This window comes from Ovis canadensis, chromosome 17 (assembly GCF_042477335.2).
Source record: "Ovis canadensis isolate MfBH-ARS-UI-01 breed Bighorn chromosome 17, ARS-UI_OviCan_v2, whole genome shotgun sequence".
In the NCBI taxonomy this organism is placed as follows: Eukaryota; Metazoa; Chordata; class Mammalia; order Artiodactyla; family Bovidae; genus Ovis; species Ovis canadensis.
Genome location: NC_091261.1, coordinates 27,753,302 through 27,825,390, shown reverse-complemented (window position 1 = coordinate 27,825,390; position 72,089 = coordinate 27,753,302). Strand labels below are relative to the sequence as shown.

The 72,089-nt window shown below is 44.4% G+C and overlaps 1 long non-coding RNA gene across 2 annotated transcripts; it reads left to right on the top strand.

Moving 5' to 3' along the window:
- The first annotated feature begins 39,742 nt into the window (after nucleotides 1-39,742).
- LOC138422404 (uncharacterized) lies at nucleotides 39,743-51,813 on the top strand. Of its 2 annotated transcripts, XR_011249861.1 has the most exons (5): nucleotides 39,743-40,098; nucleotides 40,219-40,315; nucleotides 41,208-41,314; nucleotides 44,980-45,034; nucleotides 51,435-51,813. It is a non-coding gene; the product is annotated as an uncharacterized lncRNA (long non-coding RNA). The 2 variants fall into 2 exon arrangements; XR_011249860.1 differs by lacking the exons at nucleotides 39,743-40,098; nucleotides 40,219-40,315; nucleotides 51,435-51,813 and adding an exon at nucleotides 47,410-47,493 and having other exon boundaries at nucleotides 41,240-41,314.
- The last annotated feature ends 20,276 nt before the right edge of the window (nucleotides 51,814-72,089 follow it).

Below are 72,089 nucleotides of genomic sequence, written 5' to 3'. Positions count from 1 at the left end.
TGGCTATCAAGATAGCTGTTGTTCAGACTGCCATCCCCACCTTTAAACTGACACAGTCTTCCTTTAGGTATGGTAGTAGCTTTCAAGTTTGCCTCTGTTGTTGAAACCAGTTTATCTCATGAAGGTGTCCTTGCTTATTGTCCTAAAAGGTCTGTCATTTGTGTGCGGGGGAGAGGGGTGGCCTTATTTTCCTCCCGTTGTCCTCAGTATCCGTATAAACACAGGGACAACTCAGTGGCAGAACAACAATGGGCAGAGCTCAGGAGACTTTCAGAAAGTGCTCGGAGGTTCAGAGGCCAGAGGACTGACTGAGGAATGGAGCTGGAGCGATCGCATGGGACTGGTGACTAAACAAGCAGTGAGTCTAGAGTTTTAAGTTAGAATGGTGTCTTCAAATGTTGCACAGTCGAGAACATCTTTAAGTGTTTGGCCCTGGAATGCACTCTGGGGTATCTCTCTTACAACTTGGGGGCAAAGCTACAAATCAAAGCTGCTGTCAGATTTATCGCTGATAAGTGAAGTCATATTCTTTGATGGAACCAAAGATTCCAAACCATCCAGGAGGACAGCAGGACTCCTCAAACAGGGAATGAAGGGTCTCAATAAAGAATGCATGCAGGTAAAGGGGTAAGCCAGACAGAGACAAAGAGCATGTGAGATTGCTTATTTGTGGAATCTAAAAAAATGATGCAGATGAACTTATTTACAAAACAGAAATAGATTCATAGACATAGAAAACAAACTCATGGTTACCAAAGGGGATAGCAAGGGTGGTGGGGAGAGATAAATTAAGAGTTTGGGATTAACATATACATACTGCTGCTGCTGCTGCTGCTGCTACTGCTAAGCCACTTCAGTCATGTTTGACTCTGTGTGACCCCATAGACGGCAGCCCACCGGGTTCCCCCATCCCTGGGATTCTCCAGGCAAGAACACTGGCTACTTTATATAAAATAGATAAACAACAAGGATATACTGTATAGAACAGGGAACTCTACCCAATATTCTATAATAACCTATATGAAAAAAGTATCTAAAAAAAGAAGGGATATATGTGTATGTATAACTGAATCACTTTGTCATACACCTGAAACTAATACAACATTGTAAATCAACTATATTACAATAAAATTAAAATATTTTTTAAAAACCTACGATGGAAAAGAATCTGGAATATATACGTGTGTGTGTGTGTATAACTGAATCACTTTGCTGTACACCTGAAACTAACACATTGTAAATTAATTGTACTTAAATTTTATAAAAGAATGCCCACACTGAAATACTGTTAGAAAACCTATCATCTCCAAGTGTGTTTGGAAAAAATGCTGGACTTACAGACCCTGCACAGTCCAGGAGAATAAAAGAATTCCTCGCAAAGTAAATTGAAAGCATCACTTCAGAATGTGGACATTGAAAGAACCATAAGGAAGTAGAGAAATAGTAAGTGTGTAGAGAGGATGCTGGACTCTTGACTGAGAAGTTAAGGTCCTGTTTCAAATGAATCACTAACTGGTCATGAGACTTTGGGAAGGTCATTCAGCCTCTCTGGACTAATGAAGTGTTGGTTAGTTGTTCTGTAAGACACATTCCAAATCTAACACTATTCTGCGATTCAGATATTGAGATGGAAGAGAGGACGCTCAGTTTCAGTTGGAAAACAGAAAGTACAGGGTTCCTTCAGACCTTCCCCCCATCAACCCACAGTCCCTGGCAAGAAACCCAAGTGTACAAAAATGAAACCAATGAACATTCCTTACTACTGCTCTGTCATCAATCATCGTTAACTCAGAGAAGGCAGGTGGGTGAGTCGCTCTAAGACGTACTTTTGTCTATTGGTTCATTCATATCCCACACATTGAATTTCATCAAACCAGAACTCCATCCATTCTTTAGGAGCACAGTGTGCTGTGGATCCTGCAGGCACACACAGAGAGAACAGGTGCTGAGACAGCCATCAGATGAGGTCCAGGCACTGCCTGATGGAGCTGAGCCCTGTGGAGTCCTTGGTGATTTGAGCAGTTTTGGTGGAGTGGTGGTGAAGTCTTGACTGGTGTGGGTTTCAGGGAGAAGAGAGATTGCAAACAGTGGGAACCGACAGTTCTGAAGTTCTACTGTCAAGAGAAAGAGATAAATGGGATTCAGTGGAGTCAAGAGGGACTTTTTTTTAATGGGAAAGTAACAACATGCTTGACAATCATGAGATTTATCCAACAGAGAAGGAACACTTGATGCTACTGGAGGAGAAAGGGGATACTTGCTGCAGCAACATCCTTGAGTAGGTCAGAGAGGATGGGACCCAAAGGCAGAGTAAATGGGCACAGGGAGGTAGTGGTTGGTTGTGGCTACTGGGAGCATCACTTCTGTTTTCTCAGTGAAATAGGAAGCAACACCATCAGCTGAGAACAAAAATGGTGGAAGAGATGCTGGAGGTGAGAGACAGCCGGCATGATCTGGCTGCCTAGGAACATGACAAAGTGATGGAATCAGGGTGAATTCCAGGCAATATCCAGGACCACCTGAGGATAGTGACTGCAAATCTAAAGTGAAATCACTCAGCAAGTTTGGGCATTTGTCTGGCCATGCTTGGAGGGTATGACGTGTGCTGGTCCGGGAGGCAGAGTTGAAATTTAATGAGAGTCTTGGTTTGGTGAAGCCAGTACAAGGGAGAGAGGGGCAAGAGAATTGAGTCTGTATGCAAAGGGATGATTAAATTGTGGAATTTAAATTGGGCAAGAAAGGGACAGTGTCAGGGGGTGAAACAAGGAGAAGGTGAGAGGAGCTTCGGATTAAAGTCCTGGTACAGAAAAATTGTCCATGTTGAGATACAAGTTTGAAAGGTAATAGACAGTGGTAAGAGAGTAGGATGTTTGAAATCAAGATTTTAGAAGTGTTGCATTTATTAAGAATGAAAAGCTCAAAGATACGGTCATCAAGTGAGCAGCAGAGAGGATGAGGCCATTGGAAAAAGGAGACGAAAGACTGAAAGGCCAGGGCATTGGAAAGAATATCTGGCTATTGAAATTACATGAATAGTAATCACACTGATTTTGAAAACAGCGATATTGTATCGGTTGCTAAAAATTTCAAGGACTGAAGGGGAGTGGCTGAGGGATCAGTTATTGTTCGGTCGCTCAGTCATGTCCAACTCTTTGGGACCGTGGTCTGCAGCAGTAAGGATCCGTAGGGAGCTGAAATTGGGGATGGAGTCATCTGATGCGTGAGATTCAAAGCTGAGTATTGTTAGGAAGGAGGGAAGGAGGGCAGTCTCAGCACAGTAAAACATGGAAAATACCTGCTCCATCCTGGCTCTACTGTGTGAAGAGGAAAGAAGCAGCAGAGCACCTGAGAGAGGGAGCCAGATGTCAGCCAGGGGAAGGTCAAGAAACATTCTTCCTTGAGGAGGCTGAGACTATGGGGCAGGTGTCAGCAAACTACAGCCACGGGTCCCCTGGTTTAGTAACAGTCCTGCAGAGAAGTGTGGCGGGCAGCAAGGGAGCGAGGAGGACTCTCCCTTGACTCGGGTTGCTGCTCACGTGCAGGGTGAGGCTAACTCCAGCTATCCACTCTTCCTCTTCATCTGAACTGACAAGTCTCCAGGCCAGCAGAGAGGCCTGATGACCCCGGTTGGAACACATCAATACCCGATGTAGCCTTAGCCTTGCATTCATTCTCTTCTTCAATTGAGCCTTGCTTATCAGCTACTTCAACACGAAGTGCATTCATTTCAATTTAATATTGATGTGTCCCTAAACCAGAGGACTTTCAGCCTGACCTTCAGAAAGATTAGCTTGATTCTGCTTTACGACACATGGAACTAAGCACCATTGGTGCGTAATAACATTAAAGAATTAAGTGAGATATCTGAAGCAGATGACTTAGAGTACACTTGGCTTGCTTTTTCATATTCCTGCCACACACACCAAAACTAGTGATCCAGCTTGGACACTGCACAAGTGGTGAGACCAGGGGGGAAACTGTGACCCATAGATTTGCTTTCTTTCTTGTTTTTTGGGTTTTTTTTTTAGTTTTATTTATTTGTTTTTGGCTACGCTGGGTCTTCGTTGCCGCATGCGGGCTTTTCTGAAGCTGCAGTGTGAAGGCTTCTCTCGTTGCAGAGCGCGGGCTCTAGGGCACTCGGCCTTCAGTCGTTGCAGCACATGGGCTCAGCATTTGCTGCTCCCAAGTTCTAGGGCTCAATAGCTGCGGTGCATGGGCTTACTTGCTCCTTGGCCTTTGAGATAGTCCCAGATCGGGGATTAAACCTGTGTCTCCTGCACTGGCAGGCAGACTCTTCACCACTGAGCTACCAGGGAAACCCCACTTTCTGGTTTTATTGACAAAGAAATAAAAGTTCTAACAGTTGCAAATCGGAATTGAAGTCACATGCCTACAACCTTTTCCCAGTCTGAGTCGCGTCTTGCTCAAAGGACCTAAACGTGAGAATCTCCATGTTGACCAGGAAGTGCTTTGCCCTGATGGCAGGGGCTAGCTCATCGGTCTGCTTCTCCGTGAATTCCTTCCAATGCAGTCAGCACTTTCCAGCCGCCCCCACCTCACACCCAGGAGCAGCACAGAACAGAGGGGATCTGTTGGCATGCATTTCCTACCATCACCTGTTTCTTTAGACAGTTTCATTTAAGCTGTCTAGAAGGTTTCGTGAAAGTCCCTCAGTCGTGTCCGACTCTTTGTGACCATACGGACTGTATAGTCCATGGAATTCTCCAGGTCAGAATACTAGAGTGGGTAGCCTTTCCCTTCTCCAGAGGATCTTCCCAACCCAGAGATTGAACCCAGGTCTCCTACATTCCAGGCAGATTCTTTATCAACTGAAGTATCAGAGAGCTGGATAATAATTAGGTTTTGTTTTCCCAGTTGTTTATATGTCCATTCATTCATGAAACATTTATTAAGCAACTACTTTTTATTTTTCAGCATATTGCTCAGCAAAGAAGAAACCAAGCCAAGTTAAGTCATGGTCACTGTCCTCTTTTTCAAAAAGGGATTACAGCAAGGCAAGAATGGAGTCTGGAAGTCAGGAGGCTTACTGATGGTTTCCGACAAAATTTTGGAAAAGATTATTGAGCGGATGTTTTGTGAGTGCTTAGACCAAAGGGCAGTGATGATTGGGAGTCAGTATGCATCCACTAGGCATGTGGCACACCTAACATAATTTTCTCTTTTGAGAAGGTTATGAGACTCATGGATCCAGGAAATAATATAAACCAGGTGGCTTAAGTAGCATCTCAGAGTCTTTGACTTGGTCCTTGTGGGCTTATAGGAAGGTAAATATTAAAACAGTGGGTGGATTTAATTCATTCTTTTATTTATTCACTCATTCAGCAAATGATTATGGTGCCAAATAAACAATGGGTAAGGTACTTGTTAAGTGAGAAGATATATAGATGATTCCTGCTTTTATGGAACTTATCATCTATGGCAGAAACAGACAGTTACCAGGCAGAATACACACACTGAAACAGGTAATCCACAGGGCGAGTCACCAAGAATATTGACTACTGGATTAGTATAAGCCCAAAAGGAATCTTCTAGTGCTTTGGGCAGCAGACTTTGCTCTGAACTTTCCCAAAGTTTTATCAGTAAATTGGATGATAACACAATATACTAAACATAATATATTGGTGTTCATTGGAAGGACTGATGCTGAAGCTGAAACTCCAATACTTTGGCCACCTCATGCGAAGAGTTGACTCATTGGAAAAGACTCTGATGCTGGGAGGGATTGGGGGCAGGAGAAGAAGGGGATGACAGAGGATGAGATGGCTGGATGGCATCACTGACTCGATGGACGTGGGTCTGAGTGAACTCTGGGAGTTGGTGATGGACAGGGAGGCCTGGTGTGCTGCAATTCATGGGGTCACAAAGAGTCGGACACGACTGAGTGACTGAACTGAACTGAATACATAATATATTGTATAGATAATATATGTGTAATATTTGGCAGGAGAATTAATGTAGGCTCATATGTTAAAGAACACACAAAATCATTCTCAAATAGATTAAAAGTGCTATAGAATTCAAAGTTACATGAAAGTCTGGTAGAAAATAGACTAAAATGCATGTAGATCTGTAGAGAAACGGTAAGATTCTCAGCTCTAAAGAAACATAAATAATATCAATGGAAAAGACTGACAAACGACAGGTTTGAATAAGCAGACTTTTAAGACATCCACACAATGTAGAATAACATTACTAATATTAAAAGGAAAAAAATCAGGCTGTCAAAAAGATTTGCATCAAGTATGACAGAATAACATCTATAATACTAAAAAAAAAACTGGATTTAAATGTATAAAGAAAAAAGATGATGAATAAAAACAATAATTCACCAAAGAAGAAATACATAACATATTCAAAAGACACATTCACAGGATGAAGGTTCATACTTTGCAGAGCAGTGAGGTCTCAGAGAGTTTCTTGGTATCTCTATCCAACTGAAGGTCTGTCTTTATAAAACTTCTTTCTTTATTTTTTAGCTGCACTGCTTGGCCTGTGGGATCAAACTCATGCACCCTGCACTGGAAGCATGAAGTCTTAACCACTGGACCACCAGCGAAGTCTCTGAAGGTCTGTCTTAATAATGGATGCAGGACTCTCAACAGAGAATCCCCACCAACAGAAGAAGGTGAAGTCAGGTGATGTCACTCTCTGACATCCTTTGTGCTCCTATGGTTTCCTTTGTGTATTTCTCCAGGCATGCTTGTTACTTTCTCTTCTAAATACTACATGCTCATGTTCTAGACCTCCTCCTCTTGAGTGAAGGAAACATAGCAATTATCTTTGTGTTCCCAGCACCATGATCATGACCAATACTTGGTACTTACGAAGTAAGTTAGCATCCACATTCCTGATAGAGAGACAGTGTGTCATGGAAAGACATGGGGTAACTGAACACAGCAAATTACAGAGTGGGTAACAATATGAACAGGCCCCCACACCTCCATGCTGTGAGTCTAAGAGCGACCCTTGGATCTCCTGTTTTCAGGAAAACACTGCCCCTCCCCGGATGTATCCTCATTGTTAGAAAGAGTTAAGAGACGGCACAAGAACTTTGCCTGCTCCTGGCAAGACCCTCATCCTTCTCTCTAACCCCTCCGAATACTGGTAGCCTCCGTATTTGCCTTGAGACAATCTGGAACAACCCCATCACGGCCTTTCTTCCTGTCTGCTTCAGTCATCGCAGGATGCTCAGAACACACTTCATCCCTTCATCCCCAGCAGTCTTATTCACATGCGCAGTAAAGCTCCGCTTTGTCTCCACCTCCTGCCTCCATAAACAGGCTCTTTGACTCTATGGCCTCCGACTGGATTCAATCAATGGATGCCGGGGCAGGAAACCAGGGGCAGGAGGAGCGTGAGCTCAGGTGTGTATTCCCCTGATGTCCTCATCATTGAGTTACCATGGAGTGCTGCATTCTTCTTCCTAAGGTCCTAGATTCTACCAGGCAGCCCTCTCTATCAAACTGCTGCCTCTGAGTTTCTGTAACCACTCTCTTGTCCTTTTAGGTGGACATTGCTCCTGTTTGTTGCAAGCCCCTGGGCACTCCATCAGCCTTTGTTGGCTTCCTCAACTCCTGCTCATATTTGCAAATAATCCCTTTATTAAACTCTTTTCAGTTGCCCAGTGTGAGTGTGCCATCTGTTTCCTGCTGGGATTTTGACGAATACACTGCTGAATAATTAGTAGTTGGATGTATGAATGGCTTCGACTCTCTGTAAGAAAACTGAGCTCACCAGGAAGCACTCTTTGCAGCAAAGGTAAGTGTCTGGGCAGATGGTGGGAACTGTCTGCATTTCGGCAGCCTGACCTTGGAGGCACAGAAGGGAGGAGCGGCTATGAGTCAACAAGGCCGAGGACAGAAGAAGAGGGGGCAGTCAGTGGAGGAGAGGGAAGGCATGAAGACTCAGGTCCCGAGATGTGGAGCCAGACTGGAAGCAGCCATCAGCTACAGCAAAGGAGACACTTTTGGTGAGACTCTCCAGGGGTGCCAGGGAAGGGGCAGGTACATCAGGCTGTGATTTCACAATCCCAGACATGGAGACTGGGCCGGAACAGTAATGACTCCCCCCTCACTTCTTTGCCCCACCCACGGCTTCCTTGTGGGTTCAATGAGCACGGGTGGCAGTTATCAAAGACATGAAGATGAGAAAAACGTGGGTCATATTACTGCTGCAGAGTCAGCAGTTTTATTACCGGAGAACCTCGTATACTCATGGACTTCAGTAACATTATAAGTCAATGCAGCCCTTTCAGAAAGCTCTATGGCAATACGTATTGCATTTTAAATAAAATGTTGTATGTTGTGACTCTGTAATTCCATTCCTAAATGTGCACCCTTCAGAAAATTCACAAAGACAAATTGGCAACAGAGCCTTATCCCTAGTGTAGAACAATGTGTAATATACAATACTCAGTAAAAAGAATAAAATGTAAAAGTATATGAGACAAGAATATACAACGGAGAAAGCAGTCTCTTCAGCAAATGGTGTTGGGAAAGTTGGAGTGCCGCATATAAATCAATGAAATTAGAACATACCCTCACACCATACACAAAAATATACTCAAAATGGCTTAAAGACAATTATAAGACATGACACTATGCAGGACTTCCCTTGCTGTCCAGTGATTAAGGCTCTGTGCTACTAAGGTTGGGGAACCAAGATCCTGCATGCTGCGGTCCTGGCCAAAGAAAAAAAAAAAAGACATGACACCATAAAACTCCTAGAAGAGAACGTAAGCAGAACATTCTCTGACATAAATCATACCAATGTTTTCTCAGGTCAGTCTCCCAAGGCAATAGAAATAAAAGCTAAAATAAACAAACGGGATCTAATCAAACTTACAAGCTTTTGTACAACAAAGGAACCATAAACAAAACAAAAAGACAACTTAGAGGCTGGAAGAAAATATTTGCAAATGATGTAACTGGCAAGGGCTTCATTTTGAAAATATACAAACAGCTCATACAACTCAATAACAAAAAGAAACAACCCAATAGAAAAATGGGCAGAAGAATTAATAGACGTTTATCCAAAGAAGACATACAGATGGCCATCAGGCACATGAAATGAGGCTAAACATCACTAATTATTCAGTTCAGTTCAGTCGCTCAGTCGTGTCCGACTCTTTGCGACCCCATGAATTGCAGCACTCTAGGCCTCCCTGTCCATCACCAGCTCCCAGAGTTCACCCAGACTCACATCCATCGAGTTAGTAAAGCCATCCAGCCATCTCATCCTCTGTCGTCCCCTTCTCCTGCCCCCAATTCCTCCCAGCATCAGAGTCTTTTCCAATGAGTCAACTCTTTGCATGAGGTGGCCAAAGTCCTGGAGTTTCAGCTTTAGCATCATTCCTTCCAAAGAAAGTGAAATACAAATCAAAACTATAATAAGATACCACTTCACACCAGTCAGAATGGCCATCATTAAAAAGTCTACAAATAACAAATGTGAGAGAGGATGTGGAGAAAAGGGATCCCTCCTACACTGTTGGTGGGAATGTAAGTTGGTACAGCCACTATGGAAAACAGTATGGAGGTGTCTCAAAAAACTAAAAATAGAAGTTGCCATATGATCCAGCAATCTCACTTCTGGGCATATATCTGGGCATAGCTATAATTTTGAAAGATACACGCACCCCTATAACAGCAATATTTACAATAGCAAAGATATGGAAACAACGTGAATGCCTGTGGACAGATGGATGGAAACAGAAGGCGTGGCACATATATATAAGAGCATACTACTCAACCACAAAAAAGAACGAAACAACGCCATTTGCAGCAACTTGGATGGACCTAGAGATTTTCGTACTAAAGGAAGTAAGTCGGAGAAAGGCAGATACCATATGGCATCACCTACAAAGAAAGAAAGTGAAGTCACTCAGTCACGTCCAATTCTTTGTGACCCCATGGACTATAGACTGCCAGACTCCTCTGTCCATGGAATTTTCCAGGCAAGGATACTGGAATAGGTTGCCATTTCCTTCTCCAGGAGATCTTCCCGACCCAGGGATCGAACCCGCGTCTCTCACACTGCAGGCAGCCTCTTTACCATCTGAGCCATCAGGGAAGTCTATATCACTTATATGTGGAATCTAAAATATGACACAAATGAATTTATCTATAAAACAGACTCATAGAGAACAGAATTGTGGTTGCAAGAGGAAGTGGATGCGGGAGGGATGGATAGATTGAGAGTTTGGGATTAGCAGATGCAAGCTGTTAGACACAGGATGGATAAATGATAAGGTCTATGGTATAGCACAGGGAACTCTATTCAGTATCCTGTGATAAACCATAATGGAAAAGAATACGAAAAAATATATATATATATATAAAACTGAATCACTTTGCTGTACAGCAGAAATAAACATAACATTGTAAATCAGTTATTCTTCAATTTTAAAATGTTAGTAAAAAATAAAAGTAAAAAATGTATATGCGTATGGATAGAGATATAAAAATTGGTATGCATACAGGCAAAATTTGAAGAAAATAAGGCAGCAATGAAAACAGTATCAATAGAATGAAATCTTAAATTACTTTTTCTAAAATTCTTCATTGTTGCTATAACATTTTTACAGAAAAGAAAAGAAAGGTGCTCAGTTGCTCAGTTGTGTCTGACTCTTTGAGACCCCCATGGACTGTAGCCCTCCAGGCTCCTCTGTCCATGGAATTCTCCAAGCAAGCCAACACTTGGAAACAAACCACTTGTCCATCGACAGATGAATGGATACATAAAAAGTGCCATATTGGACTTCCCTGGTGATCCAGTGGTTGAGAAGCTGTCAGCTAATGCAGGGGACACGGGTTCAATCCCAGCTCCAGGAACATCCACATGCCGCAGTATACTTAAGCCCATGGGCCACAACTACTAAGCTCACGCTCTAGAGCCTGTGCTCTGAAATAAGAGAAGCCACCACAATGAGAGGCCTATATACTGCAGCTAGAGTAGCTCCTGCTTGCTGCAACTGAGAAAGCCCACACACAGCAATGAAGACCCAGTGCAGCCAAAAAATTCATTAATTTTTAAAAAGTGCTGTACACATATGATGGAATACAATTCAGCAGTAGAAAGAACAAAATACTGATACATCCAATACCATCTATGAATCTCAAAATAATTATACTGAATGAAATACGTCAGACCAAAAAATACGAGCATTTCATTCCATCTGTGTAAAATTCTATAGGAGGCAAACTGACCTGTGGTGACAGAAAGCAAATCGGCGGTTTCCAAGGGATGGGATACACACCAAGGGGCATGAACAAACTTGAAGGAATGATGAACATGTTCGTTATTTTGATTGTGAACATTTTATAGATTTCTATGCATGCAAAGGCTAATCAAATTTACAACTAAAAATGTGTAATGCATTGTACGCTAATTATACCTCAATAGAACCATTTTAAAAAGGAAAGAAATAGAGCATGCAAAGCAAGATATTTGATAGCGTCATGGTACCCCTCACCAAGAATCCTCACCCACTTCTGCTCGAGATGCACGTGTGCTTTAGTGTACACAACAGGAAGGCGGACTCATACATAGATGACTGAAAATCAGCTAGACTGGGGACTTCCCTGGTGGTCTAGTGGTTAGACTCCACTTTCCAAATCAGGGAGTATAGATTCAATCCCTTGTGGGGGAACGAAGATCCCACATGCCCCAGGGTGCAGCCAAAAGTTTAAAAAATAAATAAGTTTTAAAAAGAAAATCAGCTAGACTCATTCAAGAGTGATTCCTGCACAAATGTCAACTAAGTATTTGTTGAATGAATGGATGGATGGATAAATGAAGGTGTTCCTTCAATGAAGCCTATAGGTTTCAAATTTGTGCCTTCAGAAAACAATTGGTCGCACAAAACTTCACACAAATGAAACTTCACACAGATTCTTAAAACTGCAAATTTTAAATTCTCATAGGCCAAGGTCCTACTGCAGTCTATCCTGCGGCCCATAATTTAAGAGGTTGATGTCTTACAAGAGATAAGAAACGGGTAAAAAGTCTAATGTTTAGCGGGGAGAAGTTTTAAGAGACCGGAAAATTAAACACATTTTGTAAAAGTAAAACCCCTCAGTCTTAGCTGATGGCTGGAAGATGGGTTTTATTACTGTTATTTTTTGGTTAAACCACATTGCTTGTGGGATCTTAGTTCCCTGACCAGGGATTGAACCCAGGTCCCTGACAGTGGACGCACACAGTCCTAACCACTGAACTGCCAGGAAATTCCCTGGGAGGTGGACTTTAATCTAAAGTGAACTCTGAAGCTGGGTGAAGTGCACCTCCTATCCTCCCTTGCCGCACTTCTGCAACACTGTGTACACTCCTACACTCTATTGTGATTATTACTTTGTAAAAAATGTTTTCCAGGCTAAACTGTGCGCTTTTTGGTTTTACATAGCAAGACAAATATGATAAAGATGTTCAGTTCAGTTCAGTTACTCAGTCATGTCCGACCCTTTGCGACCCCATGGACTGCAGCACGCCAGCCCTCCTTGTCGATCACCAACTCCCAGAGTTCACTCAGACTCATGTCCATTGTGTCAGTGATGCCATAATCATCTCATCCTATGTCATCCCCTTTTCCTTCTGCCTTCAGTCTTTCCCAGCTCAGGGTCTTTTCCAATGAGTCATTTCTTCACATCAGGCGGCCAAAGTACTGGAGTTTCAGCTTCAGCATCAGTCCTTCCAATGAATATTCAGGACTGATCTCCTTTAGGATGGACTGCTTGGATCGCCTTGCAGTCCAAGGGACTCTCAAGAGTCTTCTCCAACACCACAGTTCAAAAGCATCAATTCTTCAGCACTCGGCTCTCTTTATAGTCCAACTCTCACATCCCTACAAGACCACTGGAAAAACCATAGCCTTCACTAGACAGACTTTTGTGGGCAAACTAATGTCTCTGCTTTTTAATATGCTGTCTAGGTTAGTCATAACTTTTCTTCCCATGAGCAAGTGTCTTTGAATTTCATGACTGCAGTCACCATCTGCAGTGATTTTGGAGCCCCCCAAAATAAAGTCTGATACTGTTTGTACTGTTTCCCCATGTATTTGCCAGGAAGTGATGGGACCAGATGCCATGATCTTAGTTTTCTGAATGTTGAGCTTTAAACCAAATTTTCACTCTCCTCTTTCACTTTCATCAAGTGACTCTTTACTTCTTCTTTGCTTTCTGCCATGAAGGTGGTGTCATCTGCATATCTGAGGTTATTGATATCTCTCCTGGCAATCTTGATTCCAGCTTGTGCTTCTTCCAGCCAAGTGTTTCTCATGATGTACTCTGCATATAAGTTAAATAAGCAGGGTGACAATATACAGGCTTGACGTACTCCTTTCCCTATTTGAAACCAGTCTGTTGTTCCATGTCCAGTACTAACTGTTACTTCCTGACCTGCATACAGATTTCTCAGGAGGCAGGTCAGGTGGTCTGGTATTCCCATTTCTTTCAGAATTTTCCACAGTTTGTTGTGATCTGCACAATCAAAGACTTTGGCATAGTCAATAAAGCAGAAGTAGATGTTTTTCTGGAACTCTTGCTTCTTCGATGATCCAATGGATATTGGCAATTCGATCTCTGGTTCCTCTGCCTTTTCTAAATCCAGCTTGAACATCTGGAAGTTCATGGTTCATGTACTGTTGAAGCCTGGCTTGGAGAATTTTGAGCATTACTTTACTAGCATGTGAGATGAGCGCAATCGTGTGGTAGTTTGAGCATTCTTTGGCATTGCCTTTCTTAGGGGTTAGAAGTGAAAAGTGACCTTTTCCAGTCCTGTGGCCACTGCTGAGTTTCCAGATTTGCTGGCATATTGAGTGCAGCACTTTCACAGCATCATCTTTTAGGATTTGAAATAGCTCCACTGGAATTCCATCACCTCCACTAGCTTTGTCTGTAGTGATGCTTTCTAAGGCCCACTTAACTTCAGATTCCAGGATGTCTGGCTCTAGGTGAGTGATCACACCATTGTGATTATCTGGGTCATGAAAATCTTTTTTGTATAGTTCTTCTGTGTATTCTTGCCACCTCTTCTTAATATCTTCTGCTTCTGTTAGGTCCATACCATTTCTGTCCTTTATTGTGCCCATCTTTGCATGAAATGTTCCCTTGGTATCTCTAATTTTCTTGAAGAGATCTCTAGTCTTTCCCATTCTGTTGTTTTCCTCTGTTTCTTTGCATTGATCTCTGAGGAAGGCTTTCTTATCTCTCCTTGCTATTCTTTGGAACTGTGCAATCAAATCGGTATATCTTTCCTTTTTCCTTTGCTTTTCTCTTCTCTTCTTTCCTCAGCTGTTTGTAAGGCCTCCTCAGACAGCCATTTTGCCTTTTTGCATTTCTTTTTCTTGGGGATGGTCTTGATCCCTGCCTCCTGTACAATGTCACGAACCTCCATCCATAGTTCTTCAGGCACTCTATTAGATCTAATCCCTTGAATCTATTTGTCACTTCCACTGTATAATCATAAGGGATTTGATTTAGGTCATACCTGAATGGTCTAGTGGTTTTCCCTACTTTCTTCAATTTAAGTCTGAATTTGGCAATAAGGAGTTCATAATCTGAACCACAGTCAGCTCCCAGTCTTGTTTTTGCTGACTGTATAGAGCTTCTCCATCTTTGGCTGCAAAGAATATAATCAATCTGATTACGATATTGACCATCTCTTGATGTCCACGTGTAGAGTCTTCTCTTGTGTTATTGGAAGAGGGTGTTTGCTATGACCAGTGTGTTCTCTTGGCAAAACTCTGTTAGCCTTTGCTCTGGTTCATTCTGTACTCCAAGGCCAAATTTGCCTGTTACTCCAGGTATCTCTTGATTTCCTACTTTTGCATTCCAGTCCCCTATCATGAAAAGGACATCTTTTTTGGGTGTTAGTTCTAGAAGGTCTTGTAGATCTTCATAGAACCATTCAACTTCAGCTTCTTCAGCATTACTGGTAAGGGCATAGACTTGGATTACGTGGCATTGAATGGTTTGCCTTGACAGAGATCATTCTTTCATTTTTGAGACTGCATCCAAGTACTGCATTTCAGACTCTATTGACTATGATGGCTACTCCATTTCTTCTAAGGGATTCCTGCCCACAGTAGTAGATATAATGGTCATCTGAGTTAAATTCACCCGTTCCAGTCCATTTTAGTTCACTGATTCCTAAAATGTCTATGTTCATTCTGGCCATCTCCTGTCACTTGCCTGGAGAATCCCATGGACAGGGGAGCCTGGCGAGTTGCAGTTTATGAGATCACCAAGAGTCAGATATGGTTAAGTGACTAATGCACACATGCACACTGCTAGTTACAACTATTCATAGTCCAAAAAATGTTTCAAGAAATGTGCAATAGGTCTCTTATCCTTCTCCATCAGAGGGCAGACAGACTGAAAATCACAGTCTCAGAAAACTAACCAGACTGATCACATGGACCACAGCCTTGTCTATCTCAATGAAATGATGAGCCATGCCACGTGGGGCCACCCAAGACGGACCGGTCATGGTGGAGAGTTCTGACAAAACGTGGTCCACTGGAGAAGGGAATGGTAAACCACTTCAGTATTTTTGCCTTGAGAACCCCATGAACACTATGAAAAGGCAAAAAGATAGGACACTGAAAGATGAGCTCCCCAGGTTGGCAGGTGCCCAATATGCTACTGGAGATCAGTGGAGAAGTTATAAGAACACCCCAAATTCTTTCACAATAACCTGACCTTAGGTTCTGAGAAAAAGGTTGCTATAATCTGGAAAGTGTTAACTGAATCAATTGCATTATGTTCTGATGGAACAAATAATGTGCTGATGGACCTAAGAGTATGATCTGTATGGAAACTGCAAAAGGATATATTAAGAGAAATGAGAGAAGGTTTGATCTGTTGGGAGATGCATGCTGATAAAACAACCCTGGGACTAAATCTCAACTCTCTGGATAGGTTTTGCGATATAGCAAGAGTATTACTCAAAGGCAGGAGGAGAAGGGGATGACAGAGGATGAGACAGTTGGCTGGCATCACCGATTCAATGGACATGAGTTTGAGCAAATTCTGGGAGGTGGTGAAGGACAGGGAAGCTTGGCATGCTGCAGTCCATGGGGTTGCAAAGAGTCAGACATGACTGAGGGACTGAACAACAACAACCAGTGCTGCTCCAGCTAACCACCACGTTGGCCTTCACATGGATTATCCTTGTGCAGACATCAACCTTCTGAGTTTGGTTTGTGTGAGGATCTTTAACGGTCTGATCTCATCCAGGCAGACAGAAGACAGTTTTTGGATCTAAAAGCTGAGGTCCGGACCCTAGAACCCCAGAACTTTACCATCCCCTGCAAATGAGCTTTTGTGCTCTAGCGCTGATATGAATGAAGGGAAAGCAGTTTTCTGTTTTGGAGAATTAAAACTTCAACATGAATGAATAAGTGGATGGATGGATGAATACATCAGTTCTAGGAGGAGCTGCCATCCAGAACTATGAACTCTGCATCACTGTTATTTTCATACCTGAGATTGCTCCTCCCTTGTATCCAGCTGACCATCTGATCCAGATGATCAACAGACCCCAGGAAGCTGGTCGGTGTCAACCTCTTCATCTTCTTCTTGCCACCTTGCCTTACCCGCTACACTCCAGCCTTCCTGGTCTTCCCCATGCCAGAAACCAAAGCCCCTGGCTCTCTTCTGCCTGGTTCTTGTCTTCTTCTTACTTTAGATCCCAACTCAGCAGTCACTTGCTTGGAACCTGAGACCAGTCTTTGCAGAGCCTCTTCCACTTGCTCTTCGTAGAGTCATCACCTTCCCACCCCATCACCACCATGTTATTTTCCATCACAGCATTCAGCATTCTATATATTTTATGGACTATTTTAGTTCTTATCTCCTGAGAAGCAGATGCCTACATGGGATTAAACATGCAAGAGATTTACTGAGAGAATTGGCTGGGATGGATAAAGGGAGGAGGGAGCAAGAGGAAGTGAGGAGAGCCACCAGCTGCAGGTCTGACAGCCTAGAAAGGGAGCGTGAAGGAAGGAGAGTTGGAGAGGAAGAGTCGTGAAGTGTAGCACAGTTCAGGGAAAGTTTTAGCCAGGCCTATGGGAAATTTTCCAACCAAAGTCCCCTACTGGAGGAATCCTAGCTGTGGAAGGCACAGGCTTTCATTAGCACACCTACCATGCTCAGTTATAGGTTGGGAGCCCACAGGTTTGACCTTGGTGCAAACCCAACGGGAGGTCTAGAAGGGCAGAAGCTGGGAGCACCTGTCATGTACACTTCCCACAGTTACTCATCTGAGAAGTGCATTTTCATGGTTATCAGATGCAATGAACTGGATATTTATATCCCTCCTAAGCTGGAATCAAGATTGCCGGGAGAAATATCAATAACCTCAGATATGCAGATGACACCACCCTTATGGCAGAAAGGGAAGAGGAACTAAAAAGCCTCTTGATGAAAGTGAAAGAGGAGAGTGAAAAGGTTGGCCTAAAGCTCAACATTCAGAAAATGAAGATCATGGCATCTAGTCCCATCACTTCATGGGAAACAGATGGGGAAACAGTGGAAACAGTGTCAGACTTTATTTCTGGGGGCTCCAAAATCACTGCAGATGGTGACTGCAGCCATGAAATTAAAAGACGCTTACTCCTTGGAAGGAAAGTTATGACCAACCTAGATAGCATATTCAAAACAGAGACATTGCTTTGCTGACTAACGTCCGTCTAGTCAAAGCTATGGTTTTTCCAGTGGTCATGTATGGATGTGAGAGTTGGACTGTGAAGAAGGCTGAGCGCCAAAGAGTTGATGCTTTTGAACTGTGGTGTTGGAGAAGACTCTTGAGAGTCCCTTGGACTGCAAGGAGATCCAACCAGTCCATTCTGAAGGAGATCAGCCCTGGGATTTCTTTGGAAGGAATGATGCTAAAGCTGAAGCTCCAGTACTTTGGCCACCTCATGCGAAGAGTTGACTCATTGGAAAAGACTCTGATGCTGGGAGGGATTGGGGGCAGGAGGAGAAGGGGACGACTGAGGATGAGATGGCTGGATGGCATTACGGACTCGATGGACGTGAGTCTGAGTGAACTCCGGGAGTTGGTAATGGACAGGGAGGCCTGGCGTGCTGTGATTCATGGGGTTGCAAAAAGTCGGTCACGACTGAGCAACTGAACTGAACTGAACTGAACAAGCATTAGTTGCTCAGTCATGTCCAGTTATTTTGCAACCCCATGGGCTGTAGCCTGCCAGGCTCCTCTGTCCATGGGATTCTGCAGGCAAGACCTGACCCAGGGATTGAACCCGGGTCTCCTCCATTACAGGCAGATTCTTTACCACTGAGCCACCAGGGAAGCCCAAACTGATATGTTAAAATCCTCATCCCCATTATGATGAAATTCAGAGGTAGGACCCTTGGGGGATATTAGGTTTAGATGATGTCTTGAGAGTAGATCTCCATGATAGGATTAACTGATATAAGAAGAGGAAGAGACCAGAGCACTCACTGTCTCTCTCCCTTCTTCCCTCTGTCTCTCCTTCTCTCCATCATGTAAGGATACTGCAAGAAGTCTACCCTCTGGATGCCAAGAAGTGGGCTCTCACAAGACCCTGAACCTCAGGCTACCTTGATCTTGGACTTCCCAGCCTCCAGAACTGTGAGCAATAAATGTTTGTTGTTGAAGCCACCCAGGCTCTTCTAGGATAAAAGGATCCCCATGTGGCTGACATGCCACCAAGTGGATAGACGTTCTCCTCAAGGGATAGTTCCACGTTGGGGCTCAGCACTGGCCTCTGTTGCTGACACGTTGTACATTCACAGGCAACAATAACTAGCTTGATCTTTTAAAGAGTGAGTCCTCTGGACCCTCCAACCCAGCATGATCTTCTGATGAATTTTCTGACCTCACACAATATATCCATCCATTCTGTCATGCCCACTTCCTTCAGTCTTCTTATTCCTTCATCAGCCATCAGCCAGGGTATCTCAGGCACTGCACTTCGCTCTGCATTGTCCAGTGATTTCTCCAGGCTTCTAAGAACCACCATGCTTCCCAGGGCCCTTGCTAGGGTTTTAAACCAGTGTCCTGAGAAAATACCTTTAAAACAATAAAATCTTGTTTATCATTCCTTACATTTGACCCTATTGATCAAGCACCCTCAAAATTTCAATTCCAGAGGTACTTCCCTTGCTTCTGCTGGTACATTCAGGCTAATTCGTATAACACCTTTAGTGAATAATCTCTTTCTTCCCTTTCAGACACAGCACATTCCTAGCCAGGTCTACTAGGAAGGTAACCCTAGTTATGAGTTTGTCAACCGGAGAGGAGGCGGGGCAGCTCCAGAGAGTGAGGCTCTAGGACAGACAGAGGGGGATAGAAAGAGATTCTATTTATTCCAGGTGAGAAAGAGGATAGAAAATGATGTATTTATTTAATCATTCATTTTTTTTCTCAGCAAGAATCCATGCCAAGTACTCTTCAAGTACTGAGGACATAGCGGTGAACAAGATCAGCAGATTCTTGGCCTTCACAGAGTTACCTTTCTTGTGGCTCTGTTTGGGTACAGCATAGCTCATCACTGCTATTTCTCCATGGTTAGGGAAGGGCTGAGTTCATTAGCACTCAGCTGGGTACACAGATCTTTCCCCAACTGCTGTTGCTATCTTTAGAAAAGCAGTGAGTGTGGAGTGAGGGTGTGATGAGGAGACCCTGTAACATACAAAAGGCTCAATCATAGGGAGACTAGCAAGAGCAAGAAAGAGAACTACCGTTATACTGGGATCAGGCCCACTGTGGTGGAAATGGCAAGCTGATCACAGAAATTCACACTTCCCTCTAAGCAGACAAGCAGCTGCTCAACCAGAGACTCTAGTTCCTTTTGCATCTAAGCATGGCCACTGGAATGGTTGCCACAGGAATAGGAAGACCAGTGATGGATGTTATTTCTAGGCCGGGACTTTTAAAAAAATCATAGACTCAGCTTTTATATTTTAACATTCTACATGCTCTTATTTGATAATACCCAGCTATATGACACTGAGTTCATTTTACTATTGTTTATATGATGATGTAGCAAAAATTTCAAATAATTTTCTATTTTTACTATATGAAATTTTACTGTGAAATATAGCATATGTGTATATTTAAAAATCACTACTAATAACTTACAAGAAGAATATGTATGTACTCATCCCTTAACCAACAGAGATGCATGGGGTTCCAACGACAACAAGCAAACCGTATTTTCCACTGATCACAAGTTCACCACAAAATTTACAAATCACACAAAGGCAGCAATCTGCTGTGAAAAAAGACAGTAGGAACATTAAACAGGGACATGAGCGAATGCAACATTCTGAACTAATAAATTAGCTACATTTAAAATTATGAAAGAGATAAGATATGGAATAAAAAATCATGGGGGGAAAAAAAAAATCTCTGGGGGAAAAATTCCACAAGGAATTTTAGAAGGGAAGACAGTGAGAGAGGAGGGGACAATTTTAGTTAAGAAATTAATTAACTCTAAAATGTTTATAAATAATGTTATATTCAGATAGAAAAGTGAACAAGATCTAAGAAGACAGGAAGAATCAACAAGGAAAGAGGGTGAAGGGATGAGGAAGAGAGGAGGGGAAAACTTTGCACCTAAGTTTCCTAGGAGCGAAGGCAAAGTGAGGAACCCACTATGCTTATGGCCCCAAAGTCAACAAATATAACCTACGAAGGTGAAACGTTTCTAGCCCTGCACTCTAAGAAAAGTATATTCTGAAAGCATCTTTACATAAAATGAACTGAGTACTATTGTGAACTCTATCCTAAACAATAGATTTACCCAAAATACAGAGATTTCACACATGGCTTTTGATTGGTCAGCCCTTAATAAAAGGAGAGGACACAGTTTAAATCATAAAAGAAATTCTCCAGAAAGGGAATGATGATTCTTTGGAATCTGGGGAGACAAAAATTACTAGAAGAAAAAAAAAAGGAAAACCTAAGCACAATGACATTATGAAATATCGTACATACAGGTTTATCATATTCTGATAATTCTCAACATACTTGAAACTCTTTCATCATTATTATATTTGTTCTGTTGACCTGTGATCAACAATCTTTGATGTTACTACTATGACTCGCTGAAGGCTTCGATGATGGTTAGCATCTTTTAGCAGTAAACTATTTTTAATTAAGGTATTTTTCGCTGTTTGTTTTAGTTACTAAGTTATGTCCAACCCTTTTGCGACCCCATGGACTATAGCCCACCAGACTCCTCTGTCCATGTGATGTCCCAGGCAAGAATACTGGGGTGGGTTGCCATTTCCTTCTCCAAATTAAGGTAGTGGGTTAGCCAAAAAGTTCATTTGGATTTTTCTGTTATATCTTATGGAAAAACTCAAAAGACCTTTCTGGCCAACCCAATATAAACATTGGTTTTTAGACATAATGCTATTATTGTACACTTAATATACTATAGTATAGCATAAATGTAATTTTTATACCAATGGGAAACCAAAATACTTGTGTCACTCACTTTATTGTGATATTCATTGTATTGTGGTGGTATGGAACTGAGCCCGTAATATCTCTGAGCTATGCCTGAATTATAAGAATGTCATGAAATTTTGGAACAATAGAGAAAATATCACTCTAATTCTAGGTTCCCAGCATTGGCACTGTTGACATTTTGTACTGGACAGTGATTTGTTACGGAGAGCCGCACTAAGCTCTGTAGGAGGATTAGCAGTATCTCTGAGCTCTGCCCAGTAAATGCAGAAGCATCCCCAACCCCACACCCTACACACTCCCTCTGGCCAGTTGCAGCAACCAAAAACATCTCTAAATATTACCAAAGGGGGTTTCCCAGGTGGCTCAGTGGTGAAGGACCCACCTGCCAATGTAGGAGCTGCAGGAGATGCAGGTTCGATCTGTGGGTTGGGAAGATCTCCTGGAGGAGGAAATAGCAACCCATTCCAATATTCTTGCCTGGAGAATTCCATGAACAGCAGAGCCTGGCAGGCTATATAGTTCATGTGGTTGTAAAAGTCAGACACAGCTTAGTGACTAAACAACAATAACAACAACAAAATATGGCCAAAAGCCCCCAGGGAGCAAAACACAACCCTAGCTGGGAACCACTGTTCTAACCATACGAAGTAAATACCATTTCTTTCATATATGCAACTACTTCATAGGTCCTATCAAATTGCCAATATCCACTGGCTCATCAAAAAAGCAGAGAGTTCCAGAAAAACATCTACTTATGTTTTATTGACTATGCCAAAGCCTTTGGCTGTGTGGATCACAACAAACTATGGAAAATTCTTCAAGAGGTGGGAATACCAGACCACCTTACCTGCTTCCTGATAAATCTGTATGCAGATCAAGAAGCAACAGTTAGAACTGGACATGGAACAACAGAATTTTCCAAACTGGGAAAGGAATATGTCAAGGCTGTATATTATCACCCTGCTTATTTAACTTATATGCAGAGTACATAATGCAAAATGCCGGGCTGGATGAAGCACAAGCTGGAATCAAGATTGTCAGGAAAGATATCAATAACCTCAGATATGCAGATGATACCACCCTTATGGCAGAAAGCAAAGAAGAACTAAAGAGCCTCTTGATGAAAGAGAAAAAGGAGAGTGAAAAAGTTCAAACATTCAGAAAACTAAGATCATGGCATCTGGTCCCATCACTTCATGGGAAATAAGTGAGGAAACCATGGAAATAGTGACTTTATTTTGGTGGGGCTCCAAAATCACTGCAGATGGTGACTTCAGCCATGAAATTCAAAGACGCTTGCTCCTTGGAAGGAAAGCTATTACCAACCTAGACAGCATATTAAAAAGCAGAGATTACTTTGCCAACAAAGATGCATCTAGTAAAAGCTATGGTTTTTCCAGTGGTCATGTATGGATGTGAGAGTTGGACTATAAAGAAAGCTGAGCGCCAAAGAATTGATGCTTTTGAACTGTGGTGTTGGAGAAGACTCTTGAGAGTCCCTTGGACTGCAAGGTGATCCAACCAGTCCATCCTAAAGGAGATCAGCCCTGAATATTCATTGGAAGGACTGATACTGAAGCTGAAACTCCAATACTTTGGCTACCTGATGTGAAGAACTGACTTACTGGAAAAGAAAACCCTGATGCTGGGAAAGATTGAAGGCAGGAGGAGAAGGGGATGATGGAGGATGAGATTGTTGGATGACATCACTGGCTTGATGGACATGACGTTGAGTGGGCTCCGAGAGTTGGTGATGGACAGGGAAGCCTGGCGTGCTGCAGTCCATGGGGTTGCAAACAGTCGGAAACGACTGAGCGACTGAACAACAACAACACGTATGTATACATATGTGGACTGTTTCATTCAAGGAATGTTACAGATGACTAGAGAAGACTCCTGGCATTTAAGAAGGATACCCCAGACCTGTGTATATCCCCAAATCGGCAAACACCACTTTAGCACAAAACTTCTCCCATAACTGAGCTTGAGAATGGAGAGAGAAGAGCGAAGCTGCTCCCAAACTCAGATCACAAGCAGCTGATCACGTTCATTCAGTAGCTAAAGAATCTGGGTGTCCACTCCCCAACCTTGCAGCTCACTTTAATCAAATTTGTCTCACCTCAACTACAGATCAGTACAGGTCAAGGTTCTCCTGGGTTTCTCTGGAGTGATTCAAACAGTGAATCTAAACTCTTTAAATGCCAAGGGACTATGTGGACTTCAGGGCCTGGGTGCAGATGTGCGACAGTCCTTGGAGTAGAATGGAGGTCCAGGAGCTCTTCCAGTGTTAAAGCCTAGTGAGGCATTCATTTCTGCAGGATAAGACCATATGCGCCTGTGTGCTTGGTCACGTCTCACTCTTTTTGTAGCCCACCAGGCTCCTCTTTCCATGAGATTTCCCAGACAAGAATACTGGAGTGGGTTTCTCCAGGGGATCTTCCCAACCCATGGATTGATCTCCTGTGGCTCCTGCATTGGCAGGCAGATTCTTTACCACTGAGCCAACAGGGAAGCCCCAGATAAGACCCAAGTATTTTTAAAGACCTAAGTATTTTTAAAGTGGTTTAAAACTAACAACATTATTAATCAACTATACCCCGATATAAAATAAAAACTTTTTTAAAGTGGTTTGTTTTGTAGATAAACCTATTTCAAAGCAGAGCTAATGGTGCGATTAAAAAAAAATACAGTTGCAAATTTAGAGGTTGGTGTGCAACTTACACACCAATATCTGATGTTTCATATCATCTCCAAGGCTCGGAAAGCTTGTCCTGTGGTGACCCAGCCCTGGACTACAGAACCAGCCTGGAGAACTCACCCTCTGCACAGAAACTGTGGCAAATGGTTTCTGCTCAAGGCTGAGCTCAGCGCTCCACTTAGATTCAGGCCCTCAGGGACACTCTGAAGATGATCCCAGGCAGTGCCACAGCTGAAAGTACTCTTGGGTGTAGGCAGAGCATGTGAGACGGAGAAGAAAACTGGATCAGGAGTGACAAGATCTTTGCTCCTGATCACTTCGTCCCCCTGAACAATCATTCAACTCCTGACAAGTGCAAGTGTGCCTGCAGAGCCAATACCATCTGTGAGGGATACTGGGTTATGAGAAATTAATGAAAACAAGCTTTGAAAGCTTTAGAATGCAAGGTATTTGTGCCAAATTTGTCTCATCGCTAAATCACTGCAATGTACCCCAAAGTTATACACAGTGTAGAGAGTAGGTACTGGATGTAGCCTTCCTTGAGGTCAATACTTGATCAGTGTAGGTTGTGATGTTGCTTTTCTCTAAAATCTTACAAGTCCAGAAGCAAGGGTAAGTTTAAGACTTGAGATTGAATCAGAATGGGTTTGTCTTTGACTCACACCCAGAGGTTAAAATGAGATAAACTATTAGGAAAAATTGTTCATGGAGTTTACCAATCATTCAAGCCTTTAGGATCACCTTGTTCCCCCTTTGGCAGGAACAAAGGCAGGCCTAAAGACTTGAATGGTCCAGTTTGGCAATGTAGAGGAGAGAGGAAAACACTGGATTTTGTACTTCTCTGCCACCTAAAGGGACACTTCACCAAGTTACCTAATCTCTCTAGACCTCAATTCCCTTACTTGTGAAACTGGAAATTTGGGGAATGCCTGCCTCCTACCATTGTGGTAGGATTAAATGTGATGACATGCTTGCATGGCATAAAGTACAGAGGTTTTTGAAAATATCAGGTAGCATCCAGTAAATACATTGCTCATTATTGGCTTCACAGCTACTTAATGAAGATGGGTGAGGAAGGCCAGCGATAACTAATGAATAAAAAAATATCTGAGAATTGCCTATAGATTTGCAAAAAGCATGCTGCTTTGCTTCTCATCATGAAGTTTAGCTCCAAATTGCAGTTCTATTCTATTGCCAGGAAAAGGAAATGTGTATACGTCAACATAAATGACTCTCAACATATCTTGTGCAAGAAAGAAGTCTCAGAAAAATACCTAGAATATAATTGCATTTATATAAAATTCAGGGAACTACACACACCAATATGGTATTTTGTGATATGCACTTATGTGGTAAAATTATAAACAAATGTGAAGGAGAGGGAATGTGTTGGAGAGGGTAAAAAGTGTGTCTTAGAAGTTACAGAGATATAGGATTTCCCTAGCGGTCCAGTGGATAGGACCCAGTTTCCTGGTCAGGGAACTAAGATTCCACAGGCTGCATGGTATGGCCAAAAAAAAAAGAAACCACATTATAGAGAGCCATTCCTTAATCTGGGCGGTGGATACAAGTATGATCATTTTATTATTTTCACTTAAACTATAGTTTAATAATCATAGTTTGAGAATAGCTTAATAAGAATATAGTCATCAAAACTGTATGTGTCAGTACCTATATGTATACATACACAGACACCATATAGTATATATATACATATTTTATAGACATACATATACTCAGTATGTATTATATACATAATAAAATATTATTTAAGATTCAAAGCATCTGCCTGCAATTCAGGAGACCCAGGTTCGATCCTTGGGTTGGGAAGATCCCCTGGAGAAGGAAATGGCAGCCCACTCCAGTATTCTTGCCTGGAGAATCCCATGGACAGAGGAGCCTCGTGGGCTACCGTCCATGGGGTTGCAAAGAGTCAGACACGACTGAGCGACTTCACTTACTTGCTTGCTTATGCCTCTAGAATCATGTTCTAATAAAATCTCACTGGCCTTATTATTTTTTTTAGTTTGCTGTTCATGGGTCAGTGTGCACCACTAGTAAGCTTCTCTGATACCAGTTTGCCCCTCCCTGTCCATGTTCCATCCATTATGGACATCATAGTTTCTCGTGGTTGCCTTGCACTTCTTCCCTGCCTCAGACACTTTGCACCTGCTGTTCCTCTGCCAAAGGGGCTCCATCCCCAGTCCTTCATTGTCTAGGTCTCCAGTGAAGCATCATTTCTTTCAGGAAGTCTTTCTGTCTCCTCTGAAGAGGTTAGGTTCTTCTGTGACATGCTTTCTACAGTATCCTGCATATGTCCTTCCCAATATTCATCACACTTGTAAATACTTAATTTCTATCTCTGCAATAGACAGTAATTCCTAGAAAAGCAACACCATCTGTTTGGCTTACTACTGAATCACTAGTGCCTAGCTTGAGCATCCAGTGAGCATGCCACAGTATGTGTTGAATGAATGGTGAACGAATGGGGACTTCCCTGATGGTCCCGTGGTTAAGAATTCACCTGTCAATGCAGGGGACGCAAGTTTGATCCCTGGTCCAGGAAGATTCCACATGCCTCTGGGCAACTAAGCCCATGTGCCACAACTACCGAGCCTGTGCTTTAGAGCTGGTGGTCTTCAGCAAGAGAAATCTCTGCAGTGAGAGGCCCGCACATCACAATGAACAGTCGCCTTGGCTCGCTGCAACTAGAAAGGCCTGAGCACAGTAACGCAGATCCAGCGCAGCCAAAAATAAATAAATAAATAAAATATTTTAAAATAGTAATTGAATGGATGATGAATGGAGGGTCTGATGGATGGATGGATTGATGGATGAATGGACAGATAAGGGAATAAATGGCAAAGCCAGTGGATTCCCTGGCAGATACGAATATGCAATTATAAAATAAGTGTTATCAGCTACATTTTGGGCATTGCTTCATCTACCCTTTTCTAAGAGCTTGATGAACAATTAGCACCAGCTCTAAACAGCTGAAAGAGTTGTCACAGAGATTTACCTTTACTATATTTAATCTAGCCCAGCAATTGCTTCTCACTGACTGTAAGGAGGGGGGAATCGGCACGGTGATGTCACTTTAAATGCCTCGACGAGGTCTTTCTTTCACTGCTCTGGGAAAAAAAGAGCAGGTTCCTCTCCAAGAGAGGCATGAGATAACGCATTATCTGAGTTATCACTGTTCAATCAAAAAGTGCACGAAGGAGCCACATAATTTTTCTAGACAGCGATCACCATGGAGTTATGCAGGTCTCCCACGTAGGTGATGAAATAGCCAAATTCCCTGACAGTGGTGAATTGCTCCTTGTGTTACTAATAGTGATACCGAAAGAGGTGTCAAGGCCATAGGCAGGCAGAACGGGGGGCTCTTCAAAGTGCACGAGGGGAACTTTGATATGTTTTATTGCTTTCTTTTCGTCTTGATCACTGAGATTTTAAAATGAAATTGCAGGGATACTAAGCCTGGCCAGTGGGCAGGGTGATTCATTTCTACTTGGCAGTGGTGTGAATACAGCAGCTTCTACCCAGGCCAGGCCTCCCTACCCTTCACCTCCCCTGTGGCTCAAGCCGGCATGTCAAACCCTAAAGAAGGGTCCATGGCATATGGGATTTTTTTCTTTTTCATCTATACACAAACATTTCAGCAAATATGTATCTCTTTTTGTTCTTGTGGTTAAAATATTGACCTGATGTAATAAAATTCTGATTTTTAAAAGCCCTGTAGTATGAGAGACAAGCTAACATGTGAATTTGAAACCTGGTGATTAGGAAGTGTTTTGAACGGGCTTGAGAACTGCACGTAAAACATTAAGTTATACTAATATTCTTGTTTAGTGAAACTTTTAAATATTTTTAAAAGCCCTTCATAATATTAAGGATAAGTAAATTATTGGGCCCAATTTCAATTTGAGTCAAATTCCAACCAATAATGCGACACCCATAAACCTTCTCCTTAACAGCCTATAACATTAAACTGAAAACAGAATTCTTAAAGCACTCTCTTATGCTGCCTATCCACGGAATAAACGTTACAGACCTTTACCAGATGTCTTTAATAGACATTGCTATTGGAAAGAATATTACATAAAATAAATTCAGACTGTTAGTCTAGCACTAAGGGAATATTGCTGCCTGTTCAGGTAATTACATCTATACTTAATTTAGGGGGGCAAATCTATGGCCATGATGATCTTTTGGTGGTGGCCACGTACTCATTTATCCATCCAGCTCATTATCCCAGATTAGGACTTGTTAGTGCCTTCTTCATATCATAAGCCCTAATTTTCAGAACATTAAAAGTTGGTCAGAAAAAAAAAAAAAAAAGAGCTGCAGTTAACAAGCATCCGCCTAAGAGCAAATCCCTTATAAAAAAAATCTTAGGGAAAAAGAAAATTCAGCTCTTTTTCAGTTATGAGTACCCGAAAAAAAATAAGTTTTCTGGTTTCAGGCACTTTTCAGTTTTATAATTTGAAAATAACTTAGCTCCATTCCATAATATGGATTAATGCCTGTGGTATGTTTGGAAGACAACACAAAGCTAGCAAAAACAACTGAACTATTTGTTGGGAAATATGTTGTGCCTGAATATTTCAAAAAACACCACTGCTCATGCCGACATTGAATTTTGCTGTCTGCCTTTGGGGCTGCAATATAAAAAAATATTATCCACTATTGTCAATTAGGTAATAACTGGCATAGCAGTTGACATCTTGCATTCTAGGATATTAGACAAAGTAAGGGAAGAAAGGCTCGCTTTTCTCGTCAGTGGGGTGTCCTTGTGATGACAAGCCCTGATGGAAAGAAATCTGGGGCTAATGGCCATTAAGACAGCCCTGATATTGTCATTTCCTGTTAACAGAGAAAGAATGTGAAGGAGGGTCTTAACCAAGATGACTCAGCAAATCAAAGCTGAAGTTCATGTCTTTCCCAGATGAGGCTATATTTGCATTGTGTTAGACTGTGGCTTCATCCTCTTTATTTAGATACTGTGTGCTTGGGCAGGTCTGGGAGAACAAGATGGATCAGCGTTTATTGCTGGGGCAGTCCCCGGGTATCTGAGCCTGCACCGAAGAGCAGGGACCAGTGTGGGTTTTGGATCAGACAAATCTCGACTTGAGCCTTGTTCTGTAACTTAACCAGTAGGTTAAGTGACTTTGGAGAGTCTCTGAGACTCTGTCTATTCTCTGTAAAATGAGGCTTAAAAAAACATACCTTTTGGGTAGTTTTGGAGAAGGAAATGGCAACCCACTCCAGTATTCTTGCCTGGGAAATGCCATGGACGGAGGAGCCTGGCAAGATGCAGTCCATGGAGTCACAAAGAGTCAAACACGACTTAGCAGCTAAACAACAATAAATGTTAGCTATAGCATTCTTCTCAAATTCCAAACCTCGCTCCCCAATTACCAGTAAGTTAAATTTTGTAGGTGTATCTAATAGGAGAGATCTTGTTTAGATCTTGTCTACTTGACATATGTAGGAAATAGCAGGCTATGATCATTTCCTTTTATACATATTTTTTGAAATCTGACCATACAGTTAAAGAAGCAGTAAAGAGGGCCAATGCAGGATTCAGAAGACCTGGTTTGTGACCCAGCTCCACAATTCACCACTTGAGCAAATTACTAAGCCTCTCTGAGCTTCTCTTGTTTTTTTCCAACCTGTAAAACTGAAAGATAAATCTTACCTACTTCATGCAGTTCCTGTGAGGGCTGAATAGGAAGATAGATGTGAAAGTGTTTTGAAAACTATAAAGCACTTATTTGAAATAAATTAGGATCCTTTTTTTTTTACTGTTTTTTTTTAGGCTCCAAGTCACGACAATAAATTTCTTTCTCCATAATTTTTTTTCCTTGAAAGTATATTCTGATTGGGAACAACTGTTATTTATGACTCATTTATTAATAGGCATAAAAATAGTTTTGATGACAGCCTTTTGCTAATAATAAACCAAAAATGGATTGAGGGTTTCATAGTGCTGTTCAGCTTTTCTCCTTTTTTGAAGAGTGAAGTCTTCATAATTTGTTGCAGCAAAGAGAAGGGCTGTATTGCTTAATAACTGTTCTTCTAAAGTTCATCAAATTGTACCTGATGTTCTGACATTTATTACTTACACAGAATGTGAGTTTTCTACCTGGTCTTATTAAGCACAAACATACACGCAAAACTTTCTTGGACCAAAGTAGTCCTACTAGTATGGTGAGAATAACTAGAAAACTTCAATTTGTCTAAAACTTCAGCGTTTCAGAGCTAATCTCAAGCAACAGCGTTAGTGAGAAATTTTGACCAAGAGAAGAATCTTACCTTGGAAAAAGGCCGACATTTTGTATAAACACCCTGGCTTGTCCTCTGGCAAGGCTGTGTATGCTTAGTCATCAGGAAAGTTTCAGCTAAACTTTGATCAACATGACTCAGTAATTACTAAGACATTGACTACCTACAGCCTAGAGAGAAAAGGGAAACCCTGACCTACTTGTAGCCTGGATACCTGAGAGAATAACTCAGGTTAACGAAATGCTTTATGCCATCCCTTTATTTGACGGTCACACCTGGTAAAGTCCGCCTGATATCAGGTCTGCCCTGCCCAAGGAAGTAGGAACTGTGAAATAGGAGCTCCTGAGCATTGTTCAGCGCCACCCACACTTCCATGTCTTTGGTCCATTTACTGTCTGCTCATCTTTAAGGAAGGAAACACCACACACTAAGGTGAGGACCTCCAGGTCAGGCAGTCTTTGCCCCTCTGCTCCACACCCATCCTTGCATGTGCTTAGTCACTCAGTCGTGTCCAACTCTTTGTGATCCCATGAACTGTAGCCCACCAGGCTTCTCTGTCCATGGGATTCTCCCAGGCAAGAATACTGGACTGGGTTGCCATGCCCTCCCCCAGGGGATCTTCCCACCCAGGGATCAAACCCAGGTCTCCCACGCTGCAAGCAGATTCTTTCCCATCTGAGCCACCAGGGAAGCCCATGAATACTGGAGTCAGTAGCCTATCCCTTCTCCAGGGCATCTTCCCGACCCAAGAATCGAACTGGGGTCTCTTCCATTGCAGACAGATTCTTTACTAGGTGAGCCACCAGGGAAGCCTCCTTTGCACACCTGGCCTTATGAGGCTGGATAGGGAGTCTACAAACCATGTTTCTTCTTTGCCTACAGCTCTACATTAGGTTCTGAGAATTGTGGGTATGAGAGGAAGCCTACAAAACTGGAGGAGGAGAAGGGACTAACTCCTTCCCACGTGCTCCCTACTGACTTCAGGTCTGTTTGCCATGCCCTGGAGCAGCTCCTCAGTCACCCCTCTCCACTTCGCAGAAGCAGTTCTTTCCCATGGCAGCCAGTACAACCAGTGTTTAGGTGGTCCGACACTGCAGAACCGGACACATGTGCGTCCCTAGTCACTAGCTCCAGCCAAGCACACCCCATCCTCAGGGGTCTGAGTTTTAGCTCTATATGGCATCTCCAAGCTTCTAGATTTTCATAATTCCATCTTCTTTCCTTTCACCACCCGCCCCCTCCCCGCAACCCTAGGATCTTAATATCCTCTTTTTACACTTAGTTATCTTGTATCTAGTTATAAATTCCTTATATTAAATTCTCTCTGTTAAAATAAGTAGGGGAGTTTCTGTCTCCTGACTGATACACAGCTGACAACCTGGACGCATGTGTTAACACTCCCACAGTATCTTCTGTTCTATAGTAGCTTGCAGTCAGCACCTATTGCATTCGTCTGCTCAGAAACCGTCTTTTTATCTTGGCAAGCCTCCCCAAACTCATTCTCTGTCCCTGTAGTTTAGGTAGGACAATCTCTACACCTTGCTCCAGGAGGAGGTTTGTGACTCAAGTCTAACCAATGCAATTTTTGTGTGCCCCAGCCAGAGTGATGGGTTTGGCAGGTGGACATCCCAGGTGGCACCAGTGGTAAAGAACCTGCCTGCTAATGCAGGAGACAAAGAGACATGGCTTCAGTCCCTGAGGCGGGAAAATCCCCTGGAGTAGGAAAGGACATGGCAGCCCACTCCAGTATTCTTGCCTGGAGAATCCATAATCCATAGTGTCACAAAGAGTTGGACCCTACTGAAATGACTTAGTATGAACACATGTGCTCCAGATGGACATGGGATCAACGTCACCTTTTTAAATTCCCAATTTAAAAGGTCCGACCCTTTGTGACCCCCTGTAGCCAGCCAGACTCCTCTGTCTGTGGGATTTTTCAGCAAGAATACTGGAGTGGGTTGCCAGTTCCTCCTCCCAAGGATCTTCCCAACCCAGGGATCGAACCCGCGTCTCTTACCTCTCCTGCTTTGGCAGGTGGGTTCTTTACCACTAGCGCCACCTGGGAAGCCACGTAAGTAGAAATTTAGTGGATGTGTGTGGGTGGGTGGCAGATAGTTGCCATAGTCTTCAAAACATAGTACACAATGGGGTTGGTTGTGACAGGCATGTGTACACCTCACATGGTCCTCCTCCAACAGGGAGCCTCACTGGTACTCTTGTTGCCCACTTCCCCACAGGGCTGACTTCATGTGACCAGGGGTGGTAAGTAGAGAAGATGCTTAGGGCAGTGGCTTAGGGCTGGGGCATCCGCCATGTGAGATGAATGTAACTTTTTAGATGCACATTCTAATTGATGACTTAACTTAATTACCTTACCCGGTGACGGGGACAGGACAGAAATACTTCCTCATATAATCTTCTAAATATGACTTATCTGATACTGTTGTCTAAGCTAAGATCCAAATAGGAGGAGAATTGGCACTTATCGAATATCCTTTTAGAGATTGGGCTAAGCATTTTCATTTCACAACCAACCTAGGAAATATATATCATCATCCAGTTTTTAAAGCTGAGAAAAGTGAGACTTAGAAAGGTTAAGCAGCTTGTTCAAGGTCACAAGCTAATAGATTCAAATCCAGTTCCCTTTGACATTGAAATCCATTCTCTCTCACCACGTGAGATGATGGCTTCCCTGAGGAAGTCAGCGGATAGTTCAAAGAGAAAAGATGATCACTAAAGACATCTTGTCTCTTACTTTTCTCCTTGGTTTCCACCTCTAAAGCCCCAAAGCAGAAACGTGGCTGGAAATCTGTCCTAAAGGCAGGAATTTATCCTGTGTGTGGCGGAGAAGCAAATCCAGAAGCAATAGTACTTGGAAAGTTAGAAAAAAGAAGTCTTTTTTCTTAAATACATACAAGTAGAACATTTTAATGGGTGTTCTTTTATGTGTCTACCTGTGAAGTCCTTTTTTTCCACTTTTTTTTTTCTGGAGTATAATTGATTCACAATGTTATGTTCTTGCTGTACAACTAAGTGAATCAGCGATCTGTATACATATATCTCCTCCCTCTTGAGCCTCCCTCCCTCCCTCCTCCCATCCCACTCCTCTGGGTCATCACAGAGCACCAAGCTGAGCTCCCTATGCCATGCAGCAGCTCCCCACTAGCTATCTATTTTACACATGGTAGTGTGTGTGTGTGTGTGTGTGTGTGCACACACGCTTAGTTGTGTCAGGCTCTTTGCAACCCATCTGGCTCCACGAAATTTTCCAGGCAAGAACACTGGAGTGGGTTGCCACTTCCTCCTCCAGGGGATCTTCCTGACCCTGGGATCTCACTCGAGTCTCCTGCGTCCCCTGCATTGGCGGGTGGACTCTTTACTACTAGAGCCAACTGGGAGCCCTTCGTAGTGTCTCTATGTGAGTTCTCTTCTCCCAATCTGTCCGACCCTCTTCTTCCTCCCCTGTGCCCACATGTCTGTTCTCTATTCCTGCTCTGAAAATTAAAAAAAAAACTCTTAGGCTGTTTCTAGTCTAGCCACAAATAAACAGAGGTTTATATGTGTAGAGTGATTTACTATCATTCATTAGTGTATTTTATATTTCGCTAAACTTAGGCAAATTATATAAACACTTTATATATAAGCCCAACATGTCAGATGTCAGAACTCAAAATATGTGTTTAATTAAAAAAATACATCTCTTAAAACCAAAGCAATTTAGTACATATTAAATGGTACTGTAATCTAAAGGTAAACGAGACATGCCACCTAACAGATATGGTGACCTACATTCAGTACACTCTCCATTAAGGAGGCAAATGCATTCCAGGGGCACTCTTTAGTGTCAGAAACTTCATGATCCAATGAGACAATAACACAGACATCATAAGGACCCATGCAAGGAGGACAAAGAAGCGGTGAGAGTGTAAAACTATTAAATATGAACCAGAGGAATACAAGCAGGTTGCCTGAAAACAAGACTCTGGCAGCTCTAAAACAGAGTCTGTAAAGAGGGAGAAGGACCCTCAGGGCCAATCTCTGCTGCTCCAGAGAAGTGGGGGAGAGGTCTGGAGGAAAAACCTGGGGCGGGGGAGGTGGGGAGGAAGCCTGGGTTATAGCAGAAAGGATTCCACTGACTTGGTCACTCCAGCAGTCCCAGATCAGGCCTGGAGGGGCTGGATCTGAGCCTGACCAGACAAGTGTCTGAAAGGACACAGCTATCTACAACAGAGAGACAGCATCTCTGATGCCCCAGGCGCCCCCAAATCCACCAAGGGTAAGCGCATCGTTGGGGTTACACGACTGCATTGCATCCGGGTCATCCCCTCCACCTGCAAGTCCTCTCACAAAGGGGCACGTCTGCCATTTTTCCATTAGAATGAAAAGACCAAGTACATTTACGTGGTGCAGGTTCTATATTAAAACTCTCTTAAAGTGCTGGCCAGGACTTCCCAGGCGGTATAGGGGTAAAGAATCTGCCTGCCAATTCAGGATACGTGGGTTCGATCCCTGGGTCGGGAAGATACCAGGAGGAAATGGCAACGCACTCCAGGAGTGTTGCCTGGAAAGTGGACCGAGGAGCCTGGTGGGCTGCTGTCCATGGGGTGGCAGAGTTGAACACTACTGAGCAACTGAGCATACACGCACCCAAGTGTTGCTCATCAATAAATCAGACAATCAGTCTGATCAGAGCCTTCTCTTTCCTGACAAAAGCAAGGAAGTGGGGAAGTGGGTTGACATAGAGCAGCAGAAGGGACAGAGAAGCCAGCCAAGGGACTGTGAGACTCAAAGGCTGGGGAACCCCTGCATTTTTGCTGATTTTGTATTTATACCATAAACCATGCAGGACAAACAAGCTCTATTCACCGAGGTATTTTTGTCCTGTGCAGCTGTGTGGCTTAGCAGGAGCTTTGCTGCCGAGCCATATGACTCATGCCAACACTGGTGCATATGATTTATGGAGACTTAAATAAAAAGAAAACAGCCAGCTTCATTATGAAGGAGCTTCACTTTCAGGGGGTTTGTTTATCCAAGATCAAGGTACCATTTCTTGCTCTCTGAGTGACACAGTGGGGCTGCCTCCACCAGTAAGGGAGCTCGAGGACAGCATTCAGCTCTCCCCTCCCGCCACCCCTGCCCCATCTCCAGCTTAAATGAGGATGTCTGCAGTGTAAGAAGGGCTTCCCTGGCAGCTCAGATGGTAAAGAATCTGACTGCAATGCAGGAGACCTGGGTTTGATCCCTGGGTCAAGAAGATCTCCTGCAGAAAGGAATGGCTACCCACTCCAGTATTCTTGCCTGAAGAATCCCAGGGATAGAGGAGTCTGGCAGGCTCCATGGGGTTGCAAAGAGTTGGACAGGACTGAGCAACTAACACTTTCACTTTTCTATGTAAGAAGAGGTCAGAGTTGTAGCCCCAAGAACAAGGGTCTTCAGCTGCCACAGGAGGTTCAGTGACTCTGAAAGGGGCCAAAGCATCCTATCAGAGGTGTTGCTTAGACCTGGAATTGCTTCTCCCCAGACAATGTGTGCAGCTCAGGACATGGGAGAAGGTTGAAGGGGGACCAAGTTTTATTTGTACCCAGGCTGGCAGCTTCTGTCGGACTGTCTCCCTGCATCCCTGTTGAGGAGAGATAACCTTAACAGAACTCCTTGCCCCAGTCCCCCCATACTCCCCCAACAGAAAAAGAAGGGCTGGGATCTCTTGTGTGTGTTAGTCACTCAGTCATGTCCAACTCTTTGGAATCCTATGGAATGTAGCGATAGGCACTGTAGAGACTCCATGGGATTCTCCAGGCAAGAATACTGGAGTAGGTAGCCATTCCCTTCTCCAGGGCATCTCTCCGACCCAGGGATCAAACCCAGGTCTCCTGCATTGCAGGCAGATTCTTCATTGTCTCAGCCACCAGGGAAGCCACAGGATCTCTTACTCTAAGACATTTCTAACCACTACCCTCTGGAACTTTCCAGCTGGAAAGTTGATGAGCCTTGGCTCTTTTCACTCTCCCTCCCTGATTCAGCTTTCACTTTTGATCAAGGCCATGTCCACATTTACTCCTTGAAAAATGGGAAACATCGGGCCTTTGGTAGCCCAGGTTTGTGATTGTAACAGCTCACAGCTGCTTTGTGACAAAGCGGGTTGGACTCAGAAAGTGACTTTGGTAATATCCTGTTAATCTGCTTCCAGGAATGTGTTGTCACCCACCCATACCCTCACCACAATGGAGCAGAAGAAAAGTTCAGAAGAATTTGTGAATAATAACATGTTCATGGAGCCTGCACTGTGAATGCCTCCATCTTAAATTAAATTGAGAGGGGCTCAGGATAAAGCCTGTATTCACGCTGTCTGACTTGTTCATCAGATGCGAAGTGTATCCTTCCTATGAAAGATGAGAAGAAAAAGGATTGGGAAATTTTGCAAAAAAGAACTGAAATGACGGATATTTAGACATTGAAAGGATTCACAAGTTGCCACCAAGGTTCTATTCAAGGCAGCAAATAAAACAAAAGTTGGGGTGGAATTTTTAATTTTCCAGCAAAAGCATTCAATTACATATTCTATCCTTTGTTTCCTTTGGTTTTTATTTTGGGAACAGTGCTTCAGGCTGAGCTTTCAGTTTATTTGTTTACTTTTTGTGTGGCCCAGTCCCTGCCCCCACCAACACATACACAAAGGACCTGAACAATCCTTACAGGTAGTTGTTATAATCTCTCCCCTTAGAAGCTTTGAAGGTGCTTCCAGCTGCATCAAAGTGCTCCCTGCATCTCCCACCCAACTTCAAAGCCCCACTACCAGGAACTTGTTCTGTGGTCTACCTTGTAGTTCTAAAAGAGCTATTACTCCCTATTTATTGTGCAAATTTTTATGGAGATGCCCTGGTATCTTTCTTGACTCACAGGGCAGCCTGTAGTAGCTTCTTAGATTGAGGGCAGGAGGAGAAGGGGGTGACTGAGGATGAGATGGTTGGACGGCATCACCGACTGAATGGACATGAGTTTGAGCGAACTCCAGGAGATGGTGAAGGACAGGGAAGCCTGGTGTGCTGCAGTCCATGGGGTCACAAAGAGTTGGACACCACTTAGCGACTAAACAAAAACTATCTTCTTCTACCTAGAATTAGGACTGCCTAGGAAAATTATCTACAGGAATAGGTAAGGGTCAGGACTGCCTGAGATTAATCCTGCTGACCTGAGGTCCTTTCCAGTGTCTGCTAACCCACATCCTGCTCAACTATTTGAAAAGGCTCTATCAATCAGTACAGTAGCTGGGGAACTTTCTCTTAGAAGCCTAAAGGGAGTTCATGAGTTTTGAGTTAAGTTGTTGTTAAAGGAAAAAAAAGTTTCACTTTGTAAAAATTATTGGTAGAGGACTCTGAAAGGTACAGGAATGCTTAAGATACAAGAGGAAATAGATGCTCTGGGAAAGGCTGTTTGATAGACCTTTCTGCGATGATGGAAGCTTTCCAGGTGACCAGTGGTAAAGGATCTGCCTGCTAACACAGGAGATGCAGGAGACCTGGGTTCGATCCCTGGGTCTGAAAGATCCTCTGGAGGAGAGCATGGCAACCCACTCCAGTATTCTTGCCTGGAGAATCCCCACGGACAGAGGAGCCTGGCGGGCTTCTGTCCATGGGGTTGCACAGAATCAGACACAACTGAATTGACTTAGCATGCATGCATGCTCTGTAACTCAGTGTTGTCCAATACAGTAGCCTCCGGCCCACGTGGCTGCAGAGCATTCAAAATATTCCTAGAATGACTGAAGCACTAAATTTTCAATTTTCTTTAATTTTAATTAATTTTAATTGCCATCAATGACTAATGGCTACTGAACTGACCGGCTTGGCTCTAGGAATCAACAGTGTGTGTGTGTTTACAAAATGTTGAACCTCATGTGAAAGAAAGAGAAAGAAAAGGAAGAAAAAATATGGCCTACTTGGATTCCACTAGAAAACTTCTTCCCACCGTCGCTATACTATCTCCACCCAGGCAATAAGGAGATCCTAGCAATCAGGCCCAAAGAGTCATCACGAGGTTCCATTAATCACTTGGGAGCAAGGCTGCCATGCCCACACGCAGGCTGGCACAGCTCTGCACTCATGCCTCCTGATTGACAGCACTTCCAGCCATCGTGAGCAAGGCAGTGGACAAGGGGGAAAGGTATCGGAATGGCCTTGTCATTGACCAGCCCAAGCCAATCATGGGTTATTGTGTGGGGCTGTGGGTTTTACACATCAAGGATGTCCAAGATCAGGTAGGACATCCCCCACCCCTTTTAAAGTGACTTAAGTCAGGAGCTGTGAGTGGAGAGGGGTGATCCAGAGCCCACAGGAATCTCAAGCGTGTCTGCTGGTCTGCGTGGGCCTTGGAGTTGTTCCTTGAGCTGGCAAAAACAGAGGATGCTGAGTAGTTTGTTGGGGACTCCAAGCCGTGCAGATGATGCGGGCAACCTCCTGACGGACTTGAGGAAGGAAACAGGAACAGACATGGATGGGAGTGTCTGTGTGTGGGAGGGCAGATCCCTGCTGGTGGGAGGCTGGGGGCTCCAGATGAAACACCAGGAAGACAGACCCCCACCCCTGTTTACCACCCTCTCCCCTGTGTTCATTTTCCAGCTACACTTTAATTAGGAAACGGTGAAGAAATCTTGGAAAGTATAAAGAACCAGACATGAATACGTTTCTCTCCATCCGGGGTGGGGGGAGAAAACCCCAACTTGTTAATTAACCCACATTTCACTTCTGTAAAGTTCATTTTTTCCTTCTCTCTCAATGTCCACATCTGAACAGCAGTGTGTAGCATGCTACGAAATGTTTAGCTGCTGCTGTGGCTGCCGTCCTTTCGAGTCAGGAAAGAAGTGCCTTTTTCATCAAGAATTCTTTTGTTTTTCTCTGTGGCCAGCTGCTACAAAGATGCAGTCAATTTAGATTAAACAGGCTGAGGAGTGCTCTCCAACATGTCAGCCAAGCACGCTTCTCGAAATCCGGTGTTCAGCAGGTACAGCTTTAAAAAAAAAAGAAAAAGGAAAAAGAGTCAGGAAGCTGCTCCCAGACGGGTGCAGACTTGGGTTGTGAGTCTGGGAATGAGAGCCGGGGGTCCTCGGAGTGCAGACCCCGGGTTTTTCCGGATTCAGCCCGGGGAGCGGTGGGAACAGCTCGCGCCCTTTCTCTCTGCCCGTCTTCACCCTCGTCCTGCTCCTCCTCCCCTTCCCCTGCTCCCGCGAGTTTCTATCTCCATTGTTCCCTGAAGCCCGGCAGCCAGTGTGCAGCCGGGCCCAGCACAGGATCCGCAGCCAGCAACTTCCTCTGAAGCTGCGATGCATAATTACAACCAGCTGCTCCTGCTCCGGGCGGCTGGCCGGCCGGCTCTGCAAACAAGCGTCCTGATACCCGGAGTTCCCCGGGGGCCACAGGCGGCTCCTGGCAGCAGCAAATCCTCCGAAGGCAGTGCCCACGCCCTCGCAAGACAAGCGAGCAGCCCGCGTCCCTCTCGCGGCTCCAGGGGCCAGCTGCCTCCTCTCTTCTCCACTGAGTCAGAGAGGGTCTTTTCCACTGCTCAGGGGAAGGTGTCTGCTCGATCGGTCACCCGCTGCTGCCCTCACCCTACCGGCCTGGTGTCACCTCGAAGTAGGATGGTGTGGGACTGGCTGTCCAGGGGCAGCGGGGGTTTGATCCCTGGTGGGGGAACTAAGATTCCACAGGCCACATGTAGCTAAAAAATTTTTAATTTTTTAAATTTTAATATAGCAGGTGGCGTGTCCTAGGTCTGACTCAGGAAGCAGGAGCACCAGGGATCCCGGCTTTCAGTCAGCATCTCAGCTAAGGCGAACATGGAGAGACGGAGGTGGGAAATTTGCCCTGCCCTCAGCTAGCAGGAGGCAAAGAGACAATTGAGGTTGCTTTAAAAGGATACCAGTGAAAATCCAAACAAGCCTGACTTCGTCTCTGGAACTAGGGAGAGCAGCGAGTGAGCGTGTGAGAGCTGAGGAATAGCCCCGGATCCACCTCAAAGCTGTGGGTTCATTTGGGGACCTCAGTGACTTTTCAGGCTTGACTACAAGTATGATTCTGATCCAAAATTAGGCTTTGGATGTGTAACGCCAGGCTCCCTGCCCCACCCACCGCCTCTCGCTGCCCTCTGCCGTTTCTTCAGAGCCTGGCTCCCGGCCAGTACTGGCCCTTCTAGCTCCTGGGGGGAGGGCTGGCCTGGCTGTTCTGTCTTGTTCTGTTTCCAGGCGGGGTTTTAGGATGGGTGAAGGTGCGTGGGCTCTTCAGGAAGTCGAGGGGAAATTGACACGCTTGGCAAGGGCATCCAAACCTCAAATCACTCACTTCATCCAGCCAAAGGTGGAGGAGACGGTACAGGTAGGAGCATGGCGGTGCCACCCTGGGCTGCCCATGAGGCTTCTGCCCACTGTGCCTGCCAGCCTGGGCTCCCGCCAGGTCTTCAGCAGTGAGAGCCGAGCCAGGCTGGGCCTGCTGCTCTGTCATGTCCGACGGCAGCCATGGAGGTGGGGAGCAGCTGGGAGTCTGCTGTTGAACAGGAGCTGCTCATTTCACAGGGCGATTTCCCAGGGTTGCTGGCCTGGCAGGAGTGGTGCAGACGGCAGCATCTTCAAGACCGCTCGTCCTCTCTGACCTTCAGCAGCCAGACCACAGGCAGCAGCGGGGCTGTTGTGTTGGGGTTCGCCTTCGCAGCCTTCTTTGTCTCATTGTTAGTAGGACTTTGTTTGCAGAGTGGTACCAGGCAGGGAGCACTTTCTTGGAAGGAATTGTAAAGCAGCCTGGATTGGCAAAGGGCATGCAAAGAGCCAGTCACGCTTGAACGTGTGTGCACAGTGGGGTAAGTGCCTCGCCAGCTGTGGCTTTTCCATGTGTCCTCAACAGTCTGTGCTAACCTTTGCAGTTTGATTCCCCACAGGAAGAAAACAATACCACTTAAAGTGTTCTTTCGCTGTTCAACCCACACTTTCCCTTTGGATTCTTGAGCCTGGATACACTTTAGAATCACATACAAAGCAAACTCCAGCCTTCGAGAGCATCACAACTTGGCTCTTTCAGCCCGGATATGACTGATGCAGCTTGACCGGCTCCTCCACCTAGAGCAGCTGGGAAGTCCCAGGGAGTAATGTGATTTGGGGCAGGTTTTTCTTTGGTGCCTTGCGATGAGGAACAAGCTTAACAAGCAGTCATGTCTGAGTTCTCACTTTACTGCAAAACTTGCTTGAGGACTTCAGAGATTTAAAGGGCTCTGTTCCCAGAGAAGAAGCAAGAGAAGGCACCTAGAGCCCCGTTCTATCAGTCCAAGTGGAGAACAAAAGATGTACAAGAGCAGGAAGGGAAAATAGTCCTCAGAATGATCAAAGTGAGGTTGAGAGGGACAAGTGCCAGATGTTGAAGACAGGAGACTTATTTTTCTTACTCGGCCCCTAATTATCCATGTGGACTTGACAATCTACTTCTCCTGGCTTAAGTTTTCTCATCTGTAAAATAGGGGTGGTGATACCATCTCACTGCTAATCTATCGTGTGTGTGTGGTGAGAACAAGCACACTAAGAATGTGAAAAGTAGTAGAAATGCATTTTGTAGTAGTGTGTGTGTGCTAAGTCGCTTCAGTCGTGTTGGACTCTTTGCAACCCCATAGACTGTAGCCTAGCAGATTCCTCAGTCCATAGGATTCTCTGGGCAAAAATACTGGAGTGTGTTGCCATGCCCTCCTCCAGGGGATCTTCACCCAGGAATTGAACCTGTTCTTATGTCTCCTGCACTGGTAGGCAGGTTCCTTACCACTAGCACTGCCAGAAAACTAGTATAAGTATTAGCAGCCAGGGACTTTCCTGATAGTCCACTGGTTAAGACTCCACTCTCCCAATGCAGGGGGCCTGAGTTTGATCCCTGGTCAGGCAACTAAACCCTGCATACCACAACTATCACCCATCACAGTCAAATATATATAAATAAATAAAGTTTAAAAGTAACAGATTATCTGAACACTGGGAAAAATACTGATAGTATCCGACAGGTATACTGGAATTTATGTAAAAAAGAAAATAAACTCAAAAGCTCACAGAAAATTAAAAACATTAGATCTTAGCAGCCACATGCATTATGCTTAGGCTTATTTGTTTATTATTTAAATGAATATTTAGGTGCTGCCATTGCAGTGGGTTTCATGGGACAACATTCACTGATAAATAAAGAAATACAAATACTTTTTCAGGTACAAAAACCTCTTTCAATTAAAAAAATACACGGGGTCTGTAACTTTTTGCCCATCGGATGAAGTTTTATTTGACCACGTAAAGAGAAGCAGTCTCTCAGGCCCTTTCGACCATCTCTCAGTACTTTACAAAGATGTTCCTGACACTCTGAGAGCCAGGTATCATGTGTCACTCTTTCCACGAACAGATGGAGAAACTGAAGCATGAAGAGGTAAAGGGAGGTCACCGAGGGAGCAGGTGAGGCTCTGGCTTCTGGTCTCTTTCTCTGAGCCCTGCTCCACTTTGTCTCTCTCATAAACAGCCATTGATAACTTCATCTCCAGGCCAAACACTGCCAACCAGGACCTGCAGTGTGCAAAGGGTATCTCCAGCGTCCTGAGCAAATCCAAGGGCTGAGCAGAAAGGGAAGAGAGACAAGTGTTACCACTGGAGGCAGACAGACCACTCAGAGTGATGCCCCTAGAACAGGGAAGTGATGGGTGGAAAGCTCCACATGATTGGTCCGTTTGTACTAACCAAGATTGTATAAACCTAATGGCAAGACCTCCTAAACATTTATTTAACCACCTATTTTTGACACTATACTTAGACATTTTTCTTCCTTGGTATCAGAACTGTGCAGGGAAATAGACTGATGACAAAATAATTGAAATTTCATGTGAATGTTCATATGTTGTGATAATGCATGTCATTATGTATAAGTCAACCAAATGTTTGACTGAATATTTCTACTTAAGCTTTAAGGTTGTGACCCATTTTCCATTTGCATACTGTGTACTCAAATACATACCATATCTCTTTAGGTTTTCTGCCTGGCTCCCCCACTCACTAGCGTTGTGACCTTAGGCAAAAGCTCTGAGCCTCAAATTTCTCCTCTGTAAATGGGTAATCAGGCCTATCTCTGATTTTTTTTTTTTTTTTTTTTTTGCTAATACTAACTGATTTCATGTTAGTAAAGATATTGAACACAAGCCCTGGTACAGAAAGAGTGCTTAGTAAATGATATTTCCTTCCTCCCTGTCTTCTAATCTCTTCCTGATGTCTATTGCATACATACAATTCAGAAAGGCAGCTCAGAGGTATATAATTATCCTTGCCAAATATATGAGAAAACTCTGTCTCAGAGAAGTTAAGTAATGTGCTCAGAGTCACACAGAAAATTGGCACAAAACTGGAAGCTTGCCACTAGTCCTGTGATTCCCCAGATCTGAGATCTTTCCAGAAACTTCCATCCATGGCGACCATTGCCTCTACCCAACAGAACCCCTTCATTTGTCATCTACCCCAAATAAAATTCTATTCTCAGGGGGTAACTCCTTGGTGCCCCTTCCCGGGTCTCCCCTGCACTGCAGCCTCAGCTTCAATCCCATCCTGTCCCTCAGGAGTTTCCCTCTGCCTCCACCTGGGGTTGGATATTCAGGGACTCACCCATGCGGCATATAAGTCAGAATGAATTGGGAGGGAATGTTCTTTTAAATGAAAGAAGTTGCATTAGTTACTACCACACACATTATGTTGTTAAATATCTACAGCATGATAAAATCATTCCAAATGTCACCAATCCCTGGGGGACTTATTAATAATTAAGCATTTTTAGTTCACTTAGGAATGCAGATTCCATTTAACAGGAAAATACACACTAAATCTGTCCATTATACTGCAGCTTTCAACAGAATGTGTTCGAGATCTCAGCTGGGTTTCCCCAGGACAGATGACAAAGTTAATGCAGGTCTTTCCTAAAGCAGCACCCTGAATTTGTGTTTATTAGGAGTGTTTATTAGAGTGACTAATAGTGGAAGGAAGACAACTTGACAAGGGTTAGGGAGAGCCGAGAGGAGCCTAGAGGAGACTGGATGATCCTGAAGAATGTAGGGCAGACAGAGACCCAGGGTGTGAGGTACAGTAAATTATTCGTCCCCGCAGTGATTTTTAAGGTTTTCAAAGGCTAAAATAGGGAAAGAAGGCCTTGTTCTATGTTTCACTTAATGAGAAGGCTGCTTACATTTTTATTTAGCTAACTCCAAAAAGATATATGGCCCTGGACATACACACACACACACACACACACACACACACACACACACACACAGACACTCACACTGTTCTTTTAAAAGCAGTTTTCTTTATTTGCTTTGTTTTGTTCAAAATGATATCTGATGCTCTTTTCTTCATCTCTATTTCCTGGGCAAAGTCAGAATACTGAATATTTTGAAAGAAAGAAAGGGATGCCAGCAGACAGATTGCCAATCTCCTCCGTGTCTTTCAGACACGTACTGTTTTCTTCTAGGCCCACGGAAGAAGATTCCTTTTGAAGATGATCAAGGAGACAAAGGGACAGAGAGGTGAGCCCTGGGGAAATCCATGGTCTGTGGTCCTGTTATTTAACTTCTCTCTCTCTAGGCCCCCTCTCCTACCAGTAGAAGTTTTCATGATCTCAAAATCCCTTCTAGCCATGAGGTACCAGAAATTTAGGCTTGAAGCAGGGAGAAGGTTTCTTCTCAATGGTGGCTGAAGAATTTTGCAAGCTTTTAGCAGAAAATGACTGTGGATAAATTCTTCCACTTCCCTGTTTCCTGAACTGAAACTCTATGCAAATCAGGCCACTTCTTTCCTCCCTCACTTAAAGCACCTGCCAACCTCATAAAAGAGCCATAAATTTGGTCACAAGGGTCCCAACAAAGGAAAAGGATCCTCTCCTAACAAGGGAGGTCAGTGGGACAGGCTATCACCAGGAAGCAGAAACTGCAGGGAAGACTGTTCTGGTGTCCCCTGTAATCAGCCTGGATGCAGAGGAGTCTGCAAAGCTGCCAAGCAGCAGGACTTAACGTGGAAAGCGGACTTGGTTGGCTTTATAGTCTCTTCGCTTTCATCCTGATGTTATTAGAGGTCAAGGTCCAGCTAGTACTGCCTCCAGGGGACTTCTGGTCTGAGAAAGTTGTTTGTGTGTGTGGAGGAATCACTCTGAGTGGCTCTAAAACCAGTACTTCCTGTTGTTAGACACAGGGTCCAAGTGGCAAGTGGACCGGTGGGGCAGAGATTCCCACCCTCCTCTCAGGAAAGAATCGACATGGCTAGAGAGGAATGTGAGAAGAGATGGGGGGAGGGGAGAGCAATGAAAGCTATTTATCTCCAGCAGCCTTGGGAGAGGGGTAGAGGAGGAGGGGCCGAGTTTCAAAACAACTTGCGGACTTAAGAGACTATAAGAATGGTGGAGGCAAGATGATTTAAAGTCAGATAGATTAATAATAAACTTGATTATCCTGAATGGTTTTCTTTAGCCACTGGTTTTCCTATTCTGAACTTCAGTGTTTTTTCTTGCTAATAACTAGCTGGTCCCAGATGACCACTGTGTGTATTCTATATTTCGCCATTTTTAGAAGCAGGGGGTGAGGTTTCTCACTTTCCCTTCATACACAGACACACACACACACACACACACACCCCATCATCCTGCTCTGAAATGAGTTCTCTCTTTTTTGGCCACATTGCTTTGGTCACACCTCCAGGCATGTTGAACTTCCCTGACCAGGGATGGAACCCATGCCCCGCTGTATTGGAAGTACATAATCTTAACCACTGGATGACCAGGGAAGTCCAACCACCACGAGCCTGATACTCTGAGGAATTACTGTGCTCTGTCTCTTAAAAAAAAAAATCTAGAAAATTCTTTGGGAACTGTCAAGGCTAGTCAGTCAGAATTATGCTTATAACCAAGTGGGATCCTATTACCTATGGTTCACAAGTAGTTGCTTCAGATAGACACTGAGAAATCATATCCAACAGGGCATGGCCTTGATCTTCAGCAGATTAAAAATTATGTTTCTGTGTGTGTGTGTGTGTGGTGGGGGAGGGGGTTGTTTTCTTCTTTAGCTGCTGTTATTTCTTATACTTTGGGCTCCTGGGAAAGAAAAGCATCTTGGAGATTTCTGGGCACTAACCGTGATCATAGATTTTCCATCCTTGTGGGAGTAGAGTCCAACCAGTTGACTGCACAGATGATTAAACTGTGGACCAGAGAAGTAAACCAGGATAAGTGTGGCCAGCCAGCTGGTTAACCACAGAGCCAGAGAAGGAACCTGGGCTTCCAGGCTCCCTGTTCTGCGCTCTTTCTACTCAGGCGGAGTCTAGGAGATCTGTTGTGCAGAGCTTCCTTTCCTCTTTGTACTCAGCCGGTTACTCAGCCGGAGACAAGAAATCACATTATGGGTGTATGTACCCAAAGTCCTTATCAGTCAAACATTCCCCAGTACTTCACTTTTACGCCCACGGTTGGAAGGCCATATATCTGCATAAGGATATAGCAGGAACACAGACAGGCACACAACAACTGTTCTTTTTTACAACCTTTTTCTTCGCTCCAAGGTTAATTTCTCTTTGTCCTCAATTTCCTTTTTACCCCTGTCTATTCACTTATATTAGTTCATAGGCTAACACTTAAATATACCTCCTTTAAATCTGGGAGACACTAAACGCAGCTAACTACAATCCATAGCCCCAAAAAAGTAATCTAAGTTTGTGTGCTATTTCTTACTTTTGCCCGTGGTGATCATGTGATGGGTGGGAGCTTTGAAGTCATGCCAGTATCAACTCTCCTTCTGAATATGAGCTTAAGTGACTTGCCCAAGAATAGCAGGCAGAGTTGGAATGGGACGGTCCCCACAGACCCACTGACTGTTCTTTTTTCTATGATGCCACACCACCAACCTGCCGACGTTAGGTTTCATATCCTTGTCCAACCCTGGGAGAGACAGATCCTAATGGAAGCAAGACGGACGTGACATGAACCCGGACAGAATATGGGAAGACAAAATGAGGACTGAGCAGCCCAGCCTGTGCTGCTCAATACACTAGTCACCAGCCTTGCGTGGAATGTTAATGCAAATTAATTACAATGAAATGAAATTAGAAGTTTAGTTCTTTACGTCTTCGCCTTTCAAACATTCAATAGCCACAAGTGGCTTGTGGCTGCGACATTGAGCATACTGGGATATGGAGCATTGCTCTCATCACGGAAACCTCTATGGCACAGCTCTGCTTGGCCAGACGCTAGGCCATCAGGGTTTAATAGGAGTAACTATAATTTACTGAGCCCCAACAGTATAGAGGGGCTTCCCTGGTGGCTCAGGTGGTAAAGAATCCACCTGCAATGCAGGAGACCTGGGCTTGATCCCTGCATTGGAAAGATCCCCTGGAGAAGGGAATGGCAAACCACTCTGGTATTCTTGCCTGGAGAATCCCTTGGACAGAGGAGCATGGCAGGCTATAGCCCATAGGGTTGCAAAGAGTCAGACATGACTGAGTGACTAAGAACACACGCAGCACACACAGCAGTGTACAGACCTTATTGTTGGTGTTTTATGACTATTTTCATTCATCTTCATATAACCTATGAATTAGTATTATTTGCATTTGACAGAGGAAGGAACTGATACTAAAATTTTTAATAATTTGACCTTTAGGTTTACTCGTAAATGGCAGAAACATGAACACAGACTTGTTAATAACAGACTATAAAGTGAGCTCTAGTTTCCTGGGAGGAGCCATAGAGACTGATAATAAAACTAACATTTACTAATCACAGACTATATGCCAGGCACTGTTCTAACAGTTAACATATACAATTTCATTGAATCCTCTATAAGGTAGGCATGCTCATTATTCCCATAAAGAAATGAATTTAGAGAGGTTAAAAAAACTGCCCTAATGGCAAGCAGCTAGTAAATGATGAACAGGGAATTTAAACTCAAGTAGTCTGAGTCGAGAAGCTGGATGCCGAATCACTACACCACACTGATAAGCAAGTGGCTGCTGCTTCTGCGTTATATAGAAGGCGAGGGCCAACCTGCAGCTTACAAGACCAGGCCTGGTTCACAGGGCTGGTGGCTCTTTCCAGATGGGCTAGCTGATGAAGCCAGCTGTCATCTGCCTCTGCTCAGAAGGCTTGGCTCCCTTTCTTACTTCTGGCCGGCAGGCTTCTATGCCAAGCTGCCACGGCTAGAAGCCATCATAAAGGTCATGCTCAAGCAAGTCTTGAAAACAGTCCTTTGTCCTACTCCTTGGAGGTGTCCCACCTCAGCTCAGTATGGGGCAATTTCAAGAACATCCTGTTGACATTCCTGTTTGACATTTGGTTGGCCCAACTGACATCCTTTCAGTTCTGTCATACTGGCTGAACTCCAGGCATGGTGGTAAATCTGCCTTACCCTTTAAATTAAAGTTCTACCAGACCATCTCGATGATCCTCAGGGTTCAGGACATCAACCCTGAATACTCACTAGAAGGACAAATGCTGAAGCTGAAGCTCCAATACTTTGACCACCTGATGTAAAGAGCCAACTCACTAGAAAAGACCCTGATGCAGGGAAAGATTGAAGGCAAGAGGAGAAGGGGACGACAGAGAATGAGATGCTTGGATGCATCACTGACTCCATGGACATGAGTTTGACCAAACTCTGGGATATGAAGAAGGACAAGGAAGCCTGGCATGCTTAGGTCCATGGGGTCACAAAGAGTCAGACACGACTTAGCAGCTGAACAACAGATGATCCTCATGAGCTGACTCAAGAAGTTGGCTGTGATATTTATGGTACTGGTCTGTAGATTTTTATTTACTTTGGTCTAGAACCAGGAGTATGTTTTTGTACATATGAGTATAAGTACATACTCCATCTACCAGCCTCATTAAGATATCCTGATTGATTTTTGCTTAATTTTCTATTGCCTTGATACTTTCAGAGCATTACCTCTGAGAAGAAAAATTCAATGGAGGGTGTTTCTTTTGTATTTCAGAGGTGAACTTCCTTTGGCTACTAACGGGATTCTCATTGCATGGGTTAGCATGCAATCGTGGTCAACTTTTTGACTTCTCACACCCTTATCAGTATTATAACTTGCAAGATGGTCCAAAGTCTTTTGGAGGCTGTTTCAAGTAGGGTGGCTTCAGTCGCTCAGCTGTGTCCAACTCTTTGAGACCCCATGCACTGTAGCTGGCCAGGCTCCTCTGTCCATGGACTTTCCCAGGCAAGAATATTGGAGTGAGTTGCTATTTCCTACTGCAGTGGATCTTCCCTACCCAGGGATGGAACCCGTGTCTCTTGTGTCTCCTGCATTGGCAGGCAGGTTCTTTAGCAATAGAGCCACCTGGGAAGCCCCAGTGTGGCTTAGCAGTCACCAGATGCTGTGCTGTGCTTAGTCGCTCAGCCGTGTCTGACTCTTTTCAACCCCATGGATTGTAGCCTGCCAGGCTCCTCTGTCCATGGGATTCTCCAGGCAAAAATACTGGAGTGGGTTGCCATGACATCCTGCAGGGGATCTTCCCAACCCAGGGGTCAAACCCAGGTCTCTCGCATTGCAGGTGGATTCTTTACCATCTGTGCCACCAGGGAAACCCAAGAATACTGGAGTGGGTAGCTGATCCCTTCTCCAGGGGAACTTCCTGACCCAGAAATTGATCCAGGGTCTCTTGCATTGCAGGCAGATTCTTTACCAACTGAACTACCAGGGGAGCCCAGTCACCATATAACAGCTCATAAATGGCTTTAACAGAGAATGGCCTGTGGGTTGTGAAGTTGAAAGTGCCTCCCTGAGACCTTGAAACGTAGGTTTCTTAATGTACTTTGGAACAAATAAATTCTCAAGCCAGTTTCACACTGTCAGTGGTGTGAAGTGGCTGTGGGGAATACCAGTATATAAATGGTGGAATCTTCAGGGAATCCCACTGAGATTTTTTAGTCAAGTCAATAACAGATCTTGTGTAAGTCAACTCTTACTATCAAAGACTTTTGTAAAATTGGTGGATACATTGCACTTCCTCTATGTGATATGCCACAAATACCACAGGAAAGTCACTCCCACCTCACGCTGAAGCCCAAACACACAGTTGTCTTTCAAGAGTACAGCTGACCTTATTGTGCAACCACTGGTTTGCAAGGATATTGACATGAATTGTGCTGCAGTAGAAAACTGTTGGAAGTTTGTGAGAGCTGTCTTAACATTCTCATAGATTTTTCTTCTCCAAAAGGGTAATGAACCTAGAGTCCTGCTGTGTGTTCTTGGCACTCTACATAACAGATAGGTAAATCTAAGTAACTTCTTCTAGTTCTCTCTTTTCGTTCCCCTAACCTAAGATTAGCCTCCAACATGATACCCTTTGTGCTCTCAGGGTCCTGGGCTATCTCCCTGGCTGCACTGGGCCTTCATTTACTGCATGCAGGATCTAGTTCCCTGACCAGGGATTGCACCCTGGCCCCCTGGCACTGGAAACACGGAGTCAACCCTTGGACCCCCAGGGAAGTCCCACTTCTTCTGTTTCAACCTAAAATTTTCCTCCAGTGCAGACCCATGATCATAATTCATGACTCTAGCTTCTTGGAGCCGGAATCCAGGGAACAAATTCATATTTTTAACCTAATCTGGGATGGATGCTTCCTTCTCGTGGGGACACTCAAGCACAGGACGACTGGCTATTGAGAGTATTGTGAAGGGGGTTTAAGAATTGGTCTGGTGGCCACAGTAAATTACCCAGTCAAACCCAGACAGGTTAAGATTTAGCATGTTCTCTAATCTATGAAGTTCTGTATTCACAATGTTCTACTCTTTGAACACATCACACTTTCTTCTTCTTAGGGTCATTGCCCACCTGGTATTTTTTCCCTGGAATGTCAACACATGGCTGTTGACACAAAGCTGACCATTTTCTTTTTTTTTATTGTTAACATGTTGATTTAAATACTTTCTTCTTAGGCCATTTCTAATACCTCTATCAGCCAAAGATGGAGAAGCTCTATACAGTCAGCAAAAATAAGACCGGGAGCAGACTGTGGCTCAGACCATGAGCTCCTTATTGCCAAATTCAGACTTAAATTGAAGAAAGTAGGGAAAACCACTAGACCACTCAGGTATGACCTAAATCAAATCCCTTATGATTATACAGTGGAAGTGAGAAATAGATTTAAGGGACTAGATCTGATAGATAGAGTGCCTGATGAACTATGGACTGAAGTTCATGACATTGTACAGGAGACAGGGATTAAGACCATACCCATGGAAAAGAAATGCAAAAAAGCAAAATGGCTGTCTGAGGAGGCCTTACAAATAGCTGTGAAAAGAAGAGACATGAAAAGCAAAGGAGAAAAGGAAAGATAAAAGCATCCGAATGCAGAGTTCCAAAGAATAGCAAGAAGAGATAAGAAAGCCTTCCTCAGAGATCAATGCAAAGAAACAGAGGAAAACAACAGAATGGGAAAGACTAGAGATCTCTTCAAGAAAATTAGAGATACCAAGGGAACATTTCATGCAAAGATGGGCTCGATAAAGGACAGAAATGGTATGGACCTAACAGAAGCAGAAGATATTAAGAAGAGGTGGCAAGAATACACAGAAGAACTATACAAAAAAGATCTTCACGACCAAGATAATCACGATGGTGTGATCACTCACCTAGAGCCAGACAGCCTGGAATGTGAAGTCAAGTGGGCCTTAGAAAGCATCCCTATGAACAAAGCTAGTGGAGGTGATGGAACTCCAGTGGAGCTATTTCAAATCCTAAAAGATGATGCTGTGAAAGTGCTACACTCAATATGCCATCAAATCTGGAAAACTCAGCAGTGGTCACAGGACTGGAAAAGGTCCGTTTTCATTCCAATCCCAAAGAAAGGCAATACCAAAGAATGCTCAAACTACCACACAATTGGACTCATCTCACATGCTAGTAAAGAAATGCTCAAAATTCTCCAAGCCAGCCTTCAGCACTACGTGAACCATGAACTTCCAGATGTTCAAGTTGGTTTTAGAAAAGGCAGAGGAACCAGAGATCAATTTGCCAACATCCACTGGATCATGGAAAAAGCAAGAGAGTTCCAGAAAAACATCTATTTCTGCTTTCTTGACTATGCCAAAGCCTTTGACTGTGTGGATCACAATAAACTGTGGAAAATTCTGAAAGAAATGGGAATACCAGACCACCTGACCTGCCTCTTGAGAAACCTATGTGCAGATCAGGAAGCAACAGTTAGAACTGGACATGGAACAACAGACTGGTTCCAAATAGGAAAAGGAGTATCTCAAGGCTGTATATTGTCACTCTGCTTATTTAACTTCTATGCAGAGTACATCATGAGAAACACTGGGCTGGAAGAAGCACAAGCTGGAATCAAGATTGCTGGGAGAAATATCAATAACCTCAGATATGCAGATGACACCACCCTTATGGCAGAAAGGGAAGAGGAACTAAAAAGCCTCTTGATGAAAGTGAAAGAGGAGAGTGAAAAAGTTGGCTTAAAGCTCAACATTCAGAAAACGAAGATCATGGCATCTGGTCCCATGACTTCATGGCAAATAGATGGGGACACAGTGGAAACAGTGTCAGACTTTATTTGAGGGGGCTCCAAAATCACTGCAGATGGTGACTGCAGCCATGAAATTAAAAGACGCTTACTCCTTGGAAGGAAAGTTATGACCAACCTAGATAGCATATTCAAAAGCAGAGACATTACTTTGCCAACAAAGGTCCGTCTACTCAAGGCTATGGTTTTTCCGGTAGTCACGTATGGATGTGAAAGTTGGACTGTGAAGAAAGCTGAGTGCCGAAGATTTGATGCTTTTGAACTATGGCGTTGGAGAAGACTCTTGAGAGTCCCTTGGACTGCAAGGAGATCCAACCAGTCCATTCTAAAGGAGATCAGTCCTGGGTGTTCTTTGGAAGGAATGATGCTAAAGCTGAAACTCCAGTACTTTGGTCACCTCATGCGAAGAGTTGACTCATTGGAAAAGACTCTGATGCTGGGAAGGATTGGGGGCAGGAGGAGAAGGGGACAACAGAGGATGAGATGGCTGGATGGCATCACCTACTCGATGGACGTGAGTCTGAGTGAACTCTGGGAGTTGGTGATGGACAGGGAGGCCTGGCGTGTTGCAATTCATGGGGTAGCAAAGAGTTGGACACAACTGAGCGACTGAACTGAACTAAAAACCTCTATCTAGGGAGGTAGACTATGTTATTTTTATTTCTGAATCCACTTAATTTTCTACCTAAATGTATGCAGCATGTTGGCCTATCTACGGTTGTTTGTGGGTTGGTTGTCTGTAAACTGTAAGGGGGAATACATTTCTGGTTTATTCATTAATGTTATATCTGTACACAGCATATTACAGGCATTTATATAACTGTCGAATGAATGAATGAATACGAAAAGCAGATTAAAGTCATTTACAGAATCTAAGCTGCAGAACTTTTGAGCTGGAAGACATGTTCAGAGACTATCTATGCCATTGTTTACCAGTGAAGTATAAATATCTTCAATTTCTTGTTTTCTGCAAGGTTGATGCTATGAAAATTCCCAAGCACTCTATAGCTATCTTTGATTGGGTTGCACACTGGAACTTGTGTCCTCTACCATCAGAAATACAGCAAAAGAAAAAACAAGGTTTTCTGTTTTGCTTGGTTGTTAAACAATATCCTGGGCTTGCATACATCTGGATAGTCTATTAGTTTCTTTACAGATGGTTTGGAATCACCTGATCATCCTTCAGCGTCTTTCGTGTCTCCAGCTAGTCTGAATGCAGTGGCTGTATCCTTGAGGTCTTTCTCTGGCCCCGTGGGTGGACAGTGACCCTGCTGCTCTGACTCGTGGTGTCCATGGCAAACTCTCCAGGTGGGGGCTGGTCACACTAAGTTTAATAGGACCAAAGGCACCAATGACCAGATGCATTAGGAAGAGAGAGGCAGGGAAGCAGGGTCCTGAAAATAGAAATCACATCAAAAAATAGATGACGAGTTGATAATGCCTTGAGGCCTTTGTTCAGGAACACTCTGGTACTATAAAGGGAAAGACGACAGTGCCATATTCTTCTGTGGAGTGCGCGTCGGTTTTTCTTCAAAAGTTCTTCCCAAAGAAGGCCTTGTGGGTTGTGGCTAACTCCATTTTCCCTTTTTATCTAGATTTGTGTTTCAACGCAAAATGTTATTCTTCTGCCAAGGATTGCTGTATCATCACATTAACAATAAGATAAACAAACTTGACAAAAATTCACTGAGAACAATAAGCGGTGGTAATTGCATATTCTTGTCCTAGGTATTTCCTTTTTGTTCTCAATTAAAAAGCAGTCCCAGCAGTTGTGTATGCTGTATCATTTGTTCACCTTAAATAAATACTTTTGAATCTAAAAATATAAGCAGAAATAAAACTTTCTGAAAAAAATAAAAAAGCTGATACTCAGAATCACATCAAAAATGAGAAATGGATTTTTAGGGGATCAGGATGGTTTTCAAGCCACTGAGGTTTCCTGACAAGCCAGCTCTGTTTACAGTTCTAGATCCATGAGGGTCTCAGCCCTAGACATATAGCTGCACGGTGCAGACGCCCAGGAGAATATTTGAGGTCTGCTTAGACTTCACAGAACTATGAGTTAACTACACTCACTGGCAGATATTGCAGGAAAGAACAGGATTTGAATTAGCATTCGGTCAGTTCACAGCTATGACCTACTAGTGCATTTTAATTCACTCTGCTTGAATTCAGCACACGATTCTCAACTGTGACTAGCAGTGCACACATCTGAGACCCCTACTAGAGGTGGTGCACAAGCGTGAATTTGCCACGTTTAGGGGCACGGGCTCAGCCATACACTTCTCTCTCCAGATTACCAATGGAAATGACCAGGGAAACTTCAGAAGAAGCAAAGTGGCCGACCACTTTAGCTTCCACACCTGATCCACGAAGCAGCTGGGCTCTGAGCCCTTCAGGACAGGGTAACCTGTCTCCTCCCACCTGACCTATGGGCTTTTAAGCAGCCGGCTCTAGCATGGAGAGAGAAAGCTCTCACACGGCCTCCTTTGCTGTGCTCACACTTCCCACACGACATGCTGAAACCAGCGTGTCAGGACAGACACACTCATAATAAAACCAGAAAGCAGTGACAGTGCTGGCAATTTTACACCTGGGCCGTGTGCCAGAACTGGCTCCGGGGAGGAGGTGCGTGGACGGGAGGAATGCCCTGCTCGCAACCCTTTGCAAAAACAAAAGTTAGGGCTGTATTAACTGAGGGCTGCTGGCAGACTCTGGCTTAAGGGTTTTTTTTTTTCCCCCAGAACCTTTGGAGATGGGGCCTCAACTAAGATCAACAAGGGGGCTTTTAGACCCCAGACATGTATACAGACTCAGCAGAGCCGGCCAGGTGAAGGGGCCAGGACCCCCATCCCCAGCCCTGCTTTGGCCCATGGAAGCCCCGTCTTTTCAGTGTTGCTAAATTAGTCATCTATGCAGCCTCTGTACACCTAAAACCGTCTGAGTTTTTTAAAAATCTGACGGCATTTCTGTGTCTACAGTTCATGGGGTCACAAAGAGTCAGACAAGACTGAAAAGACAGCATGCACGCATTTCTGAGTCAGGAATTCGTGGATGGCTTAAGGGTGTGTTTTGGGTTCAGGGTCTCTCATGACGTTAAGATATCAGCCTGGGCTACAGTCACCTAAAGTTCTGACAGGGGTAAGAGGACCCATTTCATCCAAGATGCTCACTCACATCATTTTCCCTGGGAAGTCAGTGCTGGCTGACAGCAGAAGGCCTCAGTTCCTTGATGCGTGGACCATATCCACTCACATCGTTGCTTGAGTGTTCTCATGACACCGGCTTCCCCCACAGTGAGTGATACAGGAGACAGCAAAATGGAAGTCACAATGTCTCTTATGTTCTGGCCTTGGAAGTCACACACACTTGGTTACACAAGTCACCCTGCTTAACAGGGAGGGAACTACACCAGGACATGAATATTGGGAGGCAGGGGTCCTTGGGGGCCGTCTTGGAGGCTGGCTACCTTGGCTGCCTCGTGGCTCTACTGCTGCCCACGGGAAATGATCTTCTCTCAAGAGCTATACAAACACCAGGGCTGGGACTTCCCTCACAGTCCAGTGGCTAAGATTCTGTGCTCCCAATGCAGGGGGTCCAGGTTCAGGTCCCGGTCAGGGAACTAGACCCAACATGCTGCAACCAAGACTTGGTACAGACACAAAAAAAGACAAAACAAAACAAATACCTGAGCTCTTCCCAAGAGCCATACAAATCTGACGCTCATGGTAATGTCCAAGTGTCTTTCTAGAAAAGAGCCAACGTTCTTGACCTGTCTGCCTCAAGTAGGGGGTGGTTCAGTGTCCAGCCCCAGCCACCACATCTCGGCTGTGTAGCAGCAAGCACATTTGTGACAAATGCTGAGAGTAACCTAGTCACTCACTATCCAGGCGCACACCATGGCTTAGATGCAGCGTGAAAGCAAGGCCCACCCCCAGAGAAACTTCTAGATGGAGTATTGCTCTAAAATGAGCCTCTGGTGGCCTCAAAGACTGAATAAGCCTATCTAAGTGTCTGAGTTATACCTGTGAGGCTCTGGGGAAAGTGTGCCCTCACTGTATTTCTGCTCTCTTCCTGGAGGGCAAATAAAGCTTGCTGACTCAGGAGGGAGACAAGACACTCAACGGTAGTAGTTCTGGGGGTTCAACTTTGGTGGCTGTCTGCAGAAACTCCAGTGATCTGCAAGATAATCTGACCTAATTTCAACTGTAAACTTAAAAACTGACTGAACAGATAGTACATACCTGGCTGTTTAGAAACATTATCTCCTTTAATCTTCAGAGGAACCCTTAGGTAAGAATCATGACCACCATTTCATAAACCTGCAAACTGAAGATCAGGGAGGTTAAATGACACACCCAATGTCCCAGCTAGGAGACGTGGGCTCAGAATTTTCCAGTCTGAGTGTGTCTGACCCTAGAGCCCATGTTATACACTCTCTGAGACCTTTCCAACTGAGAAGAGAACATATACCCAGGAAAGAGGGAGGAGAGGACAGGGTCCCCACACTGCCACGGCCCAGCATCAGGGGCAGGAAGACGGATAGAGGCAGAGGGCCGAAGAAGGACAAACTAATGGCATTTGCTGTTGGGAGTGACCAGTCTGTGGATGTTCTTCAGCTCATCTCTTGGCCCGCTTCTCCTCAGTCTAGGAGACAGAGACGCCAGATGGGTCTCAGGGGGCAGCAAACTGGGCATCTTCCTCCAGCTCCAAGGAGAGTCGGGTTGTTAATAGTAAGTTACTCTAGGCTGGCCTCCTGCTAAGTTAAGCATCACTTTTAAAAAATCCTCACATCATTATTGTAAGGTAAGCATTACTGCCGCTTTTAATAGTTGGGGAGAAGGAAGATTGGGGAGTTTAGGGACATCCCCAAGATCAAAAGACCCCAGGTGTCAAAGCTCACATTTCAACCCAGGCATCTGACTTTAGGCCCATCAAGCATGTAACACCATGTTCTACTAGACAGAGGTTGAGGGTCGTGGACGACCGCGTGGCCCTTTCAGGGCGGGGTGACAGTGCCAGCCCGCGACCAGGGAGGGGCAGGGTCGCCAGTCCTCCTGAGGGACGCATGCGGATGGCGCCAGCCGTGCTCAGGCAGCCACATGGGAGCCTGCTCCTCCGGGACCCACCCGACCCTGTTGCTTGGGGGCCGGGCCCGCAGCGGTCCTGGCCTTGGCCTTGCCCGAGTCGGAAGGCAGCCTCATGCTCGGCTGGACAGCAACTGGGGTGCTCTGGATGGGTGAGCTAGAGAGGGAGGTATCCAGGCTTAGGCGTGCGCCAAGGACCGGGGCGTGGGGCTCTGAACCCAGATCACACCCCCGATCCCTTTCCCCCGGCGATCCCCACCCCTCACCACCCGCCTCCCACCGCCAGTGGTCGGTCTGCCCGTCTGGCCGGAGCCTCCGCCGGGTGCGGCCGGACGGTGGTGGGTGACTGGGGGAAGGGAGGGGACGCCCTGCTCCTCGGCCATCGACCCCGGAGGCTTTGTGTATTCGGAACCGGATTCCCCACCTCCCTCCCCCACCTCCCATTCCCGCTTTCTTTTCCCTTAACCCAAGTCCCAGTAGAGTATTCAGCAATTAGCACGTGAGGAGGGGGTGGAAGGCGGCGGCGGGCGGGCGTGGGGGCGGTGAGATTCCCCCGCACCCACCGCCCCCCACCGCCCCCGCCGGGATGGGTCCCGAGCTCCCGCCTGCGCTGCCTTCGTGCGCCACCTACCGGCTGCTCGCGGCAGCTTCGAGCCCGCCAGCGCGGTTCCTAGGCAGATCTTAATCTCCGTGGACAATAGACAATGGGATTTTTTTTTTAAAAAGCAATGATTTATTTTGGGGGGTGGGGATAAGAGGAAAGGAGGGAGGGAGGAAGCAGCAGTGTGTTTGTCATCGCTTTAGAAAAAAAAAAAGTCTGTTCTATCATTGTTTCTGCATATCCATTATGTTGAGGACAAAAGAATCCCCTTCTGGAACAACAAAGCCAAGGGAAATGTTTTCTGTGGCTGACATTTAATTGTGTGCGCAAGGTGCTACATTATCACGGAGAGAGACTGTAAGGAAGCTAGGGCACAGCTTAGTTGTATGCCTGATCAGGTTCAGAAGCCTGGTTTTCTGCGTTAAGATGTGGGCTTTCTTACCTGAACCCAGTTTTATATGGCCTCATGTACTGGTGTTATGCAGGACACATTATTCTGTGTTTCTGTATAGTTGCCTAACCCAGCACAAGGATTCCTTGTGGATTGTTTTCTCACTGCCTTCAAGGGCCTTTTCTTTTACAGCCAACAGGGATAATCATGCTTCATTTCACAACCTCCCTACACTCACTTTACCAAAACGACACTAATTTTAAGGAGCTATTAGGAGCCTTGGAGAACACTTAGACCAACCTCCTCAGTTGTACACAGGAAGCGGGTAGAATGCCTTGTCCAAAGTCATGAAAGTGATTAGAGATGCATTTGGGACCAGAAAGCTTGTATCCTGAGCCCTGGTTTCTAGTATGATCTGCTATTTAATGTCCTGATGCCCAGCACCCCCTGACTCTCTCACCCTGTCCTTTCTGGCTGAACAACCCCCCAGGCAGTGAGTTGTGTGCACAAAGACCAGTGGTAACTAGGCCTGATCGGGGTGGGCTGAAGTGTAAACTTCCTTGATTGGCGGCAGCCCTTTTATTCCCTTTTCACCGCTTTCCCTCTGTAGAATGAAGGAGGGGTTGAGGGGTGCAATATGGACATTATCTTCATTCCTTAATTTTGTTATTTTTGCTGTGATAAGTTAATATGTGAAACCTATACAATTATCCACAATTCACTAGAAGATGCTTTTTCTGAGAGGCAAGGCTTAAGCAGCCCTCCATTCCACCCCCACTGCTAACCCAGATGCTGGGAACACAGAAGTGCGTGTCTTCCATCTTTAGAAATTGTTCTCAGTGGTCTCTTGACAAAGATGGTTTACCCTTGGGAACTTGACTAAGATTTCCTTCTTAGGTTCATGAAAAATCCCTGGGGAGATGCCGATAGCTGATCATATTGTAACAGAGACATTTTTCTTCTGCCATCTTGCAAAACAGGCTACAACAGACGGCACTCCCCTTTGAACTCTTAACTGTGACACGCTGAGACAGGATCGTCGCGTCTCAGGTGAGAAGCTCAGCAAACATCTTTGCACATCCAAAATAAGTCAACCCATCGTAGAAGTCTGCTTATTTGAAAGGTTGTTCGATCTGTTTAAAGCAAATAGACTAATCTCACAATCTGTAGACAAATAGGCAACAAGCTGAAGAGGTTTCAAAACAAAAGCCCAGAGCACTCTCTAACTCTCTTTTAACCGTGTTCTAAAAGCATAGAGAAGCAAAAACACGCTGGGATTGCAAGCAGTTCTTAAACCTTTCTGCTGAGTTGTGGCACTTGAAGCACTTTGGTTTATACTGAGACTGTGTGACATGTTAACAGGGAGTTTAGATTCTCTCCATCTCTTAGTTATCATCTGTTTTTTTTTTTGTTTTTTGTTTTTGTACCCAGTAGTGATTCATCCTGTCTCTACAGAAAGACCCCCAGTTCAACGATATTTTGTTATGACAACCACCCACCTACAAACACCTTGCCTCAAGGATGTTGTGAGAATCAAATGTGATCAAATGAGATGATGTAGGTAAAAGTGCTTTTAAAAGCCTAAAGCACTCTTCCGATGTGAAGACTTATTCCCATGTGTTTGAAGTTTTGAAAGTATCAAAATCATTCATGGGAGCTGTACCATAGCTCTTCTGTAAAGTTGTGACTGGCCCATTTTTCAGATGGGAGCTTCAGGTTACACATCAGGGGCAAGGTTTAATGTAAATTTTAGAATATGCAAATCTGACCTTCAAGAATTCCCTCACATCATGTTGGTATCTGGTAAATGCTAGAATGCTGGTGACTCACTGCTTCCCTAATATCCTTATTTGGTTGCATACAAATAAAAATGATTATTTTCAGATTTAGGTTTTCTCAAATCGTGGTGTGAAGAGTTATTTTTGCTTTCGCTTTAGTCACTGTTCTCTGTAGTAGAGAGTGTATTTAGAGTTGTAAAATCTGTGTTTTTTTTTTTTTTCCATTTGCAGCTTAAATTTAGATATGGAATACAGCAAGCAAAGTACTGTCTTGGTCAGATATAGCAGTTGTCATAATTCAATCCCGTATCTCAGGCACGTGGCCCTCATTTGTACACACAGAGGGACTCCACATCACTAACTTCACAAGTGCATGCTTCACAAGACTGTCTACACACATGCCTATTCACATAGCATCTCTCGTTTGGACATCTCGAGTGACGGGCAGATATTCTTTTTAAAGAATGCTTGTTTATTTCTGGCTGTGTCGGGTCTCAGTTGTGGCATGCGGGCCTCTCCCTGGCTGTGGCGTGGGCTCAGGAGTTGCTGAGCCTGGGCTGAGTTACCCTGCAGCACGTGGGATCTTAGTTCCCCAACCAGGGAGCAAACCTGCATCCCCTGCATCGGAAGGCAGATTCTTAACCGCTGGGCCGCAAGGGAGCCCTGACCGGCAGATGCTCTGTAGCTGTTCCCCTCACTATCTGTGTTGGAGTGATAGGGATCCACTGAGATGAGACCCAGTGTGTGGAAAGTGAACCCTCACCCCCATTGGTTGGCTTCTGTATGACAGGCCCATGAGGTGCAGAGGTCTCTACTAGGTGCTCAGGAAGAAACGAGTGATGTTACCAAAGAATGAACAAAATCTCGGAACCCCAATTTCCCCAATAGTTGTTCTAGCTTACTAAGACCAAAACTGCTCTCAAGTTACTCCAGAGGTCAATGCCTGAAGTTACTTCCTGCCCAGGAGGCTGGCTGCTAGCTCCGCGGACTTTTGAACCCATTACCTGCTTTAACCCCGGGTCTTTATACAGCCTGCATCCTGAACCTGACTCAGCAGACCCCGCCGTGATTAACTTCCTGTGACTGGACCTTCAGATGTGAATGCTGACGAAGTCCCTTCCAGTCTAGACTGGTCAGCTGCAAGAACATTTCCCTAGTGGTTTCAGTTAAACCACATTCCGTCGTCTAGTCCCTTTCTCTTTTAGAAAACTTCTGGTTCCTTGGGGCCGAGTTGGTGGCTCTGACATCTTGGAAGCTTCTGTTTATGGAGCTTTGTTGTTATAAGGCAGGTAGATGAGTGTCAGCTGGTTCTCTCTGTGTCTCCTTGACTGTCTTGTCCATTCAGGTTCCAGATTTTTTGGTGGATCAAAATCTGACACCAAATCCTGATGAAATATGGGACAGTGTAATGGCCACCAAAGCTGTTGAAGAGCAGGTGGGTGGAGTAGGAGATAGAGAGGGTGCAGGCAGGTGTGGAGCCTTAGGTGACTGTGTATGCTCTCAATGCCTAAAGCCACCTGCTCCATAGCTGCCTCAGACTGGGGCTTGGTCAGTGTGGCGTCTCTCTATCCACCCCCTATCTCTGCCATCTGTACTGTGGACTTCTGTCCCCATAAATTCCTGCAGTGTAGGGAATCCCCAGTGGAAATGCAAAAATAATCATGTCATCCTTCACACGTTTATGGTATTTTGGCAATGTTTCTAATAGCCACTAAGGGACAAGAGTTTATCTTTCTATCTTACATCTCATAAATCTTTTCCTTTTCTTTTTCATCACCAGTGTAAATTGTGCTTAGTCCAATAACAAGGTTAAAATTATGGTGCTCTTCATCATTACGGAGATGCTCTTGTCTCTGATCGGGACGATGCCTACGTCGGAAGCTTAGCAAATTTATTTTTTCCCCCTTTGCCTGCATCAGGGGGTCGTCTGGAAGATAAGCAGAGGCATTGTTCCAGGCCTCTGAGTGTAAACATTTACAGGAGGGTGCTGTAGCCGGGTCGGTCAGTTAATCCGTGCCTCTGCTCTTCCTCTGAGTTTGTTTTTCAGACAGATAAAGTGAGAGCTGTCTGAGGTCTCTTGCAGGGCTGAGGAACCCAGATTGTGTAAATGCAGACAAGTTATTTAATTTGTCTGCGCCTCAGTTTCCTCATTTGGGTGTAATGACAGGGCCCCATCAGTTCATTGGGAAGGTTTAGAGCCACAGAAAGTGTAAAGCATTTAGTACAGCACCTCGCACATAATGTTGGTGTTTAATCACTCAGTTGAGTCCGTCTCTTTTGTGACCGTATGGACTTTGGTCAGCTGGCTCCTCTGTCCATGGGATTTCCCAGGCAAGAATTCTGGAGTGGCTTGCCATTTCCTTCTCCAGGGGATCTTCCCAACCCAGCGATGGAGCCCAAGTCTCCTGCTTGGCAGGGGGATTTTTTTGTCACTGAACCACCTGGGAAACCCTCCTGGTACACTCAGCATCTGCCTGCATTATCATCCTTCCTATTTCCATCCTCTTTCCAACTGAGAGCCTTCTGCCTGGCAGGTCCCTGGAGCTGCCGGAAGAATCATACAGCCCTGGCTGTGGTGCTGGGACTCCCCATGTTAGCCTCTGCTCCGCGGGCTGCACACGGGCCCAGGCAGAAGTGGTGACAAGCTGAGTGGAGTCCTGGGATAGCGCCGCCTCTCCTTTCTACTGCTGCTGCTCCTCTTGCAGGGGTCACGTGGCTCTCGGCTGCCAGACTCGTGCCGTCGGGGGGCTCTCACCCAGGCAGCCTGCAGGAGACGCCTTTTCTCTGCCCTCTGGGGTAATTTCCTCATCTGGGCCTTCTGTGGCTTCTCTCCTTCTGCCCTCACAGCTCTGGAAGGCCCCAGATGTGGAAATTACCCCCGTTTTCTGGCTGATGTTTATTAAGTTCTCTCCAGTTTTTACTCATATCTGCAGTCTCATCTTCTCACTTTTTCCAGAAGTGCCCCCTCACTGACCGCTTTCTGTGGTCTCCCGTGCCCCTCCTTGAGGCCATCATTTGGAAACCTTCTGTTTTCAGACACCTCCACCTGCATCAACCATCAAACCTCCAGTTTTTGATTGAGGGTTAGGTTAGGACAATGTCTACCTCTCGCTGGATAAGACAATCCGTATGATCAGACTGTCCTTCCTGGAGGTGTTGCCCTTTCTCTCCAGAATAGCAGGCCAGTGCCAAGCACGCCTCTCTGTCATTTACTCTCATTATTTCAAGCTCCTTATTTACCGCCTGGGTCAGACACTCATTCATTGTAGAAGCGGAAGATCCCCTTTTGATGGTTTGTGAGTTGGAGCACGGCTCTCCCTCAGGGGATTCAGGGTCTGCTTTCTCTTCTCTTTCTGAGCTGTTGAGTAAGCCCCAAGAATAGCTTGTACTTTCCTCTCTCAGGAAGCAAACACAGTGTGGAAACTAGAGTTCAGGTTCAATGTTCTTGAAATGACAGCACATCATAAGGACTGATCATTTCCTCCTAATCATAACTCTTGTATCTATCTGTCTATCTATCTATCTAACATCATCTATGGTTTTTTTTGTTAGTTACTTCCTTATATCTGACCCACCATACTTTCACTGAACAGCAGATATGCTCGGATATGACCGATCACTGATACAGTGGCCTGGTTTTTGTCAGACTCTCCATTTGCTCTCAACAAGTAGAATTGGTAGCAGCTCACATTAGAATGCAATAGAGAAATGCCTGGAAAGGCAGACAGACAGCATTATTACTAAAGCTGATGAAAGTCAATGGCAAAATGCATTGGCAAAGCATTTTCATCTATGGAAATATCTTCAGCTGTGAAAGTTTGACCAGTGATCAATACGTCTCTGGTGGGAGCTCCCTGGTGGTCCAGTTAGCTAAGACTCCACACTCCCAGTGCTGGAGGCCTGGGTTCCATCCCTGGTCACAACTAAGACCTGGCACAGCCAAATAATAAATATTAAAAAAAACACAACTTATCCAGTGACAAAGGCTGCTCAGCTTGTTTCCCCTCTCTCCTTTGCAGCCCCATCTCCCATTGATCACTGAGTTCCATTATCCTTTCTTACTTCACAATATCTCTTGAAATCATTTTTTTTTTCCGTTCCTCCTATACTCTCATCTTGGCTAAAGTCATCAGACCATGTGTCTGTCCCATTGCAATAGCGTTCTAACTGGTCTATTCTACTTCACATCTTTTCTCTTTAAACATCATCTTCAAGCTGCCATCTGACAAATCTTGTTAAAATACTACTTTCTCCAAACTGCATGACCACTTCCCTCCTCCAATTTACCTACAGGAAAATGTCCAAAATTCTGATGAAATGGCTTCAGAAACCCTCCCCACCCCCCAACACAAAGCCATTCTCCAAATTACTCACCTATTTCCTATCTCTATTAAACGTCCAGCCATATCAAATAATTTTACCCCTTCTCATCCAATATATACTCAGTCACACCCTTCCCTTTTCCTTCCTGCCTTTCCAAATCTTCTCCCATTTGTAAAGATTGGGCTCAAAAGCAATCCCAGGTTGAAATGATTGCTCGCCTCAGAACCCTCTGGGATGTTATCATTTATGTGATTAATTTCCCATACTCAACAAACACTGTCTCATGACCTTTCTTCTTGTGTTTTGAGTCTCTCCCTAACATTCAAATGCTTACCTCTTCTCTTGTGTCCTGCATTGAGTTCCTTACAGGTCATTGATTCAGATTCTAAGTTTCTTGTGCAGTATCTTGCCTGGACCTTGCACTATGTAGTCACTGAAGAACACTGGACTGAATTAGCAGACGGAAAAGCAACTGAAAAATAAAATGAACCAGTTGAACCATTTTCATCCCCAACACAGAATGACAGGACCAGAGTTTTGTTCCTGTGTATGTCAGATTCGGGGCAGGCGAAGGGGTGGCGGATGATAGAGAATGTGTTTTTCATAGTGTTACGTACCTAGGAAGGATCTTATGTGGCCATCTTTTCCAGTTTCCTAGCTCTGGGGTGTCTAAAACAAAATGAACTCAGTCGTGTGCTTAAAGAACGCAGAAACAGAATTCCTTGGCTCTTTGGGATAACTGGGTTTGAGTTGCATCAGCTTTCCCCGTGACACCCGTGACTGTTCTGTCCCTGGTCCCTCTAGGCCAATGTACTGAACTGTAACTTACCTTGACAGCTCCTACAGTGTGTGTTTTTTGTTTCCTACTTTTTGGCTATGCCCTGCAGCATGTGGGATCCTAGTTCGCCAACAAGGCATCAAAGCCACACCCCCGGCATCGGAAGCTGGGAGTCTTAACCACTGGCTCAGCCACCAGGAAGTCTAGTCTCTGCGTGTTTCACGTGGAAGTTCCCAGGCTCACCCCAAGAGATAACATTCAGTCATTCTGGGCTGTGGGCACATGAAGTGAACTATACATATAGTGTATATGTGCAGATATGTACATTTATCACAGGTAATGCTTACACAGTGGTCTGGAGAACTCACTGTGACAGTAAAAACTACTCTGATTTAGTATTTAAAAAATTCTAATTCAGGCATATAGATTCTAGGACCATTTTGTGAATATTAACAAACAGCTGATTAATAATTTTTCTTAGCAATCATGTGTCCTTACATGAGCATTTTTCAGTTCAGTTCAGTCGCTCAGTCGTGTCTGACTCTTTGCGACCCCATGGACTGCAGCACACCAGGCCTCCCTGTCCATTACCAACTTCCAGAGTTGACTCAAACTCCTGTCCATTGAGTTGGTGATGCCATCCAACCATCTCATCCTCTGTCGTCCCCTTCTCCCTCTGCCTTCAATCTTTCCCAGCATCAGGGTATTTTCCAATGAGTCAGTTCTTCACATCAGGTGGCCAAAGTATTGAAGTTTCAGCTTCAGTATCAGTCCTTCCAATGAATATTCAGGACTGATTTCCTTTAGGATGCACTGGTTGGATCTCCTTGCAGTCTAAAGGACTCTCAAGAGTCTTCTCCAACACCATAGTTCAAAAGCATCAATTCTTCCGCACTCAACTTTCTTTATAGTCCAACTCTCACATCCATACATGACTACTGGAAAAACCATAGCTTTGACTAGACAGACCTTTGTTGGCAAGGTAATGTCTCTGCTTTTTAATATGCTGTTTAGGTTGGTCATAACTTTTCTTCCAAGAAACAAGTGTCTTTGAATTTCATGGCTGCAGACACCATCTACATTGATTTTAGAGCCCCCGAAAATAAAGTCTGTCACTGTTTCCACATCTGTTTGCCATGAAGTGATGGGTCTCGATGCCATGATTTTAGTTTTCCGAATGCTGAGTTTTAAGCCAATTTTTTCACTCTTCTCTTTCACTTTCATCAAGAGGCTCTTTAGTTCTTCACTTTCTGCCATAAAGGTGGTGTCATCTGCATATCTGAGGTTATTGATATTTCTCCTGGAAATCTTGATTCCAGCTTGTGCATCATCCAGTCCAGCATTTCTCATAATGTACTCTGCATATAAGTTAAACAAGCCAGGTGACAATATACAGCCTTGATGCACTCCTTTCCTGATTTGGAACCAGTCTGTTTTTCCATGTCTAGTTCTAACTGTTTTAACCCATCCTTATTAAACCATCTTTATTTTTAATCCATCTTTATTAAGCTCTAAGGAACATTTGGTCTTCCACACAGATTTATTGAGTACCAATGTGCCAGGCATCAGCGTTGCAAAGATTAATGAATTAAGTATTAAGGAAGGTAGATACTCATTCTTAGGAACCTCAAGGCAGAGCAGGAAAATGAAAAACTATGATGATGATGGTGTTGACCTATCACCTTTCACCCAAAGTCTGTAGACATTACATAAGTTTGTGGCAGTCCAGGGGTTGGGGTGGGGCAGGGACTTGGGGTCCATGGCTCATGACCCTAGGTAGAAAGTGGGTATAATATGTCCCCTTGCTCTGGCTCCTAACTTTGTGCCTCTAGAGATAATGAAAAAAAAAAATGCATCACCCCACCACTCCAACAGCTTTGCAGAAGAGAGGGGCATAGTCACTCAGTCACTCAATCATGCCTTATCAAACATTTGGAATGACTAGAGCTCAGTAAGCAGAGTAGAAAATGGCAACCTACTCCAGTATTCTTGCCTGAAAAATTCCATGGACAGAGCAGCCTGGTGGGCTACAGTCCATGGGGTCGAAAAGAGTCAGACACAACTGAATGACTGAGCATACAAATACATAGGACTCTGTAAGGCATTTGGGGAGACCAATGTCCCCCCCTCCTCCCTGCCTTAGACTTTCCATAACAGCGTTACAGTCCTCCCCCATTCCTCTGGGTCCCTTTGATTTCACTGCAACCTATGCTAAAGGCTGAGTACCCTCTTCATGCATGAAATAAATATTTAATAGTTAGTGAGTACTCCAATGTGCAAGGCACTTGCTAAATGATGCGATGAATACAAAGATGAATTAGATACAGGTTCTACTCTTAAGGAACTTTCATCTAGTACAGAGACACATCATAATACCTGGCCACAAAGTCAAATATAAGCAAATATACTATACAGTGACTTCCAGCCAGGTCTGGGGTCCAGACGGCTGGAAGTACGGGAGCGGTGAGGAGTGAGAGGGTTGTGCCTTTGGGAGGCACGTTCAGGTTCCGCTGTGTCAAGGTGCAGGTGTTGAGGGACATTCTGGTGAAGATGGCCAGTGAGCAGTTAGAAAATGTGTGACCAGAGCTTGTAGAGAGGTAAAGGGAAGAGGCATATGAAGCTACAAGACTAGGTTTTATTGCCAAAAGATCTAGCTGGTAGGAAAAGGGAAATTGACACCCAAGGGAGATGACGCGAACATACAAGATTTTCTTCTTTGGCAGCACTGTAATCACTGGGAGATGGAACCTGTAAAGTCTGAAAGGTGAGTTAAAATATTTTAGTTACTAATATAACTAATAAAATACATTTTATTTATTCCCTTTGCTTTTTCTTAGGCAATGAGCTTAAATGTTTTCCATGTAGCCAGACCAGTGTCTCAGTGAGAGAAGGAGGTTTTAGAATCAGATGGCTTCCTCTGTGCTTGTTTTATTCAGGAGGAAGTGGAAGAAGAAGAGACAGGAGAAAAGAAAGAAGAGAGAACAGAATCTCTTTTTCGTGCCACCTGTATTTGTTGACACTGAGGAGAATACATATTCTGATTGTGACTTGATTGGGATGATATGGTTTTTTTAGAAGGCTGGACTTATTGCTAGGGTCTCAGATGGTTTAAGGTTGAAGACTCCCCTCTCTTTGGCCTTTTGGGTTAAATCCATAATCTCCCAAATTGCCCTACAGTCCTCGTGTGCTTTGCTTTCTCTCTCTTCTCATCTTCTTTTCAGTCGTATTTTATTTACTTATTTGGCTGTGCCGGATTTTAGCACCAGGGATCGAACCCAGGACCCCTGCATTGGGAGTGCTGAGTCTCAGCCACTGGGTAACCAGGAAAGGCCCTCTTCTTGTCTTATTATATCTTCCTCTCTCCTTGTTCTGATAGAGAATGCTGGGTTCAATGATTTGGGCTGTTTGCATAGAAGCGGACAATGGCAGGAAGAAGAAATAGCCATAAGAGAATAAAATCAAAATGTTGTTTTGAAAATCCCCTTGGAGTAACTGTTGGAGGCATGCGCAAGTTAAAATCATGGGCGTCATCCTGTTCCAGTGTGTGTGTATCTCTTGAAAATATCACACACAGCTGGATGCTGTCCTTGGGGAGATTCTTGCCAGAGTGACTATAGTTGACCCTTGAACATGGGGATTAGGGGTGCTGATCCCTGCACCATCGAAAATCCTTGTATAACTTTTGAGTCCCCCAAAATGTAACTAATAATAGCCTACAGTTGACTGGTAGCCTTACTGATAACATAAATAGTTGAGTGATGCATGTTTTGTGTTTATGTATTATATCCTGTATTCTTACAGTAAAACGAGCTAGAAAAAAGAAAATGTGATTAAGAAAACATAAGAAAGAAAATACATTTAGAGTATATATGCTATATATCTATATCTATCTATCCAATCCACACATACGTGGACCCACACAGTTCAAACTTGTGTTGTTCAAAGGTCAAGTGAAATAGGTTTTCAAAGACCTCGTGACATGTTTACTTGCGCAGGCATGCTCAGTCGCTTCAGCTGTGTCCAACTCTGCAACCCCATGGACTATCCCCACCAGGCTTTGCGTCCATGGGCTTCTGCAGGCAAGACTACTGGAGTGGGTTGCCATGCCCGCCTCCAGGGCATCTTCCCGACGCAGGGTTGGAACCCTTGTCTCTTATGTCTCCTGCATTGGCAGACGGGTTATTTACCACCGGTGCCACCTAGGAAGCCCACTGGGTTTACTTACTTGACACCAAGTTCCCTGGAGAAAGATGAGACCTGGTCTTCCACAACTTAATTTTGGACCGTCAGTGTTGCAGAACCTACAAGCCACCTGCACAGGAGGCCAGTAAGAACATGCTAACGCAGAACTATGGAGGGGAGCAGGCCCCTGGCCTCCTAGAGGTGCTCTCAGAAGCTCTCGCTGAGCTGCCCTGGGTGAGCGGTGAGCTCATTGCCTCTGAAACACCCCATTTGGGAAGCTGCCTTAGTTGGAGTGTCTTTGGGAGTGAGAGCAGGTTATCACTGCTATACCCAGTGGTCTGACAGAGCAAATAAGAGCTCCGTGAGGTAAGGAGAGGTAAGGAGAAAGTTAGCGAGGCTCAAAGGGGATCATCGAGAAAGCAGAGGGGAGGCAGGAAATTATGCCTCTTTCACTTGGGTTGGTTTATTAGATTGTCAGAATAGGCGAAATAGGTCATGACCCAGGGCTGAAGAGCAAGATCAGATGGGGTCCAGGGGGTGAGCTAGGGACTGAGGCACTTCCGAGGGCCAGCTGAGATGCTGCTACTGGAGGCTCAGGCTCAGAATGAGAAATAGGAAAGAGTAAATAAACAGTTCCCTCGGATGGTCTGGAGGTCTTTCTCATGTTATCAGAGCCTAGACCTCAGTAGGGAAGGGGTGGGGGAAACAGTCTCATAACCGGAGATGCAAATTAAGAAAGGGAGGGGTGGGACTTCCCTGGGAGTGATTAAGACTCCAAGCTGCAGGGGCACAGTTCCACCCCCAATCAGGGAACTAAGAGTTTAATGTCTGACTTCTGCCCTGACCATCTACTTGTTCTGTGAGCTAGGGAAGATACTTAGCCTTTTGTGCCTCTGTTTCTTCATGTGTGATAGGAAATAATAATTTCATACATTAATTTCATACATACAAAACTCTTAGAACTGTTGCTAGTACTTAGAAAACAGTCAGAAGGGCTAGCTGATTAACACTTTAGAACATAATATATATCTATATTTGATGCCTTTTCAATTTCTTTGTAGTTTGCAATGGCGTTTAATAGCATTTTACTCAGAGGAGAACCTCTTACACAATTGGAGTCAATCCTTTCAAACCCTGATAGCTTTAGTAACTAAGCTTATGTATCATAGTATTTTAAATCTTTCATTGTCATCTCTTCACAGCATCTTCACAGCGTCTCCGCCTTGAGTAGATTCCGCCCCAAGAAACCAGTTCCTCATCTGTTAAAATTTTTTCATGAGGTTGCAGCGATTCAGGCGTCTGCAGGCTCCATTTCCAATTCTCGTTCTCTTGCTATTCCCACCACATCTGCAGTTATTTCCTCTGCTGACATCTTGAACCTTTCAAAGTCATCCCTGAGGGCTGGACTCAACTTCTTCTAAACTCCTGTTACTACTGATATTTTGACCTCTTCTGATGAATCACAAAAGTTCTTAATGGTATCTAGAATGCTGAATTCTTTTCATTAGTTTTTCAATTTACTGTGTCCAGATCCATCAGAGGAATTGCTATCTATGACAGCTATAGCCTTACAAAAATGTATTTCTTAAATAACAAGACTTGGAAGTAGAAACGACTCCTTGATCCATGGGCTGCAGAATGGATGCTGTGTTAGCAGGCATGAAAACAACATTAATCTTGTTGTCTATCTTCAAGAGTGCTCTTAGGTGACCAGATACACCATCAGTGAGCAGTAAGATTTTGAAAGGGCAGTAGGTCCCAACAGTGGGCTTAAAATGTTCAGTAAACCATGCTGTCAACAGAGGTACTATCATCCAGGCTTTACTGTTCCATTTATAGAGCACAAGCATATTTCTGAAGAGTCCTAGGATTTTCAAAATGGTAAATGAGTATTGGCTTCAACTTAAAGTCATC